The following is a 64,737-nucleotide window of genomic DNA, read 5'->3' as shown; positions in this document are numbered from 1 at the left end:
GCCGAACCTCCCATAGCCCATAACCCCTCATAACCCATAGCTCAAGCAGTCCACCGACAGGTATGGGTTAAGAGGGGTCCGACTGTAGATGGTTTCCCGCAAAGATATAGGGGCTCTAGATGGTTTGAATTTAGGCAAATGAAGGATTATGTTTACTAAAACAATGGTGTCTGGGTGGTTGTAGATGCCCGAAGACCGAGAGGGCTGCTTTCACGACTGGCTTTCCCCTGATAACCCCTGATAACTTCGATTAAATTGGTAGGAATGCATCAATTCTTGGGCTAACAAACCTCGGCGGCAAATCCTTGCTTGTCCAATGTCCATCCAGCGGGTAGGCAACTGCATTGTGGCCGAGCCATTCGGCTAGCCAACCTACCTAATGGAATCGATCAATTGCCTGCCCCCTGTTTGTCGGATACAGAACTATCGCATCCGATCGAGCCCTTAGAAGGAAAGCTTATTCATAGCAAATCCCACTCTCTGGAGTTGAGTATAATAAGCAGTATCAGGAATTCAACATTCATCTTCATCGTACCCCCTCCATCCTTTTTGTATACTCAATAACGCGATTCAATGAGTGGTGCAACCGCGAGTAGTAATTCGAGGTTTTACATCTCCGAGGCCTCTGATCATAAATATGTTCTACCGTCGGACAATGAAGAAAAACGCCGGTAAGCTTTTTGAAATACGTATAATGAAAGAACCTTAATTTTTTCTTTTGTCAAGTCTTGATATACAGAGCAAAGCAGTAAATGAGCTATTTGATAACAAACTTATCCGGGCACCCATCGAACTCAAAGAGGGAGATACCGTTCTCGACAGCGGTACAGGTTCAGGTATTGTCATTCCTAAAGAAAAAAGTCGTCCGTCCTAGAATGCTAAAAACAGATACCAGGACATTGGTTACTCTCCCTATCCAAACAAGTCCCTTCGACAATAAAGTTAATTGGAATCGATATCTCATCTCAGATATTTCCTTCTCCTGAAACCACACCTCCCAACGCGACTTTCACTCAACTTTCAATAACATCCCTCCCACCAAGTTGGTCAAACACCATAACTCTCATTCATCAGCGTCTCCTTCTCGCAGCGCTCCAACTTCCTGAATGGAAAATTGCCGTCAACTCGATGTATCGGAGTCTAGTTCCAGGAGGCTATGTCCAATTATTCGAACCCATAGCGGATTTTATCTCACCTTCCGAAGAAATACGTAATCATAAAGCTTGGGCAATCAGAGCAAATCTAGTCGCAGGCATCCGAAACATCGATTTGAACGTCATCCAACGAATTCCCGCATGGCTCGAAGAAGCCGGATTTGTAGATGTTCAAATCGAGAAGAGGGGATTACCTCTAGGTTCTTGGGGTGGTGATCTCGGCAAATGGGGGTTGGAAGCCTCGATGGGATTTTGGCCGGCGATGAAAGATGCGTTTATGAAAGTTGATAAATCTGGGTTGGTTGCGAATGAGGAGGAATATGATGAAGTTGTGAAGGATTTAAGAAAGAAGTGTGACGAAACGCCTGATACTTATTTTGAATATTGGGTTTTTGTTGCGCGGAAACCTGTTGTATGAGAGGTTGTATTTGATAATATGAATATGATTCAACGACGACACCAATTAAACAAAACAAAACAACTCCTACACCTTTGTCGCATTCTCACTCTCCATAACCTCCGCAATTTCATCAACACCTTCAACACTCCCACCCAACCCACCACCTCCCAAACTCTGTTCAACCCACATACTCCAATACAATCCACCCACCTTCAACAACTCCTCATGTGTCCCTTGTTCAACCACTTTCCCTTCCTTCATAACTATAATCAAATCCGCTTCGATGACTGTACGTAGACGATGAGCTATGAATACACTTGTTCGAGTCTTCGTCGGTGTCTTTTCGCCATTATCGCCGATGTGAGAAGGAGTAGTAAGAGACGCGTTGATGGATTTGAGAAGTTCAGATTCAGTATGCGCATCCAAAGCCGACGTCTAAAAAAAAAAGGTTCAGGGTGATAAAAGCAATTTTTGAATAAGGAGGTTTGAACAACAAACATACCGCTTCATCAAAAAACAGAATTTCAGGATCCTTCAATAAAACTCTCGCAACCGCCAACCTCTGTTTCTCTCCCCCACTAATCATCAATCCCCTCTCCCCAACTTTAGTCTCATACTTTTCCGGCAACCTCATAATACTCTCATGTACACTAGCCTTCTTCGCCGCTTCCACAACCTCTTCATCCGTAGCAGTCAACCTACCATACCTTATATTATGCAATACGGTACTATGAAAAAGCGGCGTATCTTGAGGTACGATCCCAATAGCCTGACGAAGAGAATCTAAAGTGACTTGATGTATATCCTGACCATTGATAGAAATTGTACCAGCCGAAGGATTATAGAACCGGAATAATAGTCGGAATATAGTGGATTTGCCACACCCTGAAGGGCCGACTATAGCAACTCGTTTACCAGCCGGTATTTCGAGAGAAAAATCTCGGAATATAAGTCTATCAGGATGATATCCGAAGTTAACTCTATCGAAACGGATTGAACCACCACCGGATACGGTAAGAGGTTTGGCGGCAGGTGAGTCTTTGAGGGGTTGATTGGCTGAGACGAGGGTGACTAGAGTTTCCATGTCGAGTAGGTTTTGACGCATTTCACGATAAATTGTACCGAGGAAATTGAGAGGAAAGGAGAGTTGGAAGATTAATTGGTTGACCATGACCAAGTCCCCTACAGTCATCGTGCCTGTAATTTGTTGTCAAATTTTATTTTTGCGGAGGTGATAGATAGTAGGACAGACCCGCTACGACGCCTTGGGCGGCTAGAAACATGGCTGCTGTTAGAGCGGTTGTGAATATGACGTTTTGACCAGAATTGAGAAATGCGAGTGAGGTTGTAATTTTCACTGATGATTTTTCATATTGGCCGAGATATTTGTCATATTGGGCTACCTCGTATTTCTCATTGTTGAAGATCTACTAGGAGATAGGTCAAAATAGATGCTTTTTAGGGCAATAGAGTCGCACCTTGACGGCTTCGAAGTTGATAAGGGAATCCACACCAGTTGTGGCTGCTTTATTGTCAGCCTGATTTGCCTCGCGGCGGAAGCGAGTGCTTGAATGATGTGAGATATGTGCAAAGTTGGGCAGACGATGGTGACCTACCGCCAAGAAGTAGTGCGAATGGTAAACCAGGTATAGGCAGCTAGGGCACCAACGGTGATTGCAGCGAAATCCCAGCCGAATTTGTAAGTCTAAAGAAGGGTCTAGGGTCAGGCACGCGGATGAATGTAGAAGTACTTACGAGTATACCGGAAACAAGAGAGATTTCCAAGGCGGTAGGGGCGATTCTAAACAAGATGGCTTGCAACATGAACGAAATGCCCTTTGTGCCGCGGTCAATTGCACGAGTGAGGCCACCGGTCTGGCGGTTGAGGTGGAATCTGAGGTCGAGGTTGAGGAGATGTTCGAAGGTCTCTCGAGCGACTTTGCGGACGGCGCGTTGGCCAATGTTAGCAAAGACGGCGTTCAAGAGCTCGCCGGAAAGCGTGGCACCGACGCGAGCAAAGCCATCTATGGAGCGGAGATTACTTAGGAATGAGATGGAGGATAAGAGTTCCACACACAGCCGAGGATGACAGAGCCTGCGATGACCCAAGCGGTCGAGCTAGCGGCAAAGTCCATGTTGAGAGAGTCGATAACATGTTTGAAGAGGGATGGGATCTGGACATTGAGCAGCTAATACATAGACGTCAGCAATGATGATGATAAGAATAGTCAGTATACCTTTGCAGAGAAGAGGAGAGCAAAGCCGAAGATGACTGTTCCCCGCGTGCGCCAGTCGTCTTTGGGCCAGACAATGCTGAACAGCTGCTTGACGATCTTCCAGTCGCTCCGCCGCTGTTCGGCCTGCGTCGGGTGTTTCTCCTCCGGGCCCTTAGGGGGCTCTTTCGGGATCAGACGGCGTAGGTCGGCAAAGAAGCGCGGCCGAGGGTGCGCCGCGGTAAATCGGAGCGTCGGCAGCCGGAGGGCGGGCGGCGAGGGATGTCGGGCGACGGCTTTGAGACCGGCGAAGCGCGAGACCCGGAGCCCACGCACTGCGAGCGGGAGCATCGTTCATCGTCAGTCGGGAATATCTATTTTTACGTCATTTTCCGACGATCATCACGTGCTCATGTCAGAATAAAACAGAGACAAATACAGGTTCATGTTATGGACCGAGTCGGCGGGCGTGATAAGTCCAGTCTTAGCTGTTAACTAACCGTTCGATGCAGGCAACGCACACAGACATCGAGCACGAGCTGCACAAAATCTTCGCAGATCACCCAGACTCCGACACAAATGAGTCCGGCGAGCCCACCATTCCTGCAGACGCCCTCGTCGACGTCTTTCGCGCTTTCAGCGACCTTTCGAACGGTCCTCTTCTCTCGACAGAGGAGACGGAGATGCTCAAGACTCTCCTCGCAAACAACCCCGGCCTCGAAGTAACACCAAGCATTATACTCCAGTTCATAGCTGAGAAGACAAGACACTCTCCTAGTCCATCCCCCGACAGCTCTTTAGAGTTACAGGACTTGGATTTTATCCGTGGTCGTGACCTGGAACGACGTTTCGACTCTACCGAGAGATCTTCGAGTAATGAATCCAATAACGCCTCTCATTACACCGGTAGTCGACCCCCCTCAAGAGGCCCTCAGACTCCTTTCGGCCGATCTGTATTCGACATGGAACGCAGACAACGTTCAACGCCTCTTACCAGTGCTCCTTCCAGTTGGGCAAGCAAAAACCATCGACCTGCCCCCGCCTCCCGTCGTCGAAGTGTCGACGGCAGATTAAGCGATTCAGAAGTAAGCATTCTTTCTTTTTCCGGATCCAGAATCTCTTTGTAATGTACCCGCCTCTTAGTACTCCGATGGTCCAATTGCATTTTCGCGTTCCATATCCGGGCGTACACGTTCTCGAGCTCCGTCCAATCCAGTATCTCCCTCCACCTCCTTTTCAGACCTGAGTGGCTCCTTTTCACCTATCGGCTCCCCATCCTTCTCTTCTTCTTACAACCGACCTCATTCACGTGCCGGTTCCACGTCCGCACCAGCTCGCAGTCAAAGTTTCAGTATCTTTGGTTCACCAAACGCCGGTGATGATAGTGTCGACGATGAAAACACTATCAGCAACGCCCTCCTAAATACCAGTGGAGAATACCGTAGTGATGATTCTTCGACATCATTCAGAAACGCGATATCCTCTCTTCCCATGCCTTCGTCTGCTATCGATTCTGATTCGGATGACGAACAGGATTCTTCGTTGGGTCTGGTAATGGAGAGAAATATTGTCAGCTCGAATGCTTCCATGGAACCTCTTGAGCGACTTGATGCTCTACAGAGGCAAAATGCGGAACTTGCGAGGAAGTGTATGGAGGCTGAAAGGACGTTGCAGAATAGACTTGGTGAGCACGAGTCTGAATTGGAAGAGATGCAAGGGAAACTTGAAGAAATGAGAAGCGAATTGAGCGCGACTAAACGCGAAGAGAAGGAGCTGCGATCCAAAGAGGTAAGAAAATTCCATATCGACTATCATAATGAACATATGCTGATGCAAAAGTTTTTGTTACCAGAGACAAAATACAACACAAATATCAGCTCTAGAACTCGAAGTATCCAAAGTCACGAAAGCACTCGAACACTCCAAATCAACGTATATTTCTCTTCAACGTCAATATCAAGAACAATGTGCTGCATCCGAAAAATATCGTTTCGATCTCCGAGCTCGTGAAGACCTCATTCGTACCCTACGCGAAGCGTCATCTCTACACGACATAGAAGTTTCAAAATGGATGAAAGAACAACAAACCTATGAAGAACGCATCGCTTTACTACAAGAAGACCTTTCGGCAGCTCAAGGTGTTTATGTTCAATTGGACGAACAGAAACAGGAAAATTTGTTGTTGAAGGAGACTATTGATAGGATGAGATTTGAGATGGACGAGATGAGAGCTAATGCGGCTCTTGGGTTGTTACCTTTGGGTGGCGCTAATGCGTCTACGAGTACTGTGAATACTATAAGTAAGAGTCTTGGAGCGGAGTTGATGGGGAAGATGAAATGGGATGAAGGTGATGAAGAGGGCGAGGATGATGAACAAGATGAGGAAGAAGAGGAAGTTGAGGAGGGTTTGACTTTGGACTCTGAGAAGAGCGAGGGGGATGACAGCGTGACTGTTTTCGAAGGGGATGAGGATGACGAGGATGATGAAGATGTCATTCAGACTATCATCACTCGTAAGAAACGGGTAAGTATCTCTTCCTTTTAATATTCTTGGTTGATTTTGATGAAAGAACAACAGAAAGTCGCGTCCCGCGCCAAAGAATTACCAAACCCATCTTCTCGCAATACCCATTTCACGGAAATGCAACATGAAGATCTCAAAGAATATTCCGATATGGGTATCCAATATGATCCTACGCTCACCTGCGTTTCCTCCGGCGTACAAACTCTACCACCACCTATAATTCCAACGACATCTCTTTCTGTTCAAACCGAACCTCCACCTACAACTCATACATATGCGATTCAAACGGACGCTCCGTTGGAAGAACCTAAGAAAGTGACTATGGAAATTGAAATTCAAACTGATTCTCCTGCAATTGAAGAAGTTATTGTTGTTCCTGCGACGGTGGAAACGACGATATCGGGAGAGGAAAGTTTGGCATCGTCTTCTTCGACGATATTACCGCCTACGCCGAAACAGCGATCGTTGTCTTTACCTTCTGAAGATGAACCTCCTACGTATAATCAAGTTACGGCTCAGAGACTTGAAGAAGAGAAGGAGAGGAGGAGGGTTAATGATGTTTTGACGAGATGGCATTTGGGTGCTAAGTTGAGGAAGGTTTTGGTTTTGGGGAGTACTGCGCATTCGCATTCACATGATGAGAAAGAGGGAGGTGGGAGTGATGAGGGAGAGGACGGTGAAGTGGATAATGTGGTTGATGAAGTGGATGTTGAAGGTATTGAAGGAGGGATTCCTGAAGATTTGATTGAAGAATGGAAGGCACTTAAAGCGGAGATGGGTGTTGAATGTGGAGTGATTGATAAAATTCTTGAGAGTTCGACGAAGATACCCCCTCGTGGTTCTGCGACGGATGCTTCATCATCGACCAAGGATAAAGGGAAACGCCGAAGTGGAAGGTTCTTCAATATCTACAATACTTACGTTTATGGCGGTTCTTCTGATTCTCCGACATCCGAGAACAACAACAACAACAATACCAACGATAATGCCAATACCAGACATCATAGGAGTTTAGGAACGACGCTTACGCATCTGGCAGCTCAATCGCTAGTCTTCGCATCTGCTTCGGCTGTCGTATTCGTCGCTCTAACACCTTACATCCCTTACCTCCTCTCCGCCGTCTTACCCAATGGATATAACTACCAGGTACCAGGTGGACCAACAGCGTTCGACCGACAAGCCTGGCAAAGTTATAATACACTAGGTGGGGGTGGTGGTGAAGGGTTTACATTTGCAGCAGCTACTCAACGCGGTGTGAGTGGTATGTTTAGTGGATGGATGGGAACAACTGCGGGTTTGGGTGCTGGGATTGGTGTGGGTGCTGCACATGTGGGAGGTGCTGGTGGTGATGGGGATGGTGTTGCTACGGAGGCGGTTTGGAGAGTTTTGGAGAGGTTGGGTGGGGGTGCGGCGAGACTTGCGCGAGGGTGGCCGACTTAGAGATTTGCTTCTTGTTTTCGTCCTTTTTGCCCGCGTGGGTGTGTGTTTATGTGTTCTTTAAGCTTCTTTAACTTCGACATGTTTTTATTATGCCGTTTTCATAAGTTGATCAACCAAAACTTATGTTTTTCATGTACATATGGTGTTTGACTCTTCCCCTTACACTCACGCTCACTGACACTGTATGACGCACAACACTCTCTTATTCACTTTTTTTTTTTCGCTCCTTTAATACATACCCTTATCTTTCGTGCCCTTTTTTTCCGCCTTCTTTTGTGGTTTGTTTCGGTTGATAGCTGTAAGTTCTGATAGATGGATTGTTCTTCGTTTTTGTTTCGGTGTTTTTCAAATATATATGGAGTAATGCCATATGCTTCGGGTTCTTTTGATTCGAGTGCTGATGATATGGGTAACTGATGGTAATGGCGGAAGAGCATGTTTTGAGATGAACAATAGAGAATAATTCAGGGTTCGTAGCACGATGAGTAAGTACTCGAGTATGTGTGGCGTGGTGTTACTGTTGCCGTCGAAGTGAGGTAACCTCGATTTCAGCTCCATTCAATTCGAAAATTCCTAATCTCGGACACTTCGATTTATTTCGAATCGAAGTGGGTTCACCTCGGATTTCCCATCATCAAAAGATGTGAAAGAAGTCCCTCAATGATAATCACCACGTTGCCACTCGCCTCTGCAGCAAGCGTGCGAAACGCACCAAAACGCATTATCAGAGTAGATTACCTAAGTGTCAAGTCACAGCCACAAGAGTTGGTTGTTGGTCCTTATTTAAGCAAGCCTGTTTGTTGTGTTTGCAAGCGACCTAATAGTCTCTTTCCAGTCTCTTTCCTTCCTATTCAAACTTCGCCCATGACTTCCACCGACGACAACGTTACTGTTTGGTTTCTACCCATCACCGCAAATCACAGACCTATCTATGATTGTCCATTTGCCGTGTATTTGCCAAGGAACGCCACCATAAGAGACTTGGAGCTCAAAATGCTAGAAGATCTAACTCGACGTTGCACACCGAACACCTTCAGTCAACTCACTGTATGGCGATGCACTGACCCGACAAAGTCATTCACCGAGGGAGACATGGATACTTTGGAAACGGAAGTGAAAGCCTGTTTCATGGACAAACAAGTACGAAAACCGTCGGTGAGATCGAAGATGCAAGACCTCCATTTGCCGGACAGCGAGGCCCTACTTGTTGAGATGACTGGCATGTGTTTTCTTCTTGTCTAGTATCCTATCTAACATGTTTCTGCGTCAGTGGGTCGTCCAGTCTGGTATCTTACCGTTGATCATGAGATGAGACCCATCAGAAATGCAGCTGTGACAGCCATCGTTCGATCGATAGAGGATTTGGCGAAAAGCGCAAAGGAAGGCTCGCCAAATCATACAGGACATGTAACACACGAAGCACTTACCGTCTGGAGGTCTACCTTCTTGGAACTACGCAATGCACCGCTAAACGATTTGACAAGCATCATCGATGAGATCGACTTTGATGACGATTTCAAGGCTGTCGCACTATTTCAGGGGACACTGGTAACTGACCTTGACCTTTTCCACGATGAAGTGTTGCTTGTTCAGGTGCCAGGTACGATCCGCCTTCCGTTTCAGAGACCGCTACTCATTTCAATACAGAGGGAGATGGAGAACGAGGCGATAGCGTATTACCTCTCCTTTCCGATGAGAATCTAAATCTGGGTACGTATGACACTTCAGACTTCAACCCACTCCTCATCCTTATCAAGATTATGAGAAAACCTATAAGGAAATTTGCAACACCAAAGCACCTTCTGCACTGTCAAAGTCTGGCGGGTATGGGAAGAATCAGAACGTTGACCGCGATATAATCTATGATGGCCTCTATGCGCCATTCAAGTCCGCCCCCGATACTGTTGCTCCTCCCGTCCATATCTATCACCCTATCTTTTGGCAATTCACCCGTGACGCAAACGACCGTTCTCTTGTACCCGATCCTGATTTTCTGTTGAGCGTACGCGACTTTATGCACGGTGCGTGCAAAGTGAGCAGCGACGAATTGGATTTGAATCATGAATTACGGAGACATCTTAAAAAGCTCCTTCAATGGCACATGCCTATGGAAAGTAACAAAAAGGATACCAGATCCGACGGTGTGATTATGTTCAGTAATCCCGACGTCCGGACTCCAATGGTCATAGCCGAGTTCAAACGCTCACTTGGTGAGGGCGGGTGCGATGCGTCCATCCAGGCAGGTAACTCAATGAGGAAAAAGCTGGGGGAGGACGAGGTATGTGCTCCTGTACAACCAGGCTGTAATCTGTTGCTAAATCATTTTTTCGGCGCCTTCTCATAGTCAAAGGCGATTGTTGACAAGTGCTGCTGCCCGGTATTCATGCTAGCAGGGGGTGGCCCCTGGCTCTGCGTTCTTGGTGGTGTTTTTATCAACAGATTTATCGTTCAAAGGCTTACAGATATGATGTGGATCGGTCTTGGGACAACTCACGAAGACCATCGAGTGTACCAAGTAGCGAAGGTTTTGCTAGCACTCAGGAATAGCCTTCAAGACTTGAACCACTTTTATGAATTCGTTGCAACCACCGACAAAATTCCAGATTTTGATGCCAAGAAGAAGGATCCTCACCCCCGTCATTTTCCGTACCCTCATTCCTACGTTGGCGGTGATGGCACCCTTGTCGTATTTGAATATTCGGGTCGCCTCGAAAGAGACATGAGATGTGTCACCTACCTAGCCAAAATCAAAGGCACAGGGAGAATGGTCGTGGTCAAGTTCGTCGATCGATATGGCGCCGAGGTGCATCAATTCCTGGCTGAGAAGGGCCACGCTCCGCAACTTCTCTATTACGGGCCGCTCCCGGAGAAGACGATTTATGATTCCTCTGAGTTGGCCCCTGCTTATCAGAGACCGATGAATGGTGGATATCAAGGGCTGGGTCCCGCTGCAGCACCAGAAATGAAGATGGTTGTAATGGAGTATATCACGCCGGCGAAGCCCCATCTTGACAACTTGAAGAAAAGTCGTGACAAAATTGCGGCCGTACTCGAGAAATTGCGATCGAATGGATACGTGTTTGGCGATTTACGGGAACCGAATGTTATGTTTGATGCAAATGACGAAGTCAAGCTGATTGATTTCGACTGGGCGGGCCGGTACGATATCAAGGACCTTTCCCCGGCGCAACAAGCGGACATAAAGAAGACGTGGGCCCGATTGGCGGATACCTTGAAGCCCACAGCAGAGGAACAGATCGAAGTGGATGAGCAATTGGATGACTTTGCAGATACCCCTTTCGCTTTATATCCTATTTCGATATCCCCAACTCTTCCCTGGCCTGATGGTGCAGCACCACACTTTCCCATTTTACCCGCTCATGATATCAAAATGCTGGAAAACTTGTATCAGCGCTGGCCGGTCTCTAGTTGCTAATTGAACTGATAGTGGCGATACATCGGTGCATATAATGTCCTGTACAACCTGGAGACAAACGTCGAAGTACACAAATTAAACAGCTGCCTGCTTTTGACTTAATAATAATACTTTCCATGATCTTCTGTGGGAATCACCGACAATCGGCAAATAGCGATGGCACGTTTGCTAGCTGCTTGATGATTGAGTTGTGGGAAAACTAGTTGACGCGACTCCCGCCTCTCATTGAGTACATTCCTTTGCCTGACGAGCGTATGGCTTCTTTCGGTTGATAGTCGTAAGTTTTGATAGATGAGTTATTCTTCGTTTTTGTTTCGGTCTTTAATGATTTGAATGGCGGTATGGGGTTCGATAAAAATTTTTTTCATAACTATGCATGGATAATAAATAGATCCTAATACGGATTTGTGGTTGGTTTGTTTACTAAGTATAAGTAAAACCACGTCCATTTCACAAATTTCGCTCTCACTTGTAGTTATAATTAATTAGTACTACTTCGCCATGACTTTCACCGGCGCCGATATCCCTGTTTGGTTAATCCTGGTCAACTCACATCACAGGCCTGTCTATGATCAGTCGTTCTGTGTGGATCTGCCAAAGGATGCCACCATAGCGCCGCGCTTGGAATCCAACATTTTGCAATATCTAGCTCGAAGTTGCGCCTCTGATTCCTTCTCCCACTTCGCGATATCATGATGGCGATGCACTGATCTGACAGAAACATTCACTGAGGGCAATCGGAAAGCTCTGGAAACGGAAGTCAAAGAGCGTTTCAGGGTCAATAAAATTCGCAAACTGGTCCAGAGAATGAAGATACAAGAACTTCAGTTACTGGAGAGCGAGACCTTGTTTGTAGAGGCCACTGGTATATCTTTTACTCTCCTCCTAGGCTTTGACATTACTTGATATGTATTTACATCAGTGGCTAGTCCAGTCTGGTATCTTACCGTTGATCACGAGATGAGACCTACCAGAAGTGACAGCCATCGTTCAATCGATAGAGGATTTGGCGAAGAGCGCAAAGGAAGGCTCGCCAAATCATACAGGACATGTAAAACACGAAGCACTTACCGTCTGGAGGTCTACCAAGTTCTTGAAACTACGCAACGCACCGCTAAAATATCTGACAAGCATCATCGATGAGATCGACTTTGATGACGATTTCATGGCTGTCGCACTATTTCAGGGGACACTGGTAACTGACCTTGACCTTTCTTATGATGAAGTGTTGCTTGTTCAGGTGCCAGGTACGATCCGCCTTCTGTTTCAGAGACCGTTGCTCATTTTAATACAGGTGATGATGAAGATGGAGAATGAGACGATAACGTATTACCTCTGCTTTCCGATGAGAATCTGAATTAGGGTACGTTTTCATGTATATATGGTTTTAACTCTTCCCTCCTTCCCCTTACGCATATGCTCACCGACAACATATGACGCGCACTCTCTCTTATCCGCTTTTTTCGCTCCTTTAAAACATACCCTTATCTTTCGTGCCGTCCCTCCCCCCCCCTCTTCTTTGTGGTTTCTTTCGGTTGGTAGTTGCAAGCTCTGATTGGTGGGTTGTTCCTCGGTTTATTTCGGTGTTTTATATATATATGGAGTAATGCCATATACAGGGCCATATGTTTCGGGTTCTTTTGATTTGGGTGCTAATGATTATGGTAATTGATGGTAATGGCGCCGGAGGAGCATGGTTGAAGGCCATATGCAGGGAACAATAGAAAAGCAATCAGGTTCATGGTACAATGGGTAATTATTTAATGGCGTGGTGTTGCAGGGTGTTGCCGTCGGGGTGAGGTGGCTTTGATTTCAGTTTGTTTCAATTCGAAAATCCCTAACCTCGGTCACTTCGGATTTCCCATCATCAAGGATGTGAAAGTACGTACATACTATTGTATACATATGTACATAGTCCCTCAACACTCAATGATCTGCGACCCAAAACGCATTACTGTACGCGCACGACCTTATGTTCACGTCAACAGTCAACAAGGCTTTTTATGAACTAATTTTAGTTCATGTCAACAGTCAACAGGGGGTGTGAACACCCCCATCAACCAGAACATATCCTAAAAGAGAAACACATAACCTAAAAAGGAAGTCCTAAATCCCAAAAAGGAAATGTGAACATCATGTCAACATTTTTCACGCGCCGTGAACTAAGATCTAAGTGACAGCTGTCATTACATAATTATTGACAGTGAACATAAGGTCGTGCACGTACAGTAGTATAGATTACCTAAGTGTCGAGTCACAGTCACATGAGTTGGTTGGTGGTCCTTATTTAAGCAAGCCTGTTTGGCGTGTTTGCATGCAACCTAATAGTCTCTTATTTGCCTATTCAAACTTTGCCACTATGACTTCCACCGACGACGACGTTACTGCTTGGTTTATCCCCATCAACACAAATTACAGGCCTATCTATGATCGTCTATTTGGCGTAAAGCTGCCCAAGAACGCCACCATAACAGAATTGGAATCCAAAATTGAAGAATATCTAGCCCGACATCGTGCTCCTGATACTTTCAACCGTATTGATATATGGCGATGCACTGATCCGACAAAGTCATTTACTGAGGGAGACATGGATACTTTGGAAACGGAAGTGAAAGCCTGTTTCATGGGCAAACAAGTTAGAAAACCGTCGGTGAGATCGAAGATGGAAGACCTTCAATTGCTGGACAGCGAGACCTTGCTTGTTGAGACGACTGGCACGTGTTTTCTTCTTGTCTTTGTATCCTATTTAACATGTTTCTGTGTCAGTGGCTCGTAGAGTTTTATACCTTGTCGTTGATCATGAAATGAGACTCATCAGCTTGAGCGTTTCGTCAGTCGTCGCCAGGACGATCGACGAATTGATCGAGAAGGCTGAGGTGAATCGGAAACACGGGCAGCCTGTCGTATGGAGATCCATGCTCAAGAAGATACCGACCGAAGCAACGCAGGATAAGTTGACAGAAATGATCGACGACATTGACTTCGGCAGCCCAGAGCAAGCGACCATGCTTTCCGATGACACGTTAGTGACAGACTTTGATCCCGATGAGGTGTTCCTTGTTCAAATGAAAGGTGCGATTCGCCATTTGTAGCAAAGCCGCTGCTCATTTGAATGTAGGCAGTGATGAAGATGAGGAAGGAGAGGATGATTTCTTACCTCTGCCCTCTAATGAGAATCTAAATTTGGGTACGTGATAATCCTTCAGACTTCGAGCCAATCCTCATCTCATCCTTATCAAGAATATGAGAAAACCTATAAGGGAATTCGTAACACCAAATCACCTTCTACTATTTCAAAGTCTGGCGGGTATATGAAGAATCAGAGTGTTGACCGCGATATAATCTATGATGGCCTCTATGCGCCAAGCGAGTCCGCCCCCGATACTGTTGCTCCTCCCGTTCATATCTATCACCCTATCTTTTGGCAATTCACCCGTGACGCGAACGACCCTTCCCTTGTACCTGATTCTGATTTTCTGGCGAGCGTACGCGACTTCATGCACGGTTCGTGTGAAGTGAGCAGTGGCAAACTGACTTCTAATAAGAGTTTACGGAAACATCTTAAAACACTCCTTCAATGTTACATGCCTGTGGAAAGTAACGAAGATGAAATCAAACCCGACGGTGCCATCATGTTCGATCGCTACAATGTTCAGATTCCGATGGTCTTAGCGGAGTTTAGACGTACCCTTGGTGAAGGAGGGTACGACCCAACCATTCTGGCCGGTAACTTGATGAGGAATATGTTAGGGGAACGCAAGGTAAGAGTTTCGGTGCTATCCGCTGCGAACCACCCTATCCACACCTTTATAGTCAAAGTCAATCGTCGACAAGTGCTGCTGCCCGATATTCATGCTAGCAGGGGGTGGTCCCTGGCTCTGCGTTCTTGGTGGCGTTTTCATCAACAGATTCGTCGTTCAGAGGCTTACGGATATGATGTGGATCGGTTTCGGGACAACTCACGAAGAACATCGAGTATATCAAGTCGCAAAAGTTCTGCTTGCACTGAGGAACAGCCTTCGAAACCTGGAAAACTATTATGAGTTCGTTGTGACCACCAAGAAAATTCCAAATTTCAATGTCAAAGGCGATTCTCACCCACGCCATTTCCCGTATCCCAATTCCTTCGTCAGCAATGATGGTAATCTTGTCGTATTTGAATATCTGGGTCGCCTCGAAAGAGATATGAGATGCGTCATCTACCTAGCAAGGATCAAAGGCACGGGGAAAAAGGTCGTGGTCAAGTTCGTCGAGCGATATGGCGCAGAGGTACATCAATTTCTGGCTGAGAAGGGCCACGCTCCGCAACTTTTCTATTACGGACCACTCCCAGAGAAGACGATCTACGATTCCTCTGAATCTATACCTGGTACTCAAAAACTAATGAATGCAGGACATCAAAGGCTGGGTCTCGCTGCGGCGCCAGAAATGAAGATGGTTGTAATGGAGTATATTACGTGGTCGAAGCCCCATCTTGGCGACTTGGTGCAAAGCCGTGACAAAATTGCGGCCGTACTCGAGAAATTGCGATCGAATGGATACGTGTTTGGTGATTTACGAGAACCGAATGTTATGTTTGATGCAAATGAAGAAGTCAAGTTGATTGATTTCGACTGGGCGGGCCGGTACGATATCAAGGACCTTTCTCCGGTGCAACAAGCGGACATAAAGGCGACATGGACCCGGTTGGCGGATACCTTGAAGCCCACAGCAGAGGAACAGATCGAAGTGGATGAGCAATTGGATGACTTTGCAGATACCCCTTTCGCTTTATATCCTATTATGATATCCCCAACTCTTCCCTGGCCTGATGGTGTAGCACCACGCTCTCCCATTTTACCCGCTCATGATACCAAAATGCTGAACAAGTTGTATCGGCATTGGCTGGTCTATAGTTACTAATAGAACTGATAGTGGTGGTGATAAATTGGTGCATATAATGTCCTGTACGACCTGGAGACAAACGTCGAAGTTTCCCGCTTTTGCATTAATAATACTTTCCATGATCTTCTGCGAGACCACTGAACGTTGAACAATTGGCAAGTAGCAAGGGCACGTTTAGTAGCTGCTTAATTGTAGGTGATTCTTGTGGGCTTGGTTTGTACTTTCTTTTGATTGTGTGTCAGTATGAAATCCGTTGTACCTGTTTTTGTCGATTTTCCGACAGGTTCAGCTTCAGTCTCCTGCGTCATGGCGAAATGCTAGCGGATCCAAATGACATTAGAGGTTATTGATTGTCGGAAAACTATTTGACGTGACGTACCCGCCTCTTAAGTATTGACGGATTTTGTGACATTTAAATGCAGCCACTGCTAATACTGGCAGCAGGAAACGCAGCCATTTCTTTCAGGACGTTACTTGGACAAATATATGAATGCATGCCAGACATTCAGGGACTTCGGTGGTTAGTAGTCTGCTTATTAAGCAATGCATAAATGTTTTCAAGCGTCCACGCGCGTTTTCCTTTCATTGCTACTTCAGTATGACTTCTACTGACCCCAACGTTACTATTTGGTTCATTTTGATCAACGCGAAACACAGACCGATTTACGATCGTCTATTCTCTGTGGATTTGCCGGAGAGCTCCACCATAATACTCTTGGAATCCAAAATTAGGGAATATCTAGCTGCAACTTGTGCTCCTGATTCTTTCAGTCGTATTGATGTATGGCGATGCACAAATCCGGAAATGTCATTCATTGATAGAGATATGGACGGGTTGAAAACAAAAGTAGAAGCTTATTTCAAGAACAAACAAGTTCGCAAACCTTCTACGAGATCGAGTCTACAAGACCTTCGAGTGTTGGACAACGAGACGCTGTTTGTTGAGGCTACTGGCGCGTATTTTTCTTCTTGTCTTCCCATCCTATTTAACTATTTCCGCGTCAGTGGCTCGTAGAGTCTGGTACTTCACCGTTGATCATGAGATGAGGCCCATCAGGGGACCTACGGCAACGGTCGCTCGCTCGATCAAGGACTTGGCGAAAAGCGCACAGGAAGGTTCTCCAGAAACCATAGGACATTTAAACCACGACACACTCGTCGTATGGAGGTCCATCGTCTCGAAACTGCGAAGCGACGCAACGTTAATCGACCTGACAAGAACTATCGATGAGATCGACTTCAATGACAATTCCAAAGCTATCGCGCTTCGTCAGGGGATATCGATAGCAGACCTTGATATTTCTGAAGATGAGGTGTTGCTTGTTCAGGTGCCAGGTGCGACCCGCCTTCCATTGCAGGGGCTGTTGCTCATTTGAATGTAGGCAAGGGTGAAGACGGAGAAGGAGAGGACGATGCATCTCCTCTGCCCTCCGATGATAATCTGAATTCGGGTACGTGATGATCTTTCAGAGTCCAACCAAAGCACTCATATATTCTAAGATTTCGAAAAAACTTATTCGAGAATTCGCGGCATCAAACCTCCCTCTTCGAATTCAACGTCTGCTGGGTATGGGAAGGACCACAGTGTTGACCACGATATCATCTATGACGGTCTCTACGCACCAAGCAAATCCTCCCCCAATACTGTTGCTCCTCCTGTACATATCTATCACCCTATCTTTTGGCAATTCACGCGCGACTCAAACGACCCTTCCGTTACACCCGATTCTAATTTTCTGACGAGCATACGGAAATTTATGGCCAGATCATGCGACATGAGCAATAGTGAACTGGGTTCTAACAAAGATTTACAGCATTGTCTTCGAAAACTCCTTGAGTGGGACATACCTGTGGAAAGTAACTACGAGGCCGACGGTGTCATCACGTTCAACCACTACAATGCTCAGATTCCGATGGTCATAGCGGAGTTCAGACCTACCCTTGGTGAAGGAGGGTACGACCCAACCATTCTGGCCGGTGACTTAATGAGGAATATGTTGGGGGAACGCAAGGTAAGAGTTTCCCGTGCTATCCGCTACGAATCACCCTATCCACGCCATTATAGTCAAAATCAATCGTCGACAAGTGCTGCTGCCCGGTATTCATGCTAGCAGGGGGTGGCCCCTGGCTCTGCGTTCTTGGTGGCGTTTTCATCAACAGATTTATCGTTCAGAGGCTTACGGATATGATGTGGATCGGTTTTGGGACAACTCACGAAGAACATCGAGTATATCAAGTCGCAAAAGTCCTGCTTGCACTGAGGAACAGCCTTCGAAACCTGGAAAGTTATTATGAGTTCGTTGTGACCACCAAGAAAATTCCAAATTTCAGTGTCAAAGGCGATTCTCACCCACGTCATTTCCCGTATCCCAATTCCTTCGTCAGCAGTGATGGTGATCTTGTTATATTTGAATATCTGGGTCGCCTCGAAAGAGATATGAGATGCGTCACCTATCTAGCCAAGATCAAAGGTACAGGGGAAAAGGTCGTGGTCAAGTTCGTCGATCGATATGGTGCCGAGGTGCATCAATTCCTGGCTGAAGAGGGCCACGCTCCGCAACTTCTCTATTACGGGCCACTTCCGGAGAAGACGATCTACGATGCCTTTGAGTCGGCACCTGCTTATCAGAGACCGATGAATGGTGGATACCAAGGGTTGGGTCCCGCTGCGGCACCGGAAATGAAGATGGTTGTAATGGAGTATATTACGCCGGCGAAGTCCCATCTTGACGACTTGGTGCAAAGCCGTGACAAAATTGCGGCCGTACTCGAGAAATTACGATTGAATGGATACGTGTTTGGTGATTTACGGGAACCGAATGTTATGTTTGATGCAAATGAAGAAGTCAAGCTTATTGATTTCGACTGGGCGGGCCGGTACGATATCAAGGGCCTTTCCCCAGTACAACAAGCGGACATAAAGAAGACGTGGGCCCGATTGGCGGATACCTTGAAGCTCACAGCAGAGGAACAGATCGAAGTGGATGAGGCATTGAAGATGCTGGTCTCACGAGCAAATGATCCCTCGGACGTTCCCTCCCGCTACGCGCAGCTTACCTCGGATGAGCAGACTAAAGTGAAGAAGGCATGGAAGAAATTGGATGATCTTGCAGACCCTCCTTTCGCTTTATATCCTATTATGTTGTCCCCGTCTCTTGCTTGGCCTGATGGTGCAGCACCACACTCTCCCATCCTACCCGCTCATGATACCAGCATGCTGGCCAATTTGTATCAGAACTGGTCAGTCCCTCGTTATTAATTAAACTGATAGTGGTGTGGTCAAATATAATGTCCTACAAGCCTGGAATAATTCAGAGTGTTCGCTTGACTCTAGACAATTTGTGCGTCATTTGGTTGTACCTTTGTGCAAAGCTAGCATCAACAACTTAGTGACATGAAATATCATACATCATGCAACATGAATAGAACTATTTAGACATCTCATGATCAACAAGATAAGGGGAAAACAAGAGAACAACAAGATATTTATATACTACTACAGACATGAAACGCCAAAACATTACAACAATACTCCTTAAAGAGAAGAGTATAAGTAGGATTAAACAAGAAAAAAAGAAACAGAGAAGCAAGTACAGGAAAGCAAAAGAAAGAGGAGGGAATACGAGATATCGAAAGTATTCGAGACTCAAGACGCATAAGGTGAACGGGGTTGACTGCTTCCCCATCATCTTCTTTTACACACATAGGAAGATAAAAAGAGAGGCACGTTCACAGAACTACCGCCAACTTCTTTCAGTCCACCACCTCTTATCCGCATCTCTCAAAGACCATTCCACCAAACTCTCCTTTGTAGCAACATAGATACGTCCACCAGAAGGATCAAAACACGTTCCAGCGATATCCAAATCATCCCTATACGATATTTCCGTTGCTAGAGGTTTGTTTTCTTGCCTCGTTCGATAACGCTGACCAGAGGTGGTAGAAATAGCAGTTGAATTTGGCGTGTGTCGATCTTGAGATGATGTAGTTTGCGGAGGAACGGGAGAAGTACTTCGAGAAGGAGTACGAGAAGATAGACAATCCGATTCAAGTTCATCGACTTCCATATCGTCTCCTTGCCTTGCCAATGTACTAGTCGACCTTGACACTGGAGCACGATAGTCATAATCAGCATGACTAGAACCAGTATTCCTATCTCCATCCGGACCTCGTTCTTCCTCTTCCTCCTCTTCCTCCTCTCTGTATTCCCGATTATTGTTATTTCGCGGATTCAACAGTGCATGAACTTCAGATTCAAGATTCCTATCACCCAAAGACGGGATGACAACAATGTCCTCATAATTAATGGTACTAGCGTTGCCACTAGCACCGCCAGAACCACCATTGATGCCGCCTTCACGACCATTGCGAATATGACTTAGTCGTAACGTACGCCATGTAGAATCGGAGATGGATGAAGGTGGGGAGTAAGACGGAGTAGTGATTCGAAACGCATCATTCAAAGCTTGAATGATCTGAGGCTGTGGTGTGCCCGAAGATGCCCGACGAGGCGATGACGGAGATGATCCTAAGTGAGTCGTAGGAGATCGAGGAGTTGCTGTCAGAGAAGAGAATACGTGGCGGTGAAATTGTGATGGCCGATCTTGAAGTTGCGAAGGAGCTACGTCGGATTGGCGATTTGGTTGCGGACGTGGTTCGGTTGAACGAACTGTAGGAACTTTCAAGATTTCTTCTGTTTCAAATGTTCGAGCGTCAACGACGTGCAATAACGACGTGTGCTAGAAACAATTGAGGATCAGCACGGTGACACGTTGCAAAAAAAAAAAGTACACCATACCTCTGTAAAGGTCATCACTTCTTTTCCATAGCCACAGCCGCCGCCAAACTTGACACTGCGAACACTGAAACCGGGCGCTTTTGACCGTCCACGCATCCAATCCGTTGGATCGTCCGACAAGTAGCCATCTTCAGACATTCCTCGGCGTTTATCGGTCTGAATGACTTTCATAGGTTTCGTACTACGTATATCCCAAACTGCAAGAACGCCTTCTTGGGACGCAACAGCGAATTTCATTCCATCATGCGAGAAGGCAGTGGAGAATGATGCTGCGAGCGATGATGGATATAAGAGGGTATCGGGTGGTGGGAGTAGCAGGCTATGGATATGCTCGAATTGTACCGGGTCGGTACCGCGCATGTGATGGAAGTATATTTTGGAAGAATCTCCCACTGAGAGGAGAGTTCGGCCATCGGGAGAAATTGAAGCTAAATTCGTTTGTCAGGAGATTCTATCGAAGACTAAACGTGAGCGCGTACAATGGTTGATTGGTACATCCAGTCGTAGACAACCAATAGGTATGAGATTGCGCTTCTGGTTTTGGGTACGAACTGGAACCTCATAGAGTCGCACCGTACAGTCGTTATTACTAACACCCAATCGGGGTTCCACAGCGCTCTGATGTGAGCGCGTGAGACTCAGTGAGGTCAGAAAGACAGAGTTATTGATTGAACCTGGCAATCTCTGTTCCATTTGCCATAAACGTTTACTGCGTGATGATCCCTTTGAGTGATGACCGCTGTTCGTATGGCAAGAAAGGTGGATCTCAGCCTCTTGCCCACCGGCGGCGAGAAGAGTGTCATGTGAATTCAAGGGGAGGGCAGCAAGTGTATCCGGAGAGAAACTCGTAGGTGCGAGAATTCGCTAGGAATTCCGAGTAAGCAATCATTCAGCTGGCAGCACAAATACAGTGGTTCGCGCACCGATTCATTAGATGTGATGTTATGCTCGACGATTGCTTGTTCCTGAACATAATTGAGGATTCCACGTTCGCGAGGGCATATCACCAGATCCCTCAACTGTCTGTCGGACACCGAGATTCAGTACGGATCTGCAAGACGAAGTAAACGATGATTGCCCACCCATGGCCAATGTACGCGTTCGCGGGGACAACTGCCGTGGGCGTCGTCGAGGCCAGCAGCGGAGGGTCGTTTGCCATGGCTGTGGTAGGAGAAAGCGCAGAGTCGGGCGCAACTTGATCTCGCCCAGTCACGTGCCAAGTCTCCGCTAAATTATTCTTCTTCCCCGACATTCTCAGCGAGCAAGACCGCACTTCTATCGGTATATAGACTTACTTGTCACCATACAACCCGGCATGATATCGAGGACTCCTTCTGAAAGGTACCTTGGTTGCCGCACATCGACTAGTCGGGGAAAATAAAGTACTCCGGTTAACGAAAGCCGTACTCCGCGCTGTGGTAGTTCCGGAGTCGCCATGAAAACCGGAAGCTCAATCTGTTGGCTCTTCTTTAATATCACGTCGTACTGGGGCACTTGACGGAGGTCCCGAAGGCGTGTCCAGACTCTGGGTCGGTGAAGTATAATTGCATCTCCTTGACCCTCTTATCCCCTTATCCCTGCTCGGGACGTCTATGATTAATAATATACTGTCGCTCATTTTTAGGCTATGAACATTTTGGCAACCTTGTCGTCGCTATTTTGAAGGATCCGGTTGTCAATCATTTTTCGGAGTGAGCTTTGACCTAGACGACTTGACTTGGCACTGTGAATCTCTCGCAGGAACTCTCATTCCATTCGTTTGTAATGCCGGTTCCTCTCGACGGTAATGATGTCGACTTGACGCCATATGAATCCTCACTCTGGAGCCGCTCTCAAGCTTTCGAATTCGTCATTATTCCATTTGAATCTAACGGATCTGTGGATATAACCGTGGAGTAATATTACAAAGTTCAATATTTAGACACTAATCGCCGCCTTACCGGCATCAGCAGTTTCGGAACAGTTCGTTCAAGTCGTTTTCCGAAGAGAGGCGAACACGCTGCATCCTTATCATCGCATCAATTTTCTATTGTCTTTCAAATAAGATTTATATTCATTGCTTTGTTCGAAGAGTCTCGAGAAGGTGCCGTGACATCCGAATTAGGTGCTTCGCTGCATGGTTGCCTTTCGATCATCAAACTTAAGATATTGGCCGAGGCCATAGGCTTAGCATACTTAATTCCGTCAGGGACGCCAATGCCAATATTCTTGTTCCTGGGTTAGGTTCACTCCCTATGAATATGTTCTATCGCGTCATCTTCATTCTGGAGTCCCTGTGGAAAAGGATGAGCGCGATGTCTTCGTGTCCCAAGAGCCAATTTAGAACATTTTGAAAGAGTGCAGGGATGCCGTTTATCGCTATCAGTCATGGTGTATCAATTGAATGAGGCCAAGGACCAATGATGACGAGATATTACCTTACTGTATACGATCATTTTATTTACGGTGATTTTGGAGTCTGTCCCAAAATTCGATGATCGCAGGATGATCGTCAACACATTTTGTCTCATATGTGTTCGATCATATACATCATCGTGATCATTGGCCCCGTGTACAACGGGGATCGTCCTTTTTTATCCCTGCAAATTTGACGACGGAGTACCAGACGAAGAAACAGTGATCATGTTCAGGAGACGTTACTTATCAGAAGGATGTCGCCAATCAATAAGAGTAGCCACTCAATAGCCGTTTGTCACCAATGAGAATACTATACTTAGAACGAGAAGACGGTATCAATAATAATGGACGCACTTGGGAACTGCGGAATGCAGTATAGTCAAGGAACTATCGCTCCGCTTCCCACCGGAGTGGAAAAAGAAGAAACGGAGAGAGGAAAAGTGGAGATATGAGAGACTAACGTGTTTTCGAGTAAACATAAACTACCCCAGGAGGGCTCAATGACGCAGATCTCCGAGAAGCAATTAGGCAGGAGCTGCAAATGGGGGAAATGGGGTGGTAAGTAAGGGAGTGGGGTTGTGATAAATATGTCGCAAAGAATTTGAATGAGGTGGATAATGATTTGGAGCGAATAATTGATTTGCGTCGATAGTTTGTTTTTGTGGTGACTTCGAGTGGCCTACTATTATCCTTATGCATGCTTGAGCCCGGAACACAGCACTCGACTTGTTCCCGGGAACGTAATACAAATGTATAGGTCAATGTTCGGGTCCGTTCGATAAGGGGAATGCGAAAAAGCCTAGCGCGATCAGAGGTTGTTCTGTGGCGTCATGCATCAGCACTTTGTCCGAACCCAGCAAACGAGACATCGCTTGAGAAGCCGCAAGTGAGACAAGTCGGCACAACTAAGCAATTGAAAAGAAGATATGCTGGTGCCTTACTATGGATACAATCGGAATCAAATGGTGCGCAAGTAGCTGTAAAATAAGCTGTTGTCGCTGTTCTCGCTCAAGGGAGCTCCTCGCTTTTGCTCTAATGTTAGGATGCCAAAAGAGCGGTAAGGGTACAGCAGTGTAAAAATACTCTGTGTGTGTGAAAAGGAACATGTTTTAATAAGATCCAAACTGAATAGAGTATGATGTGACCCACAACTCGTTGTAATAGGGTTCAAGGTCGATCAGCAGGTGTGCGCAGATATGGTCGAGGGACTGCGATAAAGATTAACAAACCATTCGCTTCTCTCTGACTTCTCCTAGGGCGAACACATACCATCATTCCAGTGCCGCACTGTCGCCGGTCGAAAGAGATTGAATGGTGTAAGATCTAATTTGTCGTTGGAGTAATGATGGTGGCCAAAGCGGGTTCGTATAATGGAAACTGCCCCTTTGTAAGCTTTCTTGGGAATGTGGGGGTTCGCAAAAGAAGAAGTTGCGAGGGCGGGAAAGACACACTAAGCGACGGCATGTACGTGTGCGTTTCAGTGAAGGGGTATCGAAAGATGATGCAAGTTTAAATGTAGGTCAGATGGCTGATGCGAAGAACAGGAACGTCACAAGAAGAGTATATGGGGCGCAAGAAGCTCAACGTGAGAGCTGAGATTCCGAGGCTTACAATTTCATGAGGAGACGACATTCGAGTTTCGTGGACCAGCAACGCTTTGTCGTCGTTCTGAACGTCGTGGACGACTGGACTGCGGCGCCGCAACTGGATGAGATCTGGGGTGGTGAATGTGATCTGGTCATGTGATGGCCACGAGGCATGTCATCAACGGATCGAGATCTGAGCGGGGATTTGACGCTGTTTTGGAATTGCCTTATTTGGCTGCTGTGAAACCCCTCGAGCTGCCTGCTTTTCCGTCTCCTCCACCACTTTGCCCAACGACAAACACCCTCTCCTCGTCATCTCAAACGTCCACAAATTACCATGAACGGCGCCCACGGCGTCTCATATTCCTCCGACTTTCTCAGTCGTCTCCCCCAGCCCACCCCCCCTGTTCGTCTACTCCCCGCCCAGGACTTTGCACAGCTTCATCTCTCCCATATTCTGTCGCATCCACAGGACCATGTCCTTTTCCCTTTTCTGCATGGTCTAGAGGGTGATAATGACGCTCAGAATGGCTTTTTCGCCTCTGCACCTAATGCGCACGAGACCCATGTATTCACCGATACCCACCATCCAAAAGTAAAGATTCCCAAGTACAGAGGTCTCATCTGGGTCGTTTGTGAAGAGGATCTCGAGGCAGGCGCTGACTTGGTCACGCTTCGGATACTTCGCCGGAAGAATCTTTCTTCTACGACTATCGCCTCGTCTCCCGACGGCTCTATGTATTCCTCTGGGTCCGAGTCTTTCGAAGAGGACGACGACGAAGATTATGAGATTGAAGACGAATATTCCCAAGGCGGTCACTCGGACGTGCGTGTCGGTGTCGTAGGTTCTGATGAGAACGCTATGCAACTCTCCGCGGGCGACACTCTTCCAATCATCACCGAAGACATCAAAGAAAAGACCCTTTCCCCAGATCTTGACAATCAACCACACATGCATCCCGTAAATCACCGGTCTATCCATACCGCGACTTCTATTCCCCTAGCTTCTTCTGTTTCGAGCACTGATACCAGTGCCTCAAGTACCGCTAGTTCTTCCTTTGACACCTCTACCTCTTCTTCAACATCGCCAGATTCGGATTTAACGTCCTTCTCCTCCTGCTCTGTAGACCCTGACACTGTACCGGGGTGAGTATTGAATGTTTTGCAAATCTCTCATCAAATCTGTCGACGTGGGCCTCTTTCGATGCAACATTGCAGGGTTGTGTTTATCCCTCTCGTGCTTGCGCCTTCTTGTGGTCGAGGCTTTGGCGCATAGTGATGCTGGGCAATCACGTTCACGCTTCTTCATTGATGACGAGTCCAAAGCTGTCGACGAAGTTTCTTTAGTCTTTTCATAAACTGCAACTGAAAATGAAATGAATTAACGCTTTGTCTCGATTAGTCTGGACTCCAAAGCTCAAACGCAATCCGCCGCCGATCTCAAACCTAGGGTGACGGATCCAGCAGCTCCGCCATTACTGACTGGCACATTTCGACCAAAAGAACTTTTGCGGCGCATAAAGCGAGACGGCGGTTATTGCGATTGGGAATTCACACCAGCCAAAGTTCCGGAAGGTATATCTTTGAGAAATTTTGGTATCCAAGTTGTACGTAAATGCTTCCCATTCTATGGATATCCAGAATCACTCATGCAACTGTTGTTATCCCTATTTGTAGCCCATCTATGCTACCATTTCCGATATCGTCGTCTATTCCCCGAAAGGAGCATCACCGGCAGCTGTTACACTTGCCCAGCGTTTCACACAGGCTATTCGAGCCAAACGTAAAGAGCGTATCCAAGCTCTTGGCTTGCCGGATGAGGATGGATCAAATGGTTTACTGCATTATAACGTGTTTGTTTTGGATGCGGCCGAAGAGCGGATGAGGAAGGAACTGGCTCATCTGATGATGCGCATATGCGTGGAGCCTGTCTCTGGTGGGCTTTTTGGTACCCGCAATAATAGTCACGGGGCGCATACTGATGGTTCTGATGGTCATATTGTCGAATTGGGGGCAGTCGAGTCGAGAGAGCGCGAACAAGCAGCTGTTGGAGAAATGGATATGGTTGTTGATGGTCCATCGCAGGAGCGGCAGCAGCAGGAAGAAGGCCTGACGATACCATTCCCCAATACCGTCGATTTTGCCCAGCGCGAAAAGGAAGAAATGCGGGATTTGACAAAGGCATCCGAGATTGTTAGCCTTTTCCCGGCTTTACCTCCTAGTCCTGAGGGATCGTCTGGTTGGAATACTCCCGATGATGGTTCATCCGTTCAGCAGAGACCCAGATCGCTTTCTTCTGCATCGTCTCGTCATCCATATCGTTCGACACGTCCTCCTCATCTTCAATTCTTACCGCAAGTACAACCTCATATCCCCCTACACAATAATTTTACGTTTTCACCACCCGATATCAATATCGACATTTCATCCACTGCCTCTTTCTATGACCCTCATGTCGGTCAAATATTTCTGGGAAATTCTGGCGACGTACCATTGGCCCCTGAAAGGCTCCAGTCTGGAAGTGTCGAAGACGACCCTTTCGATTATAGAAACACAAACAATCCTCAAAAAGGGTTTGGTTATGATATTTGTATCGAATGTCATGATCTAGCGACTTTTCCCAGTGCTGCGCACCTTCGAGCTGCTGAAGAACATCTGTCAATGGTGGATCTTTTATGGCTCGAGAAATGTGAGCGCCAGTTGCAAGAACGCTTTGATCAGGGAGAGAATGTTGACGAAGAGGATATACCAACGCGACCTCCTCCACATGCGAATGCTGTGATCCATCTTACTTTACCAAGCTCTCCCGCGAGTACGCAAGCTACATTGAGCTCTTTTATGCCCGTCGTCCGTTTCCTGGAGAAATGGCTCCGGCCAATCCAGTCGCCACCATGCATAGACCGCCCTTCGCCACCGACGCCCCACTCTCCCGGTAATGGGTCTGCTAGGCGTTGGTCATCTATGGCCTCCTTCATGCCCTCGTTCGTACCGCTCACCTCCTCATCTCCACCCAAGACAGCGTCTCCGCCTTCTAGTGCACCATCTCGTAATCGATCGTTCACGTCGCCTATTCCCTCTGTATTGAAACCGAAACCTCGATCTCGGCCAACTCGACCGCTTAAAGTTTTAATGTACTCTTCGGATGGATACACCGAATCCTCAGTGCCGGCTCTGTGTCTTCTTATGGCTATTAAAGGGTTAAGTTTACCCGAGGCATATTTGGAACTTCAAGTTGCTAAGCGACGAAGTTTCTTTGTATATCATAATGATCTCGGACTTTTACGGAGGATGGAAGCTAGATTGAGAGAGGAGAGGGAAAGGAGTGGGTTGTTGGCTTCGGCGAATGCATCTAATACTGGTGCGAATGCCTCTCCGCGAAGTTGGGGTGAGGGGATGGGAAGTGTTGGGCATCGGCGACCTGCGGCTAAAAGTGTGTCGTTTGCGACACCACCGAGTTTACCTGGATTCAAGAAGGTGGGGAATACGGTTACTCCGCCGTTGCAGCAGCAGGCGCTTGAAGAAGATGTTTGTATGACGGTGGAGCCTCAGCCTGTGAATATGTCGGCTTCGGTGGGGAGTTTGCCGTCGGATGGTAGTTGTGGTGGAGAGTCTATTAGTATGGGAGTCGCAAAGAGCCGGCCGAGAGCGAATACGAGTCCGTGGTTGCCGAGTTTGTTTAGTGGTGATCATCAGACTTGGTTTAATGATCCCTAGGTTGATGGGAGCTTTCCGAGTCGAGTTTTACCGTTTTTGTATTTGGGAAACTTGTAAGTTGTCATGGTTTATTATCCTTGGTGATGATTAAATTTTTGTTTAGGAATCATGCGGCGAATGCGTATATGTTGCATGCGCTGGGTATTACTCATGTCGTGTCTGTGGGTGAATGTGCGCTTGTGCCACCTGGAGTGTCTGGAGGACCTGGGATAAGCTATTTGGGACCTAATCTCTATCATCGACCGAATAGTTCCCAGTATACATCGAAAGGACCGGGTATGCATGGGTCGTTGTGGATTGAGGAGAGGGAGGGGAGGATTAAGGTGTTGGATATTAAAGGAGTTTGTGATGATGGGATTGATACTTTGGAACCGCAGTTGGAGCCGATTTGTGAATGGATTGATAAAGCTAGACAGGAAGGGGGACAAGTTCTTGTGCATTGTCGGGTTGGAGTGTCGAGGAGTGCGACTGTCACAGTGAGTAGTACATCGGCTCTTATCAGTTTCATCGATTTTGACCTTGTTTGATAGATTGCGTATGTGATGAAACATTTGAATTTACCGTTGGTGGATGCGTATTTGATTGTGCGGTCGAGACGGCTTTCGGTTTTGATTCAGCCGAATATGAGGTTGTTGTATAATTTGTGTGGGTGGGAGATCAAGTTGGCGAAGGATAGGGCGGGGAGGGATGAGGGAAAGTTGAAGAGGGAGTTGTCGAGGATGTTGAGTTGGCCGTATCTTGCAAAGGAGGTGCATGCGCTTAATGAAAAATATTTGCATTGAGGTTTTTTTTTTTTTGCTATCACTTGCTGTCGTTTTTTTTGTGTATTTGTGCTTTGGTGTTCCAGTTGTATTTTCTTTTGTTGTGATTTCGCTACTCTATTGGTTTTTTTTTTTTACATTCGCAGTCATCCTCGTACACAAAAAAAATAAGATAATGGTATATAGGTTATATATTATTATCATCAACGATCCAAAATATCAAGCACACTTTCCAAAACGACTTTGGGCATTAACAAGACGCGTTGTTCTAATAAGACTTCTTCTTCACTGGCGACGGCTTCACGGGTACCCATTCTTGTGACGCAGCGGAGACCGAGTTCGGTTGTGGCTAGGACTGAGCCTCGGGATTGGCCGTAGTCGCTAAAGGCGTCGATCATGGTGCGGTCGTGGAATAATGGACCTCCTCCTCCTCCTCCTGCAGAGGTGGTGGTGGGTGTTGAGGGGGGATGATTGGTAGGATCGACGGCTAATAATTCGAATGAGGTAGAGAGGATTTCTTCACGAAGGACTTTGGAGAGTTTGATGACGGATTTGGATAATCGACGGATGTGGTCTGTGAAACGGGATCGGAGGGCGGTGGTGGTTGTGGTTGAGGAGGATGAGGAGGAGGAGGAGGAGAGGGAGGGGGTGGATGAGGAGGGGGTGTAGGATATGCAACCGGAGATGAGGAGGATGTCGGAGGACCATCGGAAGATGGTGTCTGTGAGTTCGGTGGTGGAGTATTCGATGAGGGTGGGATACATGGCGTGGATGTGTTGGTGAGTTAGGGAACGCCATTTGGAGGATGTGGGTTGAGGTTCTGGTAATTTATTTTTTTAGATATTTTTTCTGTGAGGGAAAGAAAGACTGGTTTTACCTGCGAGTGCCATGCGATGGTAGATTTGGTGTAAGAGGGAATCTGATTTCGAGGGAAAGCCGACGCAAAAGGTGGACAAGGCGCGTGTGATGCAGATGGTAAGACAGCCTTGCAAAGCAAGTTGGACGAGAATGGGGTCTTGGGAATGATCTCGATTAGCGAGGATACGTGCTAAACTAGAACCGAGACGAGCAGAAGTGTCGTGCATGGCTTGGATAGCACGGGAAGAGGAAGGACGAGCATTACGGTCAAACGTGAAAGCTTCGGTTGCTCCAGCAGCAAATTGTAAAATCTCAGAGTTGATGTCGTGGACGGCTTGAAGAATTTGAGCGCCAGACCAATTGTCGGTACGGGTGAGATAAGCGTCGGCGGTACGTGCGCGGGCAAGTTCTTCGTCCACGACAGAAGAGGAAGTGTCGGAATGGGTAGCAACAGAAGATGAGCGACGGCGGGGTCGAGCAAGGCTGGTCGTTGTCGACTTGCGCTCTCTGAGACGATCGAGCTCTGCGTCTTTCAGTTTGAGAGAATCCCGAGCATCGCGGAGAGAGCGCTCTAGCAGGCGATTGCGCTCATGCAACCGGGCGAGTTCGTCGGCATCGCGGCCCATGGAGGCAGGAAGAAAGTGATCGGCGGCCGGTGATGGCGGGGCATGCGGGTGGCCGCGCTGGGCCTCGGGGTCTCCGGTGTCGGGCGGCGAGCGGGGGAGTGTCGGTGGGTTGAGCGGGAGATGGGCGTAGGTTGGCAGGGACAACAACGCACGGACGACGGCGAGGAGGCGGCGAACCAGGGCCAGCAGCATTGCAGTCCTCTTTGGTTCTTGTCCCCTTATATAATCCAACGCTCTTCTCTCGCATGCCGCCACCCAAGCCACCGCCAGAGACTCGCAAACCGTTCCAGGGCCGCCATCGCTCGCTCGTCATCGCCATCGACATCGGGACTACCTTTAGTGGCGTGTCCTATGCCATCCTCGACCCCGGCGAGATTCCAAAGATCCATGGCGTGACGAGGTTTCCTTCTCTCTCCATCTCTACACCACTCTCCTCACGATTGCTCTTAGATTTCCTGGGCAGGAGCATGTCGTTGGCAGTACAAAGATACCCTCCGTCATCTACTATGACAGACAGGGCAGGATGAAGGCCGCTGGCGCAGAGGCAGACACCAGTGCTGTACAAGCCCGTGCAGAAGACGAAGGCTGGATAAAAGCAGAACTGTCCGTACTCTTTCCATTTTTTTTCCTATTCATCCACTCAAACCCATTCGTATAGTTTCAAACTTCGTTTACGTCCCCGCACCATGCGTCTCGATATGAACGGCATGCGTTTCGGTCCTCTCCCCAAACGTAAAACCGCCGTACACGTCTTTGGCGACTTTCTTGCATACCTCTATCATTGCACGCGTAATTTTATCACCGATACCCATGCCAATGGCTCATCGCTCTGGAACCAAGTCGAAAGCGATGTCCAATTCGTCTTGTCACATCCCAACGGCTGGGAGGGCGCTCAACAGAGCAAAATGAGAAGAGCTGCCATATATGGTGGTCTTATTCCTGGATCTAATGAAGGCAAAGCGAGAATCCGTTTCGTAACCGAAGGCGAGGCCAGTTTACATGCTTGTGTGTTGAATGGCTTGGCGGCGGATGTATTATCTGTCAGTTTTATCTTATCAAATCGGTTGACGCGTTTTTTTTACACCCTTTGACAGAGTCCTTCAAAACATGGTTTTTTGATTGCGGATGCGGGTGGTGGTACTCTCGATATCAGTTCATATGCCATCAAAGGCACTTCACCTCTCATCATCGAAGAAATCGCTCCTCCAGATTGCATATTCGCAGGTTCCGTATTCGTATCCCGTCGACTTCGGCATTTTCTAGAAGGCACGTGTCTACCCTTTCACCCCAAGGTAAAAACTAATGATTTTTGACAGGCAAACTCAGGAAATCAAAATACGGCGACCCAGTCACACTAGATCACATCACTAAACGATTTGACGAAACTACTAAACGACTGTTTCGCGACCGTGGCGATTATCAATTCGTACCCTTTGGTTCTCCTTTAGACAAAGATCTTGATGCCGGTATTCGCGGTGGACAATTGAAATTGACGGGAGACGAGGTTGCTGATTTATTTGAACCTTCTATAGATGGTAAGTTTGGGTTTTTCGATCACTTGAGCGATCGGTTTTTGATGATCCGTGATGTTATAGCTGCGTTCAGGGCGATCAAAGCACAGATCGAGGCATCGCAGGGAATGATCAAGTCTGTGTTTTTGGTGGGTGGGTATGCGGCTTCGCCTTGGTTGTTTGGACAACTTCAAGAACGATTGGCGCGTTACAAAGTGACCGTGAGTCGACCTGATACTCAAACGTATGTTGTTGTCTCTTCCTATCAGGTGTTCTTTATTGAAAATGGTGATAGATCAAAGGCTGTAGCGGATGGTGCTATTGGATTTTATTGTGATCATCATGTTTCGGCGCGTGTGGCCAAGTTTATGTATGGAGTCGAGTTTTTGAGAGAGATGGATCCTCAAGATCCGGATCATGTTGCGAGGAAGGAGAGGTTGTGTGAATTGCCGAGTGGGCCGAAATTGTTGCCGGATGCTTTTGATTGTATTCTTGCTAGGGTGAGGCGTTCGTTTTTCTGTGCACAAAAAAGTCGGTTTGCTAATGTTGAAGCCATTGTTCAGGGCTCGAAGGTTAAGGAATCGACGGTGTTTACGAGAAAGTATTGTACGGAATTGACGAGTCTTTCGATGCTTTCGGTGTTTGAAGTTGAGATATGGTGTTATAGAGGAGGGAATACGATACCGAAGTGGATTAACAGACAAGCTGGTAAGTCCTTGGTTCATTTTTCCCTTTTTTTTTTCTTCTTCTTTTTAAATTATCTATATCATGTTAGAGGACTTTTCGACATTATGTGTTGTGAGAGCGGATTTGTCACCGTTGGCGGGGAGTGCTGAGGCTAAGACTGGGAAAGCGGGGAAGGTGTATTGGAGGATTGTGTTTTCGGTTGAGATTCAGTTTGGGTTGACGGAGTTTCAGGCGAGGATTAAGTGGGTTGATGATGTATGTTTTTTTTTTCTTCTCTCTCTGATTTCCACACGTTTATTCACTTTTCTCGATTTTTTTTATAGGGTGAAGTGAAATAGTAAGTCGTTCAATCTGGTTCTAAATTATATCTCGAGCTAATTTTATGAATTAGTGGTCCGGCATCTATTATATATAATGAACGTGGACATCGAGCAGATGAAGATGAACCAGATGTCTTCCTGAAGACGAAGCTCATACCATCTCACCTAACAACAATAATAATACCAATAACACGGGAGATCGACTTCGTTCGGAACCGGTGTTGAGATCAAGGACACCTGCAGTTGAATATAAACGGGATAGTGTACTGACGGGGAGTGTGAGTTCGAGTCGGAGGACGTCGAGGAGTAGGATGAGTGGGATGAGTGGTGGGAGTGGTGGTGGGAGTGAACTTTCTTATGCTACTGCTGGTGGTGGGATTCCTGAGGTGGGGAGGGTGGATAGGGAGAGGTCTATTGGTGGGAGTTTGGGTGGTGGTACGCCTTCGATGACGTCTTTGGGGACGAGGGAGGGGGAAAGTGATAGGAGGACGGTTTCGTCTACGAGGAGTAGTAGGGACCGGGATCGAGAAAGCCACAGAGATAGGGACAGAGATAGGGACAGAGACAGAGACAGAGACAGAGACAGAGAGAGGATGGATATGCCAAGAACTTCATCATCGAAAAGAAGTTCTAAAATCGGTGAAACTCTATCATCAGTTTGGGGACCTGAGATACCACCTACGCCGAGTTCGTCTTCTGGATATGGGATTAGTGGTGGTGGTGGTGGTGGTGGTGAACACTCGCGAGGGAGTTCGATTTATGGTGATAAATCTTTGACGAGGAGTCCTAGAGTGGATCAACTACAACAACAACATCTACAACATCAACAATCGGTGTCGCAGGTTTCTAGTCATAGATCTACGCCAAGTCATCGTTCGACAAGAACTTTAGGTGGGGCTAGTGTTGCTAGTGCTGGTGGGGGAACGAGTTCATCGGCGAATAGGAGTCCGTATGTTCAGACTATATCTACTTCGATTGAGGCTCAGAAGAATCATTCGCCGCCTTGGGAGACGTTGACGAATGCGGTTCCGAGATCGCTTTCACAGATTTCTGGGCATGCCGGTGAGAGGGAGAGGGAGAGAGATAGAGGAGGGAATGGGAATGGGGAAGGGAGGATGTCGTCGTTGTGGGAGGATACGCCGAAATCGAGTTATGGAGAACCGCCGGGGACGCCTTGGAGTGGTGTTGGTAGGACGTCGAGTCAACATTCACACCATTCACAACAACAGGATGGAACGGGTTTGTTGGCTGTTGTTGGTACACCTGGAAGTTTTGGTGGTTCTCTTGATTTGCCAGCTTCTCAACAACAAGGAGAGACGACGACGTTGAGTAGGAGTGTGAGTGTGAGTAGTGGGATGAGGGGAGGTGAGGTTCCTATTGATGCGGATGATGCTCCTTTTGTTGGGGGTGGATCCATTCATACCAGTACCCCGGCTCTTGGTGCTCGAGAACCGCTCACACCTTCTAATACCGAACCACCTACTTTTTGGGATAATGATAAGACGCCAACTTCGCGTAATACAGCGGGAACGGCGACGGGTACGACTGGATCGTCGGTAGTGTCGAGTCCGACGACGTCGAAGATTCCGAGAAGGTCGAGGAGGGGTTCTGTGGCTGCTAGTCTTTTGTCTTCGCAGGGTGGGATGAGGATACCTGAGTCGCCGAATTTGTTGGCTGGAGTGTCGGGTATCAGTCATCAGCATGGACAACAACAACAACAACAACAACAACAACAACAACAGTTAGCACCACCGGCGGAGTCACCATCAGTTTTGAGTAGAGGAATTTCGAGTCCTTTGAATTCTGGGACACCTTTGGTTGATCAGAGTAGAGAATTGTCGGGAGAGGCGGCGGCAGTGGTGAAAGTGGGGACGCCGAAGGTGTCGGGGATGAAGACGCCGAAGAGTTTGGGAGGGAAGACGCCCAAGACGCCTGTTAGTGAGCTTGGTGGAAAGACACCAAAGACTCCGGTTTCTGAGTTTGGTGGTTCTGGTGGGAAGACTCCCAAAACTCCTGCTACGGATATCGTGATGAACACTCCTTCATTATCAGAATCCGTTATCCCTCCTATTGCTGTCGAGGTATCTGTACCTACAACGCCTATAACGCCTACTACCGAAACGAGTGGTACGGGTAAAAAGAAGAAACGAAAAGGAAGTGCGGGTGCTAATGCGGCTGCGTTGGCGGCGGAAGAGGAGGAGAAGAAGAGAAAGCAACAGCAACAACAACAACAACAACAACAGCAACAGCAGGAGGCGGAGGAGGAGGAAGAGAGGAGGAGGGCGGAGGAGGAACAGTTGAGACTTTTGAAGGAGTATGAAGAAGCGGAGAAGGCGAGGTTGGCTAGGGAAGCTGAGGAGGAGGTTGAGAAGGCGAGGATTGCTGCTGAAGAAGCAGAGGCAGAGAAGGCGAGACTTGCTGCTGAGGAGGAGGAGGCGGAGAAGGCGAAGGCAGCTGAAGCTGAAGCTGCGGCTGAAGCGGAGAGAATAGCAAAGGAGAAAGAAGAGGTAGAGAAGCTTGCGAAAGAACTTGCTGACATCGAAGCTGCAGGGAAAGAGGAGAAAAAGAGGAAAGAGAAAGACGCCAAGGCCGCTGCTGCCGCTCTCGCTGATACACCTGCGAAAGGGAAGAAAGGAAAGAAGGGCAAGAAGGAGAAGGGTAAAGCGTTAGATGCTTGGGAGGATGATGATGAGAAGGAAAAGCAGAGGATAGCGCAAGAGGCGAAAGATGCTGAGGAGCGGGCTGCGCAGGAGTTGGCTGAAGTGGAAGCGAAGAAGAAAGAGGAGGAAGAAAAAGCGGAACAGGAAGCGAAGAAGGAAGAAGAAGAAAAGGCTGAACAGGAGGCTAAGGAGAAGGCTGAACAGGAAGCTAAGGAGAAGGCTGAACAGGAAGCTAAGGAAAAGGCTGAGCAGGTGGCTAAGGAAAAGGCTGAACAGGAGGCTAAAGAGAAGGCTGAGCAAGAGACTAAAGAAGCGGCTCAACGTGAAGCAGAACAGAAAGCAGCAGATGAAGCGAAAAAGGCTGAAGAGGCCAAAGCCGCCGACAGTTTTACTCCCACTAAGGGGAAGAAAGGAAAGAAAAAGAAGGATACGCAATTGAGTGCATTCGATGACCTTCAAAATTCGCCGAAACTGGAGGACGAAATGAAGGCCAAAGAGAAAGAGGAGGAGGATCGAAAAGCTAAAGAAGAGGAAGAGCGTAAGGTTAAAGAGAAGGAGGAAGAGGAGCTTTTAGCAAAATTGAAGGAAGAACAAGAGCGCGCGGCGGCCGAGGAGCAGAAGGCGCAGGAAAAGGAGAAAGAGGAGGGAAAGAGGGAAAAGACGGCAATGGAGGCAACGGCAGGGTGGGCACAGGAGCCAAATCCAGCAAGTGAAGATGCTGGGTCACAGTCCGTCTTTGGTGGTTGGAATAAGTGGGGAGCGCAAGCCAAATCCAAAGTTCCGGGCTTCACGAACAAGCTAAATACTTGGGGAAGCTCTCTCTTCAATTCGTCGCCACCGCAAGAAGAAATGAAGCTTGGTCAATTTGGCGGGCAAACGAACACGGGTAGTCCAAGCGCCTCATTGTTTGGTGACATGGGTGGAGCTTTGTCTAGAAAGAAATCAGGTGCTTCTTTCCTCGACTTTGGCGGAGGTTCTCAGGCTGGAAGAAAAAACTCAAGCGCTTCTTTATTCGGTGACTTTAATTCTTCGGGACAACCAGTCCAGGCGAACAGTGCCTTTGGAACTAGCTTCGACGCACATACACTGAGCAAACAACCTTCCCGAACATCAATGGCTCCTTCCGTTAAATCCCCTACCGTCGACCCCCCTCTTATTGACGCTACCCTTTCAGCGGCGAACGATGCTACCGTGACAAATGCAGACCCGCTATCCACACCTGACCCTTCTACTGAGCAGACCACTCTTGAAGCTGCTGAAGCTATTGCTACTGCTGAACAGGCCGCTCCTGAAGCTGTTGTCGATGCTACTGCTGATGCTACTGCTACTGCTGAAACGGTTGCTGATGCTACTGCTACTGCTGAATCTGCCACCGATGCCGCTGTTCCTACTACTCCGGTCGCGGATGCCACTGCCCCTACCACACCTGCTGTTGAAGCTGCTGATCCTACCAAAGAGAAAGCAACAGAAGCACCTGGGGATGTGTCAGGGGTGCCCGAAACGCCTGATCCCGCAAATGCGGAAGATGATTTCGGATATCCACTCAAAGTCAAGAAAGTAAAGAAAAAGAAGGGGAAAAAATAGAATCTTTTGGATTCGTTGGTCTTGTCTTATGTCTTGTTCTGTTTTCTATCTTGTAGCGATTCTTTCTTTCCAGTTTCATCTCTTCCTAATTTTACGACTTGTTATGTGTGATGCATGTTTGTACTAGCTTAGATCGACTCCGCTTTCATGTTGCTGTAATCTTGCACTTGTTTTTTCTCTTGGATGTAATTGTAATGATACCACGCTGCTCCCTTTTACTCGACCTGTGGAATCTTAGCGATTTGTGCGAAGCTTCTCTAATATGGCGTCTGGTATGGGCGCCCAGAAATAATGATTGACGATCAGACTGCTTACTAGCTTTTTGAGTTGATGATTGCGGATAAAATTCACAACTGTAAACTTTCTTGTCCTGGGTACCGGCCTGAACTTTTCGAGGCGATGGAACGCTACGTATCGGATTTATCGGAGAAAGTCATCATCGATCCAGCTACTGTGCATTGAATGATACATAATATCCTTTAAATCACTCGCACATATGGTGGCGACTTGAACGAAGAGATTATCTGCGCTAAATAGCCTTCGCATTTGAAAATTTGAGGGAGCATAACTCAAAGACTCTTTTCAGGAAATGTGCTGCATGGAATCCGGACTCGTGTATTCGGCGGATACGGAAATACAACCACGTGATGTGTAGCGACGGACATCTTCCTAGCTATGTATCTACTTGTTTATTTTCTCTTCTTATACCAAACACAGATTTAGTACATATATTGATTGCATGTATTTACTAGATCAGCTTTCTTCTCAATCGATAGCTTATCCCTTTCGATTCTCTCCGCGAAGAAACTCGAGTGTACACGGCCAAACTTTACCAACGTTTGTCTGATGTGAGCCCGTCACCTGTGTGATGAATTAGTCACAAGGGCGCCAAACCTGATTCCAGGTTGTGCCCAGCCGGATTCGCACTTTATTAATGATGGTACAACTTCACGTTGTAGCAACAAAATTAATTCACATTGGTACAACGTTTCCGGTGACATATTGTCAACAAATATCAATGTTTGGCCCATGAAGTTTATGACATCCGTTCAACAAGATTCAATACTGCACACAGGAAGATGTCCAGCTCCCTCGAGGCTCAGTATGCTTGAAGTAAGACATTGAAATCACGCTGACACCAAAAAATTGATGAAAAGAATATTTATTTGTAAAAATACATAAAATATAAATGTTAATACAAAAAAACTACGACACGCTAACACCTTCATTATCCTCAATTTCTTGAAAATCCACTACATCTTCCATGTCCTTCACGAAGATCAACCCGAAAAACCTGTGAAAATATCTAAGTTAATGATTATGTGCCATAATGTTGAAACGTCGTACCAATTTTGTTCCAACTCCATGTGCTTATGTTGTAGTCAACCTAACCATCTTCCCCTCGAGCCATCCTCTATGAATTACGCTGTATAGTAACATTGTCAGCAAGCAGAGGCTTTGGCAGAGGATGTACGCACAAGGAAATCCGGGAAATAAAAGAGAGATATTCTCTGAGTTGAATGTACCATGGTCCATGGTGGTCGAACTCAGAAGACGTGGGTGAGCTCAGTTGCGAAAGCGACGAAGTTCAACTTACCTATGACCACGTGGCAAATTCGCACGGAACATTGGATCACAAAGTGACCAGTTGACAACGGCCATTTGGCTGAGTGTGACAGTCACATATGGTGATATGATGTCGGGTTTATTCAATATTATTATTGCATTGGCTCCATGTTACTCATAGGTCGTGATACACATTGGTACAACATTGAGCTAGGGAGTGATTTCTGGGTCATTACATATCAGGTACATGATGTCGGTTGCCTTGGCAGGATAAAGGGTCTCAATCCTGTAGCGTCCCAAACCCATGCCATCACAACATAATTGATGGGCTGCTTACGAAAAATAGGCATTTTATGCCGTCCACCATTAAATTATCCCTGCCATCACCTAACCATTTTATTTGTTGTAGCAACGTGACGACAATCCATTTGAGGCATGGGTCAGGATATCATACCCACGTAAAAGTTCCACCTTCCAGTTACCTAACCAAGGATTGGCCGTGTAGCCTGACTGGCCAAGCCCTCACGCTACATGATGGCATCACTCCGTCCCCGGATGGAGAAGACATTTTGTTTTCTGTGACTGTGTCCAATCTCCAAAGCGTAGGTTCTGCTATCTTGTGAACTCGCGGAGTCTCTGTCTTGGAACGGACGAGAACGTCATCAACTCGAACTCTCCTCCGGTGGGAATACCAAATTAAGCAGGCTTTTACCGCGATTTTTGGAGTTGTTGGCCCTTGTGGCAGTTGAGCTAGGTCAAGAGGCGAGAGAGGAGGAGGGGAAAGGTGACGTCGCAGAATGGCACAAGGTCCTTAACAACTCGTCTAAATCACGCCCACCACTATCTTCGAATAAAGAAAAGCAGAAGGATTAAGATGAGAATAAGGATGTACTACTGAACAATGCGCATCGGCCGACGAGAGAGTGGTATATATTGTTGAATGTCTTATTAACGAGAGCCATTTGAGAGGGCTATCTGACTGCTGGATGGCTGGATGGCGCGGGACTCGGCCTGTGGAATGTTTGTTGTTGGTCGGCATCCAAAGAGAGTATGGAGGACCACCCGGGACTCGAGGGAGGAGGACAGGCGGTAGAGGGAGGATAGAGAGAAGAGTAAGTGACGCTGGTGGACAAGGGAGTACTGACGGAATTGATGATGATGAAGAGAAGAGTGAGGCTAGCCGTGATGAAGAGGAGTTTAGAGAGCTTGATCCAGAAGGATTACCGAGTATCGGGCACGCTCTAAGGGTTCTATTTCCGAGTTTGAGGAACGGTACTATCAACGAATCTTCATTACGACGCTTTCAACAAACACAACCACCGCTTGCGCCATGTATGTTGCTTTTTTTTGTTTATATCCGATATCTATTTTAAATTCTTCAATCCATAGTTTTATGATATCCCCATAAAACGGACGATGCTAATTCTGTCCACCATCTTCTTTGCCTAAGAGGTCTCCGCACAGGACCTATGACGTGCATATTCTTCCCGAACATGTCGCCTGATCATGCGAGTCCACTCTGTTCCCACCTTATTTCTTCATCTACAACATCACGTCTTCGAGGGCATCATCATTCGAAATCATGACGATGCATCCAGAGTTGGAAGAAGCGTTCAATACGGGATTGTCAATGCAGGAAGGTAAGGCTTTCGAGTGGTTTACCGTGGAGGTTTAGACTTAATACCTCACCGTGTAGTATTCAGTATCTTTACGAAGCACCACTCCGGCCCAATAGAGGAACGCATCGAGACAGGTCCCTCTCGTTTCAAGAAGTTGGTCCATACCGATCGCGCATTCTGGGACAATTGGAAGCCTTGTAAGTTCAATGCTCGATTTACTAATCTCAGATTGAATACTAACAGACCGTAGTATTTCTTCGTGTGCCATATCATTCATTACCAGGTCCTGAGTCAGTTGATGTGCCATTCATGAGCATTCATAAAGCTCTCACGAGGGAGATCATCTCGTGGCTCTGTGACTCCAAGAGGAGGAGTAACGTCTATCTCATATCAGAAACACGGACGGCACCGCTATTCATCTATGGAAACACAAGGGCTCATATCTTTGCTAATGTTTGCTATGATGCTCACCGATTCGGACTGCCAATGCGAATTGATCCCTACTCCTTTTGGGGTGGTATTGACTCTCTTATTGCTGCGCTTGCAACATGTTACCCTCCGTACCGCCGCATTCTCGCAAGGGAATTGATTGACAACCCCGCAATTCTTAAAATGCCAACACGTACTCGATTCAAAAAGCTCATTCATGAACCATGGCAAGCACTCCAAGAATCTCATCCTCAATACACTTTTCCGTCACCCGTGGTTGTCGTCGGCTGGGATCCTATATCCCTGGATGAAGAGCTTTTGCGCTCAATCTACGAGTTCGGCTCATCGCCTTATTCATCATCACTACTATGGATCATTTCAGTCGACACCAATATCAAACTTCCTATCCAGGACCTTCTTCATCCATCTGTACCATTTCAATATTACCGACTACCCGTGTGTTATAAGGAGGGTCCAGAAGACGCGACATTGCTTCTTTATCACCAGTTTAATGCCCTTCGCTGTGAATACGAGATATTTGATGAAGACGAGATATGGCCTTCACAGGAGCAAATGTCTCATTTGACCAGGGTTGTTGCGGGCGTCTTCGAGACCGTTCAGGTCATTATTCAGTTCGTCGATTGGGAGGATGACGGTGGACCAAAGGCACACTTGGAGACGTTTTTGACCTATATGACTGATTCTCCCTCACCTTCTGATGAACAGCGGTATTGTGCTCTTGATCACTTCTACACTCGTGCACTTTCCAACATTCCTCCCGACCTACTTTCGGTTTTCGAACAGGTTTTCAGCATTGTTGATTATAGGGATTGTTATCCAGAGCGTTTTCTTGAACTTTCACTGACCTGCCTACTTCCCCTCGGGAAGGATGCGTTACTCACCGTGCTTCCTCATGTTTACCGCTTGGTCGTGGCTGAATCCGACATGGAGAGTGCCAATCCATGGATCGGACCCTTCTTACGAGATGCTACGCGGGCAGGTCGGTTCTATACTCCGCTATCTGAATCTCGTCTATGTGTATTTCAAGCGTTTCTACATATACTCCGTCATGCCCCAAATCCCACTGCAATGCTCAAGCTGGTGGTGCAAAAGACTCAAGCTAGCACACGGGAATATTGCTCCGTGATTGACAGCCTTCGACAATCAGCTTCCTATGAGTTCGGTCGTACTGGCGCTGCTTTGGTATTTGATCAACCGTTTTTGGTGTCCACATTATTGTGTCACTTCGATTTTCGTTGCCTGGCATATACTTGCGATAAAATTCATTTGAGCGGCTTCATGGAGCTTCTCAGGATACTATATGTGAGTGCGCTCGTCGATCGAGTAGTTTTGACTGATGGACATATCCTAGTTAGACAGAGATGACCCACCAGATATTGTTCGCATCGAGCCTATAAGCTTTCTAGACAGGCAATTTATTGATAAATGTGAAGGGCTTGCCGAACCACTGGTACGAAGTTTTAGACAAATACCTCCAACATTCTACTCATTATGTTGTAGGACCTGGAAAAAATGCAAGTGCCTCAGGACTCTGAAGAATATAAAGAATGGGCTCTTTCTCACGTCAAAAATCCCAAGTATGTATTACTTGGCCTTGAAAGTGAGACGGTCCTCGCCGTGTTGGCCACTCGTGAAGGCAATGGTGAATGGGACTTGAAGGGTGTCAGCATCTACACACCTGCTATGCTTGATGATATGTAACCAAACAGGTTTGCTCGTAGTATCTGCGAGCTGTACGAGCATGGGAAGATGGTGATGTTCTCTGCGGAGGAATAGAATATGAACAAGAGGAGATAATTAAAGAGAAGGTTTTGAGTTGGATGGCGGGCGACGAAAGAAGAAAGATATGGGTCTCGTGTCGTGCTACATCCCCCACAATTCAGTGCCGGATCAAGATTGAAATAATTGGTGGAGCTCCACAAAAGAGCGTTGCACTAGCCCAAAACAGATATAGGTGAAGTCTTAACACGCTTGGTTGTACATGTGCTATTGGCGACTATAACACTGGAAAATATTTGGTTTTCTCCTGATACGAACAGAGTTCAGCTTCAGTGATATCTGTATTCCACGTATTCTCATTATGATTCTGAAAGTAATCGGTAGAAGGATGAAGAGGAAATCGCATGACGAATAAATGGAGGGAATAATGGAGGAGACCCATTCAGTTGATCCTCTGCGTGATTTTGCAAGTCACCTTGTAAACACAAATCCTCCTGAAAATCGCCTCTGCCTCCACCAGATGTTTCTTGTAACATGCACGTCCCAATCATCGTCGAAATCGACTTCGTTCTTGTCCTCAATCTATATTGCCACTTGTTATCCTACCCGGCAATGATGTTGGAACAATTCAGAAAGCGGAAACTCATCGGATCCCTTCTACCCATTCCGCCGCTCTGAGGAGCCTAATTCTGCATTTGTGTAAAACGGTTTTTGGAGGTGTCTGCTGGGGTATTGAAGGCGTTCGATGGACAACATAGGTATTGCCATTCCCGGACGTAGAGATAGCGCCCGTGCGCAAAGAAGAGGCGTGTGTATTTGCTTAGTGCCGCGTCTGAGCGGATGGGTTCCGAGTCGAGTTTGATTTGACACCGAGACGGCCTGAAAATTTCGAGGTGATGGAACGCTAAGTATCAGATTTATCGGAGAAAGCTATCATCGATCCGGCTACTGTGTATTGAATGATACATAATATCCTTTAAATCACTCGCACATATGGTGGCGACTTGAACGAAGAGACCATGTGCGTTAAACAGCCGTTGTGATATGAAAATTCGAGGGAGCATAACGCAAAGACTCTCTTCAGAAAATGTGCTATGTGGAATCAAAACTCATAGATTCGGCAGAAAAGCTATTATCCTGGCTTTCACATACCTAGAAGAGTACGCACGAGTGGTGCGGCGATGTGTATTCTTGCCCGAGTCAGCTTTCTGGATGGGCTTGTTTTGGAGCAAGGACTCGAGATTACTCGGAGGATGATAGCTCTGTGTGAAGAGGCTGCCGAATGGAGGCCCGAGGGTAATTTGCAGCATGTTCACCACTAGTAGCCAAGAACATGGAGTCTCAATAGATACCAGCCTTACCATCATTACGACAGATGTGGTAAGTAGAAAGTGCAGGCATCAGCTGTAGAACGCAAGTTCTTTGCATACAGCCTCCGGGGCGTCTGTGGGTCTGCGCTGAAAATACCTGCTGCATTGAGTCATAGAGCCAAGGGACATCGATCGCCTGCCTCGTGGGGGCATCACCGTGAAGGATCTGGCTATTCCGATTGGTTTAGTATCGCCTATGTGTGATTGTGATTCAACGCGGACGACAAAGTATTAGTATTGGCTCAGGTTACTAGCCCGGTCAAGTATTCGAGAATGAGCAGTTGTTCGGGTCGATGTGTGAAATTCCGTTATCGGGACCTCAAAACTGCGAATAGGAGAGATGAACATTATAGAAACAATAGACGACGAGAGAGAGGGTGTACTATCGTGTGTTCATCAATCTAGGCGGTAAAGCGGGCGATCGTTCCGCATGGAGTGCACGTTCCTACTGGAACAAAATAAAAAGTGCCTACGTACGGCGTTACAGTATGTTCATTGCTCACCGTGGAGCGCATGACCGAACAAAATTTATGGACACCAACTATTTACTAGGTGGAATCGACGAGATCTTTATTCTAGACGCAGCATAAGATTATACTGATGAAGGTGAACACGAACCAGGTGCCATGAAGCGAGGTATTGATAATTACAGATCTGAGATGAAAAAAACATTCTTCGTATGATAAAAATAGCATACACGTTGCGCAAGAGTGCCAAAAGTGGCGACGGATACATTACTGTCAAGATAGGATCCGAGCTGTTTTGATGGAGCGTAGCGCTCGTGGAGCATCCAGAGTTTGGCGTCAGTGAGTTCCAATGCCTAAATAGCTGAGATACAGCTATGAGCGCCAATGAGAGTATGACCTCACTGCTCAGGGACTTGACCCGTGTTCATCAATTCGTGCTTGGGATGAAGTAACTCCTGGCGCCCCGTGGACACCGCAGAACTCGTGGTGACTCGCCGTTAATCTGCCATTTCATTCATCAACTGATTGACAGGAGCTTGACACAACAGGTGTCAGATTCGCCGATCCCGGACATCCATGATGTCATCGGTGCTCCATATATGGTCTAGTCGTTGTCTACGGCATTGTGCCAGCGCACACCTTGAATCAGTCGGCGGAATACGGCCATCAGTTAATCAAAGCACGAGCCAGGCTCATGCTGGGCTCATTTAGGTCGACATGCAATCGAGTCAAAATCCTAGTCAGTCTCCGAATTCCAGTAATATACATTTCATTGTTCTCAATTATATATTGTAACAGATACAACGCCTTTAGTTACATTTGGCCGTTTCATGCTTTGTCGTTGGTGTAGTCGGATGCATCAACTTGTGATGGCCAGGATGATGTTCGTTTGCCGACGCTCGCTTTTGGTCTAGTCCACATCGGATAGGTGAATCTGACACCTCTTGGCTTGACAGGTGGATTCCCGATCCGGAATCAGGTACTGGCTGTCATTGGTTCAGCATTCATGCGCGCTTATGGCACCATTAAAGAACGCTTGTCACCACATCGCAGCGTCTACTTCCGTCCTTCCTTCGCCCTCGGCGCCTTCCCGTGCTCTCATGTCGTTTTTCGAAAAACGCTTGTGAAAGGCTCTTGTTCCGATGAGTATCTCTACAAAGTTGTAGTATCTGACTTTTTACATGGACTGAGCAGGCATCTCGAGCATCGAATGCAATACAGGGATAGAATACAGGCACTGAGTAGCTGGAATGTGTTTTTTCGGCGCTCAAGGATTGAACGCCAAGCCAACACATGGGCGTCTGTGCCACTCCTTTGGGCGTTCGATATCTCGCGAGTGGGTGCCAAAGAACCTTTATATATATATCAAGTCAGATTCCCATCTCTGCCGGCGAGTGGGAATGAAAAGTACAAGTACAGCCTCGCAAACTACAAATTGATCTCCCAGACATTACTCTCACCATTGGCTTTCGTTAAGCCCCTCCAAATCCAGACCTCAACCATCCTGGTTGTACCATCTCGTCCCGTTGCTGTTGTCCCTCCTGTTAACAGGAGTCCTTCCCCTTGGACGTGGGGTTGCTCCCACCTCATCCATGCAACCACGGTACTTTGTACGCCGCCCACGGACACAAATTGATTCCCTCTATCCGGATTCACGACTAAATTTCCGCCGAATGGCCTTGTGAGTGTCATTCGATTCGATGGTGGATCCGTTGCCGGTGCCATGTTATACGCAAATTGGACACTTAATTCCCTCTCACAGCTCTCATCTTGGTCCCATGCTCCCCAACGATGACCAGGGTATGGTAACATATCGCTCAGAACTGGGTTGACAACAGCTCGAGTGAAGTCATCATATTTCAATGCAGAGTTGAGTCGCCATCGCTCTCTATCTGGAGGCGCATCAGCAACGGGTGGCAGTGCAATTGTTCGCATCATCGGTGTGGGAGGATATTCCCACGATTGTGATTCAGCGATCGGATGCTGATTCAGCCCTTGATTGGGGCGGGCCACGTTTCCTAAGAGTGGCATTAGGGCAATCTCCTCCAATTCGTCTATCTCTGGCGGTAATGATATCGTCCGCATCGATGGTGCACGTGGAGTGCCCCGCACGGATGGTTCGTTAATTGAACCATGAATTCCTGATTGCTGGACAGGAAATTCTTCTCCCACTGTCGTTCTGATATGTGCTAGTCCCCCGTCCGTTGGTGTTGTCTGGCGCGTGGTCGCCTGATGCCATGCTTGACTGTCTATGGCTGTTGAAGGAGCACGGCTACTCCCCATCTCTGTAGGCGTCTGGGGTAGAAAAATTCTTGCTTGCTGGGCGACCCACTCCTCAACTCTCTGGTTACTCGTGTTAAATCCCCGATGAGAATGACTGTGCTCGTTGTTGGCGCTATTGAGTGGCATTGAGACCGGTGCTGCGCTGCAAATGTCGGTCTTGGTATTGATAATACTTCTTTAGTCTCGTTTCTGACTGTTCGCCTACCCTATCCTCGTCAAAACACCAATTCGACTGCGCCAGCATACATGAATCGCACCTATTGCCTAATTCCCGACAAATCGCTGTTTTCTGCTACGGGATTCTTGTTTGAGTACTAGATTCTCGTTTGAGTTTCGTGGTCGAGAGGGAAGGGTACGCAGTCTGGACTCTGCGGTCACTCGACTTTAATGATGGAGTCTAAAAGTCAAGGTGGAGGAAACGTTGCAAGCTCCCTCGTATCAAATATTATCGTGCGACTTGTCAAAACTAACAAAAATGCTGTTGACAGTATGCCTCGTGGTCAGGGCATGCTCCAGGGAGCATACCGTAACAACGAGAGCCCCGCCCATTGCGACTAGAGACAAAAAATTCTGGAAAATGTGTGGTGAAATACAATTCAAACGTTTTTATTTCTCATGTTAGTTTCGACAATTCTATCTATATCTTATTGCGGATGGTGAAAGAAGATCGTCGTTGAGTTAAAAGGCCTAACAACACGTGATCGCAGCACGGCCTCCATGCTCAAGCTCACAAAAACTCAATTTATGAGGGAACTGATAGGCTATACATTATTATATATCGTGCTTATGTCCACTAGCGGCGAGGGGGGCTCTGTATGCAATATTAATTGTATAGAGTGGGTGGAAGTGGCTATGAGGCCTCACTATTGTGTCACAGCTCGTTCTCGCTCGGCAGCTGATCACCGTAAACATGCCCCGCTCAGAATCGTGGCTGTGGCTGTGTTTAGCCTAATATGAAGTTCGTGAATCCGTCAGTGCCGTTTCCGGGTTAGTTTCCCCGTGTGTATTTTTTTTTCAGCTACAAGAGGCCGAGGGAACTGAGTTGTCGAACTTCGAAGGTAATTTAGAGTTGACTGTGAGTTGGTTCAGTATACTATCGACGATGGTAAGTTTGTGATTTCTTTGCTTCACTTTCTTTTCTTTTTGGGTTCGAGTATACAGGTACAATTTGGCTTGGGGAGTGGGTTGAATGGATGGGATGACTATGCGCGCCGGTTTTTCCCCCCGAGGTTATCATGATCAGGCCCATAAGCATTGCCTCGGGCGACTGGATCATGATGCCCATGAAAGAAGCCATGCTGATTTAGTCCATCACCTTCTTCGCCTTAGTGCAGCCTTAGTGCCTAGTTTGCCTGTGCAGAGCACATCATGACGGCATCTGTCAGCTCAGAACCCCGGCACTCTACTCCCACCCTCCTCTAAACATCAGCGAAATCGAAATCATGACGATGCAGGCATTCAACACGGGACTATCGATCCCAGAAGGTAAGTCGTGGAATGATTTACCATAGAGCTTAGCTGAATATCTCGCCGGGTAGTATTCAAAATCTTTACGAAACACCACTCTGGCCTAAAAGAGGAACGCATCGATGTAGATTCTTCTGCATGGGACGAGTTGGGACCCGCCTTTTGCGCATTCTGGGACAATTGGAAACCTTGTTAGTCTCATACTCGATTTGCGAACATGACAGTGCCTGCTAACAACAGTAGTATTTCGTCGTGTGTTTAAAATGCCAATCGTTTCTCACCCTGTCAGTGAGCTATCCATGAGTATTCATAGAACCCTAACGAAGGAGATCATCTCGTGGCTCTGTGACTCCAAGCGGAGAAGTAACGTCTATCTTGTCGCAGAACCCAAGATGCCAACGACGTACTCCTATAGAAACAGAAGAGCTCGTGTCTGCTAACCTTTGTTACGATGCGCAATGATTCGGATTACCACTTCAAAATGATCCTGACAGCTTGGGGCATAGTATTCACTCGCTTATTACTGAGCTTGCAGCAGTTTACCATCCATACCGCCGTATCGTCACGAGGGAAATGATTGATAATCCGGGAATTCCTGGACTATCAACACTAGGGTTCCGTGAATAACTCCCGAGTTAATAACTACTGTGAATAACTACTAGTTATTAACTGTTAATAACAGTTAATAACTCACCTGGTCTAAGTAGGGGTGTAAATAACTGTGAATTTCCTTGCTTATTAAGCGACTATGCACAGCTTTTCCGAGTCTCCCCTGCCTATTCCGCGCCATCAATCATTACGCTGATCATGATAGCGCATTAGCCTCGCTATGCCCTTTCTACCTCTAGAGAAAATTTCTGATCATGGTTTTTCTCGCGTTTTTGACACGCTCGCATCCCATGTTTCACAGCTCTTACACCTGAGGTACCACTAACAACCGAAGCCAATGCCCTTTTCGAGGAATTTCTTCCCCCGTTTCGACTCGACCCTGACACGCGAAATGTGAAGGAAAGGAGATACCATTGGAATCAGACGATGAGGACGCTAAAGCTAAAGCGGAGGATGACGAACCTTCGAACCTGTACATGTCCAAGTCTACTGTAGTCCTGGAAATGCTGAAGTTTGAAGTGGATATCGATGTCGACATCACATCCTATCGATTGATATACCTACTCCTACCTACTCTCAGACGAATTTATCGTGGCTGAGGCCGCGGCCACCCTTAAATTGCCCCCAGCTCGTAAATACACTTCTACCATGGATTTAGAAGAACTATTTGCGGTCACTGGCCGATTTTTTATTGTGTTTTAGAGTTATTTACAAAAATTTTAGTTATTCACAGTTAATAACAGTTAATAACATACCCCCCCAGCCCTACATGTTATTAACAATAGTGAATAACTCCTCGATGAGTTATTCACGGAACCCTAAGATTCAACACGTACTCTATTCAACAAGTTCATCTGTGCACCGTGGAAAGCACTACAAGAATCTCATCCCCACTACACCACTACACCACCAGTAGTTGTTCTCCACTGGGATTCCGAATACCTGTACAAAGAACTTTTGCACTCAATCTGCGAGTTCGGCTCGTCACCGTATTCGTCATCGTTACTATGGATCATTTCAATCGACACCAATATCAAGCTTCCCATCCGGGACTTTCTTCACTTGTCTGTGCCATTTCAATACTTCCGACTGCCCATTTGTTATAACGAGGGTCCAGCAGACGTGGCATTGATTCTTCATGGCCGGTTTAGTGCCCTTCGCCGTGAGTGCGAGGCAGAGTTCGTCGAAGACGAGATATGGCCTTCAGAGAAACAGATGTCACAGTTGGCCAGGGTTGTTTCTGGCTTGTTTGGATTCGTTGAAGTCATTATTCAGTTCGTCAATTGGGAGGATGATGGCGGACCACGGGCACACTTGGAGACATTTTTGGCCTACATGGTGGATTCTCCCTCGCCTTCAGATGAGCGACCGTATTGTGCTCTTGATCACTTCTACACTCGTGCACTTTCCAATCTTCCGCCCCATCTTCTTTCTGTCTTAAAACCGGCCTTCGGTATCCTTTATTCCAACCTTTATCGAGTGACTTCCCTTGAACTTGAACTACCCTGCCTGCTCTCCCTTGGGAACGATACATTCTTCAGTGTACTTCCCCATCTCTATCGCTTGGCTGTGGTCAATGACTCAGGCGACTATGACTATAATTCATGGTTCAAAATGTTCCTAAAAGATCCCACACGGTCAGGGCAGTTCTATTCCCCGGAATCTGAATCTCGTTTAGCTGTGTATCAAGGATCTCTACGTATCCTCAGCTATGCCTCAAATGTCACTGCGATCTTGAAGCTGATGATGCCAGGTATTCAAGCTGGCCAAAAGACATGGTATCGAGTCAAGACTATAAAACTCAGAGTCTTTGCTTGCGACGAACTCTGTTTAAATGCAGATTCTACGTCCTTATCATTGCGTCACTTTGATTTTTGTTGCTTCGCGCATGCATGCAATCACCTTTCTTTGGGCCGCTTCATGAAGTTCCTCAGGAGGTTATACGTGAGTGCGTTGATCGATTGAATGATGCCCGACTGATGACATGTTCTAGTTAGAGAAAGTTTACTTGCCAAGTATTGTTCGTGTCCAGCCTGTAAGTCTTCTAGACCGGCAATTTATTAGTAAATGTGAAGGACTTGCCGAACCTTGGGTAAGAACTTTGTATAATACTTCCAACACTCTACTGAGTTGTTTTTGGTAGGATTTTGGAGCAAAACAACCAAGTTTGGATCCCAAATACGTGTTGCTTGGTTTTGAATCTGAGACTGTCCTCGTCCTGTTGTCTCCTTCGGAATACGACCCTGAGGATATATTATACGGTCGAGTCATCATCTACACTTCCGCTATGCTCGACTACATGTAACAAAATCAGCTCATTCATATAACCTATTGTCAAGACCATGCGAGCTGTTCCTGTTCAAGTATTGGAAGACGAAGACGTGCTTGACAAACGACGAGGCTGACATTGTGGAGGAGCTGAATTGCAACACGACTTTGAGATTGCAAATGGTAATGCAGCCTCGGATACAGGCGTCGGTGCATCTTGCCGTGCAACGATTACCGCTACTGAACTACTGAACAGCGGGTTGTTTGAAGAGGTGAAATATTTGATAAGAGATCGACAAAAGAATGCGCTGCATTAGCTCGAGTACAAACTCAAGTAAAGCCTTATTAGGTCTCATGCTAGGCGACTATGGCTCCGACGCTGATCGATTCTTCCTTGGAGTTCCAGCATGTAAATGTCGGAATTCCATGTATACAGCTGACATTAATAATTTCGAATATAGTTGATATATAGAGACCGACATCTAAAAAGCTATTATAAGATGAGTGGAAAAACGCGTCTTTTCTCGATCACATGCGATGCTTTAAGCTTCAAGCTCTAAATATGATCAACAAATACTTCTCTCCAGTATCGGTGAATTACAAAAGGTTCGGCAAAACCTTTTTATGCGAATATTGTCTCCCAGTATTTACACCAGAAGTCAAAATCATTGGCTGATGGGTGAATTAGATGGTCATGCTGGAGAAGACCTGTCGCTGGGGAAAGTATCTTCGTGTTTTTTGCTTGAATATGGGTCATTCTAGGGTAAAGCATTGGTCGGACCTGTATTAAGATAGACGAGAGAACAAATCCTCTGCTCGGTGCACTTCACCTCGAAACATAGGAATTTCCTCCTAGGCGTCCGGGGTTCAAGAATCAACCCGTTGTACAAAAAGGTCGGTTTTTCAATGTTGAACGTTGAACATTGGTACACTAATGTGTTGCGCCATATACAATTGGCCTCCTAGAGTGCAGATCAGCGGCATGCATCTCGGAAAGCTCTACTGATAACCTAAGTATCAAGTCAGTTCCTCAGAGTCTGCTTATTCGCATGATCTCATTCTGCTCAGAAACACACATGTCATAACGAATGCACATACACAAATTGCATAAGACAGTGACAAAACCTCATAGACAGCCTAACTACTACAGACAGCAGGAAGATCTTCAAAGAGCAAAGAGGTTGTCCAGGAATTGCTTGCCGGCAGCTTTGGGTTGCTTGGGTTTCTTGGCATTCTTCTTCTTTAGGCGCTCCTGCTTGACTAAAAAATAGAATAAAATATTAATCCCAGAAAAATTGTCAAGCCAAGGTGTACACTCACGGATTTCTTGCCTGCGTAGTGTCTTTGCATAGGGGTTGAGACGGAAGAGGATAGCCTTGTTGACCAAGGGATTCTTCTTTTGTGTCCATGGACGCTTCGATATTTTGGGGTTGGCGGGGCGAACGACGGACTGGATTTCGTCACTGTTAATGAGACGGGTGACATCGGGGTTGGAAATCTTGGCAGTGGGTAGGCTAGAGGAGGAAGTTTGAGACTCGCAATCCTGCACAAACGAGACCCACTCACAGGTAGTCCTTCTTATAAGAGGAGGCTTTGTCAAATGTTCCGAAGACATCGTCAAGAGCCTTGAAGGCACCCTCGGTCCAAATCACGAAGCGGCCAAGATGACCACCGGGAGCGAGTTGGAGGAGGTTGAGCCTCCTGACGTTGATGAGTTCGACACCAGGGATGTTGCGGAAAGCCTTAACAATACCCTTGTCCTCGTTGTAGACGACGAGAGGACCACGGCGTTGACGGTGCCTGCGGTTCCTCAGCTTGCCCACACCGGCACGGAGCTTACGCGAGTTGGAAACTTTGACAACATCGGAATAAGCCTTGAGGGTCTTCAGAAGGGCGACTGCTTCTTTGGTCTTGGTGAAAGATTCGGCATCAGCGGCAATGACCAAGGGAACTTCTTGGATCTCCTCGATGCGGTGGCCGCGAGCGAGAACTAGGGAAGGGAGGGCAGAAGCAGCGAGAGCAGACACAACGGCGAAGCGGCGTTGGTTCTGGTTAACCCTGACGTGCCATCTGCGCCATGTTTTGGTCGGCGCAAACATGCGTCCTCCACGGCACATGTTACCGAAGGCGGCCTAAATCATGTTTGGACTTGCTGACTACTTTCGCAGGAAAGTGAGCTCACCTGTCCAGAACGGTGGGTTCCTCCTCCACCAACACGAGGAATACGAGCGACAGCACGACCGGTACCCCAGGACTCAGCAGAAGTTTGGTGGCCAGCATTTTCAGCTACAGCATAAGCCTGTCGCCTGTTCTTGGCAATGCTCTCTGTTTGCGGTGTTCAATAAGAAATAGTATCCAGTTTTCGATGCATATACTCACTGTGGACTTGCTGGACGACATCGAGCCTAATGGGGGCAGTCAAAACTGCGGGGAGTGGGAGCGACGAGGACGCCTCTACAAGAACAAAATGAGTTCATCGTCGCTGTCGACGACGGCGAGGAACATACCGCCTGTGGAGGAGTGAACGCTGACGGTGGGGCGGGAGGCCATTGGAGAGTCTTGACGGCTTGATTATCGTACCAAATTCAGTCATGCCCTCCCGAAGATTTAGGCTTTTGCCGAACCAACTGTACAGTTGTTATGTAATCCCGTAAAACTACCACGATCTAACCTCAGTTGAGTTGGCTTTCGTTAGTCAAATGCAGCTGAATTGCTGAGGTATCGTATACCATTGATGAGTTGAGTGGTAAATCATGTAAGTGCAGGTTTCAAAAAGGTTGGAAGCGCCGAAGTCTCGGGTATCAAGTTCGTGGATTAGGATGCAAACATCTTTGATAGATTCATAATTCGCGAAACATACGAGGCCTCACATTATAGAAATGTCAAATGGAGAAGGGCTTAACAATATTGCCACCCCACTGTGAGGGCAGTAAAGAAGTAACTTACACTTCCCGCTCTCCAACAACGTTGATATTAATGCCTCGTGCCAGTGGTTCTCCGCATTAAAGCTAGACCCCACAAGAAATGTGTTCTGGAAGACGATAAGAAACTTTGGATGTCTGATTAACTTTGTCCAAAATAAATCTGACAAAGGGAAATACTCAGATACTTATGATTAGCTCTATTAATCTTTGGTGTCTGCACATGCGACTTCCCCTAAAAAAACCCGCTGTTGTGGTGCGCGATCAGAAGCTCTGAACGAATGCGTATGATGCACATATCGATATGAAGTCGACAGTGATCGTCTTCAGCATTCCGTAATAAATCCTGTGTAGAGGCATGCATAAACGTTAAACCTCGGTTGAAGTCTCCTGTTGTCTTCCCTGTCCCGAACCGCGGGATGGCTACAGCCTTTTTACCGCGAAATAGTACCAATATAATGTGTGGTCTCTTGAGAACGAGAGCATGGCAGCGGAGTTTTGTTTCTGTCACAACAAGTTTAGTTACTTTCTCAGAGACACTTGCTGTGCGTTTATAAAGTGCATCTAGTAAATCGGGCGAATCGGAGGCCGTAATCTATACATCATCACAGCTGATACAAAGGAAGCTTTGAGGAACTCTCTGGAGAGGTTAGAAAAATGAAAGTTGTCAAGAATGCTCATCTCTACGTAATGTAATGTGACTAACTGCGCTACTTAGCCTGAGAAATTGCCTCACTGCATGTGCTGGTCAGGGCGGGGGATCCGTGGCTGTGTTGTTTGGCCTAGAAACTTACCCATGCTTTCTGATTGTTTGGGCTCGACGTTCAACAACCTTTCTTTACCCCTCGGTCGGCATCTTCATTAACCCGCTTACCTTTCTTATCATGGCCCACATCTCGACCGGTCAAATTCGTGGTTCTACCTACGTCATGCTCAGCGCACCCGCTGACACTGTTAATTTATGGCAACTGGAATTCTCTCTCATTACCTCTCATGAACGAAACCTGTTTCGCTCCTAGTAGGTTCGCCGCGGAGAACAGTGTAAATTGTTACCCCTAATCATGATCCCACGCATGCTACATCCCATCTTTCATCCATAGTCTCGCTTTGCGCTCACTCCGTAACACGAGACGATTTTTTGGCCACTCTTCTTCCCTCTTGCTTGGGACTAGACATATTGGTCTTCTCCATAACGCTTTCATGAATTAAGAATCATCTTCGCGTCACGCGGAATATGCTATACCTGGTGCCATGACTTCTTTGTCCCTGTTCTACACCTAATTTTCCTTTCGGAGCTCGAAATGATACCACCGTAGCTTTCGCTATCTTCTAGCGAATGCTTCAGGATGTGGGTCAATCTATAACCTCTTGGTGTTACACGCCCTCTGTCTCCTTATTTGACAGAGTGGACGCAGCGTCCCCTTAAGGTCTTACATGTGGCGGACGGGGAAAATCAAGTGGCGTTTCCATGCATCTTGTCATTTCTCCTTTACTGTCGCAACATCTATTAATCAACGTGATAACGCGCTGTACATCCTTTGCTAACAGAGAAAGAAGCAAGGATTTCGCGGACATCGGGAATTGAGATTTGCTCTACCTTTTGTCATACATTCTTGGTATTCTGCACTCCTTCGCTAGTGGTGGCACCTATCAGCTATCAAAGAAGCAGCCTATATTTCCAAACTCGAACCGAGGCCCAAAAATCCAGGTGGTTTCTGCTTGTAAGCCGCGCATTTAAGGACCGCTTGACTCGGTATACTCATTATTTGGTCTAGCTCTCGTGTCCAATGAAATTCCCAGGATTTGAAGATGTTAAGCGGATATGAAATTTCGGTATGTTGCGACATATCTTTGCCCGAGGCGTTGGATGCTGACACTCGTTCCGCCTGCCAAAATCAACTATACTTTTGATTTGCTATTATCAGGATTCGGCAACTTCATATTCTTACCTCGCATTACTCATTTAGGGGCCTTTGAAGTGCCCTGTCTCGTGGAATGTTATACTCGAACAGGAGAATGATTGACTTGCCGTATGGAAGTTCTTCTCTATCATGGAATCATTGGATTAAATGCCTCTCATCTATCTCCAAAGTCGGTTGGCCACGATCTGATCGTGATAGTAACCTTCCTTCTTAGATATAAATCACGAGCGCGAGCTCTTTTTCGACCCAGTTTCAATCCTCCCTCTACACTACTGCGATTGAAATGTCTCTGCTCGCTACTGTTGGTCCCACTGGTGGTGTCAAGAACCGCCTTGACATCGTCGACTTCGTCCGAGACGAAAAGTTCTTCACTCTCTATATCCGTGCCCTCCGTTAGTCGTCGCTTTCTCATAATCGTGAATGTTATGTCTAATGTCATTGCGCAAACAGAGGCTATACAAGATAAGGATCAATCTGACTACAGCTCTTTTTTCCAACTTTCTGGTATCCACGGTTTGCCTTTCACTCCCTGGGCTAAACCTAAGGATACCCCGACTGTCCCATACGAATCTGGATACTGTACCCACAGCCAAGTTCTCTTTCCGACTTGGCACAGGGTTTATGTCTCTATCTACGAAGTTCGTCTCCCATGTGAACGTGTCTGATTCGTGGCTGATACCTGTTCTCGTCATCTTTAACAGCAAATCCTTCAGGAAGCTGCGAAAGGCATTGCTAAGAAGTTTACCGTCCATAAAAAGGAATGGGCTCAAGCGGCCGAGGATTTGCGTCAGCCATACTGGGACACAGGTTTCGCGCTTGTTCCCCCTGACGAGATAATCAAGTTGGAACAAGTCAAAATCACCAACTACGATGGAACGAAGATCACCGTTAGGAACCCGATCCTTCGCTACAGTTTCCATCCCATCGATCCCTCCTTTAACGGCTACCCTAACTTTGACACCTGGAAGACGACTGTCAGGAACCCGGACGCCGATAAGAAGGAAAACATTCCTGCATTGATTGGGTAAGTGGCTAATCACCGTTATAATGCACATGGAAATACCTTGATTAACATTGGACTCTAGTAAACTTGACCTCGAGGCAGATTCTACTCGAGAGAAGACGTACAATATGTTGAAGTTTAACGCAAACTGGGAGGCTTTCAGCAATCACGGAGAATTCGACGATACTCATGCGAACAGTTTGGAAGCTGTCCATGATGACATTCACGGTTTTGTTGGACGTGGCGCAATCCGCGGACATATGACTCATGCCTTATTTGCCGGTATATATGATTATTTGCTGTTAAGCATTCCCATCTAACGATCACGGTGTTATATAGCCTTTGACCCCATCTTCTGGTTGCATCACTCCAACGTCGACCGTCATTTGTCTCTCTGGCAAGCACTTTATCCCGGTGTTTGGGTGACTCAAGGACCAGAGCGCGAAGGTTCTATGGGTTTCGCACCTGGTACCGAGCTCAACAAAGATTCTGGTACGTTACTTTGGGCCTCCATCCGTTATTACATCTCTCACTCTCCTATTTCAGCTCTTGAGCCTTTCTACGAGACTGAGGATAAACCTTGGACTTCCGTTCCTCTGACTGACACAGCTCTTCTCAATTACTCTTACCCCGACTTCGATAAAGTCAAAGGAGGAACCCCAGACCTCGTCCGCGACTACATCAACGACCACATCGACAGACGGTACGGTATCAAGAAGTCTGAGGGTGGAAAGAACCCTGCCCAAGACCTCCTCTCTGACTTCAAGGGTGTTACGCATGACCACAACGAGGATCTCAAGATGTTCGACTGGACTATCCAAGCTTCTTGGAAGAAGTTTGAATTGGACGATAGTTTTGCTATCATCTTTTACTTTGCTGCTGACGGTAGTACCAACGTTACCAAAGAGAACTACATTGGTTCTATCAATATTTTCCGTGGTACCACTCCGACGAATTGCGCTAATTGCAGGACGCAGGATAACCTTGTTCAAGAAGGTTTCGTTCATCTCGATCGCTTCATTGCTCGTGACCTCGATACTTTCGACCCTCAAGCTGTTCATCGTTACTTGAAGGAAAAGAAATTGTCCTACAAGGTCGTTGCCGTATGTGATATTCTTCTTCATCGCATGTCTCAATAAGTCGATAACGAAATGCTTTTACAGGATGACCATAGCGTCACTTTGAAATCTCTCAGAATCCGAGTCCAAGGTCGTCCTTTACATCTTCCCCCTGGTGTAAGCTTCCCTAGGCTTGACAAGAATATTCCCATCGTCAATTTCGATGATGTCCTCGATCTTGTCACTGGTGTAGTCAACATCGGTCTCACTGCAGTAGGTGCTACTGCCGGTGTCGCCATCGGAGTCGTTGGTGCTACTGCTGGCACCGCAATTGGAGTTGCTGGTGCCGCTACTGATGCTGTGACCAACATTGCCAAGGGTGGTCTTGGTGCTTTGGGACGTATCTTTTAAATATGTCATTCTTTCTGTCTCTCGAATTTTGTCTCTGTGTGCGTCATGATAGCGATGTTGATTGTATGATTATAAGGCGATGACTATCTTCCGTACTACATGATGTAGTTAGCCTTCAACGTTCACGTTCAATGGTCAAATATGTATAGAGTTTCACGCGTATCACAACTCGAAGACGGCAGTATACAGGCTTCGCGTTCAATATCCAATTTCAATAACCAACATGAGAGGGTTTTCAGTGGCAAGCATATTGGTCTTCTCCCTAACGCCTTCATGAATTAAGAATCATCTTGGCGTCACGCGGAATATGCTATATGTTCTACGCCTAATTTTCCTTTCAGAGTTCGAACCATACCACCGTAGCTTTCGCTCCATTCTAGCGAATGGTTCAGGATGTGGGTCAGGTTTTATTGTTCTTGTTTGTATCAAATCAGGAAACCAGTTAAGATAACACTTCGGAAACTCTGATGGCATCTTCACGGATAACCCAGAGAGTAGCTGCAGTAAAATTAAACATCATGAAGGGAGTGGCCTGTCTTGTCGTTCAGATCGCTGATCCTTTCTGGCACTTGTTCTAAGGGAGCTTCATCAAACGCGGAATGCCCGATTTCCAAAGTAATGGAATTATTAGCTTGTGTTTCCGGTTGGGTTGAGGCAGTGGTACCGGGCTGATCCAGTGGGTCACGCTGACCGTTGAATTGGATCGCAGTTATATCTGTAGTATGGCCTGAATTTCCATCGGATAACGAGCGTAAGTTGAGTACCAGGCGCGATATCATGGTACACGTTAGCAATTGACTGAACGACGCTCCGATGGACTTGAGATCAGGTTCAGCGATCTATTAAGCCAATGAGTCACACAAACACACAATGAGATGGTATACATACGAAGTAAATCAAACAGTTCATAAGATTTGCTAGGAAAATTAGGAAGTAATACATCAATCCATCACGAAGTAATATCGTGACCACCCTGTCGGAGGCTCCTCCATTCATCATGCTAAAGAAAATGTTGCAAAATGTTTGGGATATGAAGTTTCTTTGAGATTGAGCACGACTTACGAAGTGATCAGGTGCCCAATGTTTTCCTTCGTACGGTAGATCGTGAGGAGAAAGATGAACGAATCGGTAACAAGGGACGCTATCCATAGTGATGCTGTGGGAACAAAGTAAGTTCATCCACGATACAGATCGAATATTTCAACTTACGGAACAGGGTGTTACTGTCTGTTAGGATGCAGCCTGGATATACTAGATTAGTGTCATATTATCTCGAACAAAAGACGATACGCACCTATAAGCCCAGGGGGAAGGGGCACAGCTAATATCTCATTTTAAGATTCGGTGAAACTTCAGAGTTGAAGGAACCTTACCAAAGCCTGTCCTCAAACCTACAAGCGATATGATAATTTGACCTGTCCACGCGATTAATAGAAAAGCTAATATTCTTTTGCTGTGCCTGTAAATTGCAACCACACGTAGAATCATGTTGACTCCACGAGAATCTCATCAACACAAGTTTGCAACCGGTAGAGAAAAATGTACACACGTTGTCCGACTGAATAAACAGGCTGAACGGTATCATTCTGAAATAATCGAGCCTTACTTACCAGCGACGACACCCACTGTGGAGACGCCCTCAAATAGAACATACTTGTCACATCTAAAACAGTTCCCTAAGCTGGCAATCGTCGAACCATTCGTGTAGAGGTACATACGGCTAAGGGAACGTCAGTAATAAGTTCTAAACCACTGGGCGAGTTTAATATACCTCGCCTCTCCAACTGGAATCATGGAATGCTACCAACTCATGAGCGCAGGCGAGGGTTAAAATGCTAAAATCCTCACCAACGAGTATGATAATAAGCTGCATCAACGTCGCATAACGGTTGAGGAAGAAGAGCAGAGATGCAGCGGATTTAGGATGCATCCAAACCCTCTCCACCTAACACATGCAATTAGCTCTGTTCAAAGTTAGAGCCACAGCTTGTAAACCTCTTGTCCAACGGTTATCACTGAACAGGATAAATTAGAGGTATGATTTATGCTTTCAACGACACGAACTTACGATGATCATAGGCGAACATAGCGGCCGCCGCGATTTGAAAGTACTTTCCGGCTAAGCTAAAACAGAATTAAACGCCGAAAGTGTATTTGTCTAGAAAAAACGTACAGGTGCTGCACTGCACTTGTCACTGCGGCGTCCATGTTCGGAAAAGGGGAGAAGTAAACGAAATCTAAACCGCGTTACTGGCAATGGGCCCTTTTATGTATATATGGGAAATCGTGATGAAGCGCCCTTGAAGATATCCCGTGAATCAGGGACTACGGGGGTTTCGATTGGGTCTCGTTTGTGACAGTGAGAACCACTTATCCATCTACGAAGTGCCATCAGAAAACGAACAAAGATATATGAAACTCAATGTAGCCTGTGACATGATAGACTTCTCGTGAGTAATTTCGACGCGATCCTTCTGCATCAATCACTCAAGCCAGAAGTAGTCGTAATCCCGTATCAACAGTGCCATAGCATTCACCATGAGAGGTCCCTGATCCCCCTTGGTCCCCAGATTTTTAGCGACCGATAACATTGAGCTTCTGATCTAAACTGAAAATTTACAAGATTTTCTGACTTTATCTTATTCTTTGCTCAAAAAGCCCTCCGACTATTCCAGATCATTTCAGGTAGTCTTAGAAAAAAGATCCTGAGTTTTTCTAACATCAAAATAAATACAGATAAATTCATAAAAAGTTGGACAATTAGGTTGGAAAATCTTACAATTCTTGAAATCAGATCAACTATGAACAAATCAGGTGATTACAGATAAAATAAGGTATTATCCATTTCGATAACCAACATAAGAGGGACCATGACCACTGACCATGACATTAATTCCGTTCTTCGGTGGCAAGCATCCTTAATCTTTCTAAAATCTGCAGATCATGATCACCCCAAGTAATACTTCGACTCGACTCATAGAAACATGAAAACGCTCCCGACTTCTTTCTCCGGAAATACTTTGCAATGCATCCAACAGTTTAACAGGTTTTGCGGATCCATATTTTCAGTGGCGGGCCAGGGCCAGTTGAGTGCATTGGCGATCACGGCGAGTCTGCGAAAGTTTGGCATACATGGATAACCCAGAGTAGAACTAAACCTCACGAAGGGAGTGGCCTTTCTTATCGTTCAGATCGCGCATCCTTTCCACTTGTTCTAAGGAAGCTCCATCAAACGCGGGATGTCCAATTTCCAAAGTAATGGAATTATTATCTTTTGTTTCTGGTTGTGTTGAGACGGTGGTATGCTGATTGTTGAATTGAATCGCAGTTATTTCTTTTGCGTGGTTTGAATTTACATCGGATAACGAGCGTAGGTTGAGTACCAGGCGCGATATCATGATACACGTTAACAATTGGCTGAACGACGCCCCGATGGGCTTGATATCAGGCTCAGCGATCTATTAAGCCAACGAGTCAGACTAAACGCACAATGAGAGGTTATACATACGAAGAAGATCAAACAGTTCATAAGATTTGCTAGGAAAATTAGGAAGTAATACATCAATCCATCACGAAGTAATATCGTGACCACCCTGTCGGAGGCCCCACCATTCATTATGCTAAAGAATTAGTTGGAAAAATATTTGGGAAATGAAGTTCCTTGATAATAAGCACAACATACGAAGTGACCAGGTGCCCAATGTTTTCCTTCGTACGGTAGATCGTGAGGAGAAAGATGAACGAATCGGTAACAAGGGACGCTATCCATAGTGATGCTGTGGGAACAAAATAAGTCTATCCACGATACAGATCGAATATTTCAACTTACGGCTCAGGCTGTCACTGCCTGTTAGGATACAGCCTGGATATACTAGATTAGTGACAGATTGTATCGAACGGAAGATGATACACACCTATAAACCCAGGGGGAAGGGGCAAAGCTAATGTCTCGTTTAAGATTCGGTGGAACTTTGGAGTTGGAAGGAACCTTACCAAAGCCTGTCCTCAAACCTACAAGCGATATGATAATTTGACCTGTCCACAGGAGTAATAGAAAAGCTAATACTCTTTTACTACGCCTGTAAATTACAACCACACGTAGAATCATGTTAACTCCACAAGAAATCACTTCAACACAAGTTTGCAACCGGTCGAAGAAAATGTACACACGTTGACCGACTGTGAATAAATAGGCTTAGTATAACTCTGGAATAATCGAGCCTTACTTACCAGCGACAACAATCACTGTGGAGACGCCCTCAAATAGAACATACTTGTCACATCTAAAACAGTTCCCTAAGCTGGCAATCGTCGAACCATTTGTGCAGAGGTACATACGGCTAAGGGAACGTCAGTAAGGAGTTCTAAACCAGGCGAGTTTCATATACTTCGCCTCTCCAACTGGGATTATAAAATGCTACCAACTCATGAGCGCATGCGACAGTTTAAATGATAAAATGCTCACAAACGAGTACGATAATAAGCTGCATTAACGTCCCATAGCGATTGAGGAAGAAGAGCAGAGATGCAGCGGATTTGGGACGCATCCAAACCCTCTCCACCTAACACATGCAATTAGCTCTGTTCAAAGTTGGAGCCACAGCTTGTAAACCTCTTGTCCAATGGTTATCACTGAACGGGATAAATCAGAGGTATGATTTATGCTTTCAACGATACGAACTTACGATGATCATAGACAAATACAGTGGCCGGCGCGATTTGAAAGTACTTTCCGGCTAGGCTAAAACGGAATTAAATGCCGAAAGTGTAATTGTCTTGAAAAAACGTACAGGTGCTGCGCTGCACTTGTCACTGCGGCGTCCATGTTCGGAAAAAGAGGGGGGAGTTAACGAAATCTAAACCGTGTTACAAATGGGCCTCTTTATATATTTGAAAGTTGTGCAGTCGACCTGATCAGATTGGATCGTGATAATGAAACAGCGCCGTGAAGATATCTTGTGAATCAGTGGCTACGGGAATTTCGATTGGGCCTCGTTTGTGACAGTGAGAACCACTTACCCATCTACGAAGTGCCATCAGAAAACAAGATGGAAGACCGCGCGAGGAATGAGCGCGGTCTGATTTTTGGGAGTGATGTCCGTGTGTGTGAGCGACATTAATATATGCCCGTCACGTCACATTTTATAACTTATACTACTACTACTACTACCTCTACCGGTGCGGTCCTGCGCGGTACCGCACCATTACACTATATTTTTTTATTTTTCCACCCACCCTAACCCTACTTGGACCGGAAGTCTGGCTAGCCAACACCAGGGTCGAAGTTGACGCTTTTGGGGTGACCCGACTGCGTTCCAGCTTCGATCTCACCACTTGGGGATCTCGGGCCCTACAGCCCTAGGTCCTCAATCCCCAACTTCTAATGTTGGTTGGCCAGCGACTATCCGGCTCGAGACAAAACAAAGATATATGAAACTCAATGTAGTTTGTGACATGATGGACCTCTCGTGAGTAAGTTCAACGCGATCCTGCTGCATCAATCATTCAAGCCAGAAGTAATCGTGATCCCGTATCAACAGTGCCATGTCATTCACCACGGGAGGTTCCTGATCCCCCTTGGTCCCCAGATTTCTAGCGACCGATAACATTGAGCTTCTGATCTAAACTGAAAATGTACAAGATTTTCTGACTTTATCTTATTCTTTGCTCAAAAAGCCCTCCGATTATTCCAGATCATTTCAGGTAATCTTAGAAGAAAAGGTCCTGAGTTTTTCTAACATCAAGATAAATACAGATAATGGCAGAAAAAAAATTGGGTATTTATGTTTAAAAATCTTACAATTCTTAAAATCCGATCAACTATGAACAAATTAGGTGGTTACAGATAAAACAAGGTATTCTCCATTTCGACCTTTGACTAGAATTCAAATTTCGATAACCAACATAAGAGGGACCGTGACGTTAAATCCGTTCTTCGGTGGCAAGCATCCTTAATCTGTCTAAAACCTGCGGATCATGATCGCCCCAAGTAATATTTCGACTCATAGAAAAATGAAAACGCTCCCAACTTCTTTCTCCGGAAATATTTTG

General features: G+C 46.6%; 21 protein-coding genes across 21 annotated transcripts in view; 13 read left to right on the top strand and 8 right to left on the bottom strand.

The window, feature by feature from the left end:
* The first annotated feature begins 548 nt into the window (after positions 1-548).
* AGABI2DRAFT_191521 (hypothetical protein) lies at positions 549-1,623 on the top strand. The gene is made up of 3 exons (XM_006459549.1): positions 549-671; positions 727-836; positions 896-1,623. Exons 1-3 carry the CDS (start codon positions 574-576, stop codon positions 1,570-1,572), a joined length of 885 nt encoding a protein of 294 aa, XP_006459612.1. The 5' UTR covers positions 549-573; the 3' UTR covers positions 1,573-1,623.
* A 15-nt stretch (positions 1,624-1,638) lies between these two features.
* On the bottom strand, positions 1,639-4,518 carry AGABI2DRAFT_184231 (hypothetical protein; the record flags this gene model as incomplete). The annotated part of the gene is made up of 9 exons (XM_006459548.1): positions 1,639-1,989; positions 2,057-2,751; positions 2,807-2,981; positions 3,033-3,120; positions 3,171-3,259; positions 3,310-3,578; positions 3,632-3,743; positions 3,792-3,941; positions 4,366-4,518. 9 exons carry the CDS (start codon positions 4,516-4,518, stop codon positions 1,639-1,641), a joined length of 2,082 nt encoding a protein of 693 aa, XP_006459611.1.
* A 1,116-nt stretch (positions 4,519-5,634) lies between these two features.
* AGABI2DRAFT_45064 (hypothetical protein) lies at positions 5,635-6,018 on the top strand (the record flags this gene model as incomplete). The annotated part of the gene is made up of 1 exon (XM_006458785.1): positions 5,635-6,018. A coding segment is annotated over one exon (384 nt), but the record flags the coding sequence as incomplete, so codon positions are not given.
* Positions 6,019-6,974: 956 nt separating this feature from the next.
* On the top strand, positions 6,975-7,963 carry AGABI2DRAFT_191519 (hypothetical protein). Its single transcript, XM_006459547.1, has one exon. The coding sequence runs from the start codon at positions 7,066-7,068 to the stop codon at positions 7,729-7,731; it is 666 nt and encodes a 221-aa protein (XP_006459610.1). The 5' UTR covers positions 6,975-7,065; the 3' UTR covers positions 7,732-7,963.
* Positions 7,964-8,810: 847 nt separating this feature from the next.
* AGABI2DRAFT_191518 (hypothetical protein) lies at positions 8,811-11,303 on the top strand. Its single transcript, XM_006459546.1, has 5 exons — positions 8,811-8,950; positions 9,002-9,331; positions 9,379-9,441; positions 9,489-10,009; positions 10,076-11,303. The coding sequence occupies exons 1-5, from the start codon at positions 8,824-8,826 to the stop codon at positions 11,165-11,167; spliced, it is 2,133 nt and encodes a 710-aa protein (XP_006459609.1). The 5' UTR covers positions 8,811-8,823; the 3' UTR covers positions 11,168-11,303.
* A 365-nt stretch (positions 11,304-11,668) lies between these two features.
* AGABI2DRAFT_116569 (hypothetical protein) lies at positions 11,669-12,484 on the top strand (the record flags this gene model as incomplete). Its single annotated transcript, XM_006459545.1, has 4 exons — positions 11,669-11,822; positions 11,886-12,032; positions 12,142-12,414; positions 12,462-12,484. 4 exons carry the CDS (start codon positions 11,669-11,671, stop codon positions 12,482-12,484), a joined length of 597 nt encoding a protein of 198 aa, XP_006459608.1.
* A 1,042-nt stretch (positions 12,485-13,526) lies between these two features.
* AGABI2DRAFT_177485 (hypothetical protein) lies at positions 13,527-16,069 on the top strand (the record flags this gene model as incomplete). Its single annotated transcript, XM_006459544.1, has 5 exons — positions 13,527-13,885; positions 13,986-14,239; positions 14,286-14,354; positions 14,408-14,928; positions 14,981-16,069. The coding sequence occupies 5 exons, from the start codon at positions 13,527-13,529 to the stop codon at positions 16,067-16,069; spliced, it is 2,292 nt and encodes a 763-aa protein (XP_006459607.1).
* A 3,542-nt stretch (positions 16,070-19,611) lies between these two features.
* On the bottom strand, positions 19,612-22,188 carry AGABI2DRAFT_184227 (hypothetical protein). Its single transcript, XM_006459543.1, has 6 exons — positions 22,145-22,188; positions 21,932-22,089; positions 21,773-21,872; positions 21,329-21,713; positions 20,850-21,277; positions 19,612-20,790 (listed from the first exon to the last, which is right to left on the bottom strand). The coding sequence occupies exons 2-6, from the start codon at positions 22,006-22,008 to the stop codon at positions 19,789-19,791; spliced, it is 1,992 nt and encodes a 663-aa protein (XP_006459606.1). The 5' UTR covers positions 22,009-22,089; positions 22,145-22,188; the 3' UTR covers positions 19,612-19,788.
* A 2,838-nt stretch (positions 22,189-25,026) lies between these two features.
* On the top strand, positions 25,027-29,349 carry AGABI2DRAFT_177482 (hypothetical protein). Its single transcript, XM_006459542.1, has 6 exons — positions 25,027-25,978; positions 26,235-26,439; positions 26,510-28,402; positions 28,547-28,599; positions 28,650-29,022; positions 29,077-29,349. Exons 1-6 carry the CDS (start codon positions 25,170-25,172, stop codon positions 29,326-29,328), a joined length of 3,585 nt encoding a protein of 1,194 aa, XP_006459605.1. The 5' UTR covers positions 25,027-25,169; the 3' UTR covers positions 29,329-29,349.
* Positions 29,350-30,929, bottom strand: AGABI2DRAFT_191514 (hypothetical protein). Its single transcript, XM_006459541.1, has 2 exons — positions 30,185-30,929; positions 29,350-30,127 (listed from the first exon to the last, which is right to left on the bottom strand). Exons 1-2 carry the CDS (start codon positions 30,789-30,791, stop codon positions 29,511-29,513), a joined length of 1,224 nt encoding a protein of 407 aa, XP_006459604.1. The 5' UTR covers positions 30,792-30,929; the 3' UTR covers positions 29,350-29,510.
* A 107-nt stretch (positions 30,930-31,036) lies between these two features.
* AGABI2DRAFT_184224 (hypothetical protein) lies at positions 31,037-33,717 on the top strand (the record flags this gene model as incomplete). The annotated part of the gene is made up of 11 exons (XM_006459540.1): positions 31,037-31,191; positions 31,242-31,394; positions 31,450-31,831; positions 31,886-32,057; positions 32,108-32,326; positions 32,387-32,546; positions 32,598-32,802; positions 32,866-33,010; positions 33,078-33,244; positions 33,313-33,326; positions 33,381-33,717. 11 exons carry the CDS (start codon positions 31,037-31,039, stop codon positions 33,532-33,534), a joined length of 1,926 nt encoding a protein of 641 aa, XP_006459603.1. The 3' UTR covers positions 33,535-33,717.
* A 33-nt stretch (positions 33,718-33,750) lies between these two features.
* On the bottom strand, positions 33,751-36,227 carry AGABI2DRAFT_191512 (hypothetical protein; the record flags this gene model as incomplete). Its single annotated transcript, XM_006459539.1, has 2 exons — positions 33,751-34,906; positions 35,739-36,227. A coding segment is annotated over one exon (252 nt), but the record flags the coding sequence as incomplete, so codon positions are not given.
* A 350-nt stretch (positions 36,228-36,577) lies between these two features.
* On the top strand, positions 36,578-37,602 carry AGABI2DRAFT_191511 (hypothetical protein). Its single transcript, XM_006459538.1, has one exon. The coding sequence runs from the start codon at positions 36,636-36,638 to the stop codon at positions 37,551-37,553; it is 918 nt and encodes a 305-aa protein (XP_006459601.1). The 5' UTR covers positions 36,578-36,635; the 3' UTR covers positions 37,554-37,602.
* A 3,099-nt stretch (positions 37,603-40,701) lies between these two features.
* AGABI2DRAFT_142089 (hypothetical protein) lies at positions 40,702-43,146 on the top strand (the record flags this gene model as incomplete). The annotated part of the gene is made up of 7 exons (XM_006459537.1): positions 40,702-40,759; positions 40,816-40,935; positions 41,022-42,167; positions 42,216-42,490; positions 42,540-42,638; positions 42,689-42,850; positions 42,910-43,146. The coding sequence occupies 7 exons, from the start codon at positions 40,702-40,704 to the stop codon at positions 43,144-43,146; spliced, it is 2,097 nt and encodes a 698-aa protein (XP_006459600.1).
* Positions 43,147-46,261: 3,115 nt separating this feature from the next.
* On the top strand, positions 46,262-47,685 carry AGABI2DRAFT_191509 (hypothetical protein). The gene is given in 4 exon segments (XM_006459536.1): positions 46,262-46,425; positions 46,507-46,613; positions 47,209-47,629; positions 47,643-47,685. 1 exon segment carries the CDS (start codon positions 47,415-47,417, stop codon positions 47,583-47,585), a length of 171 nt encoding a protein of 56 aa, XP_006459599.1. The 5' UTR covers positions 46,262-46,425; positions 46,507-46,613; positions 47,209-47,414; the 3' UTR covers positions 47,586-47,629; positions 47,643-47,685.
* A 784-nt stretch (positions 47,686-48,469) lies between these two features.
* On the top strand, positions 48,470-51,408 carry AGABI2DRAFT_116558 (hypothetical protein; the record flags this gene model as incomplete). The annotated part of the gene is made up of 5 exons (XM_006459535.1): positions 48,470-48,512; positions 48,566-48,685; positions 49,927-51,047; positions 51,097-51,195; positions 51,247-51,408. 5 exons carry the CDS (start codon positions 48,470-48,472, stop codon positions 51,406-51,408), a joined length of 1,545 nt encoding a protein of 514 aa, XP_006459598.1.
* Positions 51,409-52,429: 1,021 nt separating this feature from the next.
* On the bottom strand, positions 52,430-53,931 carry AGABI2DRAFT_201934 (hypothetical protein). The gene is made up of 6 exons (XM_006459534.1): positions 53,879-53,931; positions 53,751-53,825; positions 53,554-53,696; positions 52,938-53,503; positions 52,692-52,885; positions 52,430-52,631 (listed from the first exon to the last, which is right to left on the bottom strand). Exons 1-6 carry the CDS (start codon positions 53,919-53,921, stop codon positions 52,537-52,539), a joined length of 1,116 nt encoding a protein of 371 aa, XP_006459597.1. The 5' UTR covers positions 53,922-53,931; the 3' UTR covers positions 52,430-52,536.
* A 2,529-nt stretch (positions 53,932-56,460) lies between these two features.
* AGABI2DRAFT_191507 (hypothetical protein) lies at positions 56,461-58,920 on the top strand. The gene is made up of 7 exons (XM_006459533.1): positions 56,461-56,606; positions 56,665-56,852; positions 56,916-57,238; positions 57,300-57,499; positions 57,557-57,709; positions 57,764-58,320; positions 58,381-58,920. The coding sequence occupies exons 1-7, from the start codon at positions 56,498-56,500 to the stop codon at positions 58,684-58,686; spliced, it is 1,836 nt and encodes a 611-aa protein (XP_006459596.1). The 5' UTR covers positions 56,461-56,497; the 3' UTR covers positions 58,687-58,920.
* A 275-nt stretch (positions 58,921-59,195) lies between these two features.
* Positions 59,196-60,894, bottom strand: AGABI2DRAFT_177475 (hypothetical protein; the record flags this gene model as incomplete). Its single annotated transcript, XM_006459532.1, has 12 exons — positions 59,196-59,525; positions 59,575-59,686; positions 59,749-59,842; positions 59,896-59,928; positions 59,981-60,007; positions 60,060-60,077; positions 60,297-60,406; positions 60,458-60,470; positions 60,535-60,631; positions 60,682-60,701; positions 60,755-60,810; positions 60,860-60,894. The coding sequence occupies 12 exons, from the start codon at positions 60,892-60,894 to the stop codon at positions 59,196-59,198; spliced, it is 945 nt and encodes a 314-aa protein (XP_006459595.1).
* A 728-nt stretch (positions 60,895-61,622) lies between these two features.
* On the bottom strand, positions 61,623-63,511 carry AGABI2DRAFT_177474 (hypothetical protein; the record flags this gene model as incomplete). The annotated part of the gene is made up of 10 exons (XM_006459531.1): positions 61,623-61,799; positions 61,850-62,144; positions 62,195-62,306; positions 62,369-62,462; positions 62,516-62,548; positions 62,680-62,697; positions 62,917-63,026; positions 63,152-63,248; positions 63,372-63,427; positions 63,477-63,511. The coding sequence occupies 10 exons, from the start codon at positions 63,509-63,511 to the stop codon at positions 61,789-61,791; spliced, it is 861 nt and encodes a 286-aa protein (XP_006459594.1). The 3' UTR covers positions 61,623-61,788.
* A 1,097-nt stretch (positions 63,512-64,608) lies between these two features.
* The window catches only part of AGABI2DRAFT_116553 (hypothetical protein), a gene marked incomplete at both ends in the record, with an annotated part of 1,650 nt that continues 1,521 nt past the window's right edge, over positions 64,609-64,737 (bottom strand). Inside the window, one exon of the mRNA XM_006459530.1 lies at positions 64,609-64,737. This exon is cut by the window's right edge and continues 1,521 nt beyond it. Within this exon, the coding sequence (XP_006459593.1) occupies positions 64,609-64,737 (129 nt within the window).

Source organism: Agaricus bisporus, assembly GCF_000300575.1.
Source record: "Agaricus bisporus var. bisporus H97 unplaced genomic scaffold AGABI2scaffold_3, whole genome shotgun sequence".
In the NCBI taxonomy this organism is placed as follows: Eukaryota; Fungi; Basidiomycota; class Agaricomycetes; order Agaricales; family Agaricaceae; genus Agaricus; species Agaricus bisporus.
The sequence above is the reverse complement of the archived record's forward strand: the minus strand, read 5'-3'. Positions and strand labels throughout refer to the sequence as shown.

Excerpts from the sequence above, each read along its gene's own strand:
- AGABI2DRAFT_191519 (XM_006459547.1), top strand. The coding sequence starts at position 7,066 with ATGGGTGTTGAATGTGGAGTGATTGATAAAATTCTTGAGAGTTCGACG.
- AGABI2DRAFT_191507 (XM_006459533.1), top strand. The coding sequence starts at position 56,498 with ATGTCTCTGCTCGCTACTGTTGGTCCCACTGGTGGTGTCAAGAACCGC. Across the intron at positions 56,607-56,664 it reads TCTCTATATCCGTGCCCTCC|AGGCTATACAAGATAAGGAT; the intron begins GTTAGTCGTCGC and ends TTGCGCAAACAG. Across the intron at positions 57,500-57,556 it reads GACTCATGCCTTATTTGCCG|CCTTTGACCCCATCTTCTGG; the intron begins GTATATATGATT and ends GGTGTTATATAG.
- AGABI2DRAFT_191514 (XM_006459541.1), bottom strand. The coding sequence starts at position 30,791 with ATGGGCCGCGATGCCGACGAACTCGCCCGGTTGCATGAGCGCAATCGC. Across the intron at positions 30,128-30,184 it reads CCATCGCATGGCACTCGCAG|AACCTCAACCCACATCCTCC; the intron begins GTAAAACCAGTC and ends ATAAATTACCAG.
- AGABI2DRAFT_191518 (XM_006459546.1), top strand. The coding sequence starts at position 8,824 with ATGGATACTTTGGAAACGGAAGTGAAAGCCTGTTTCATGGACAAACAA. Across the intron at positions 8,951-9,001 it reads CCTACTTGTTGAGATGACTG|TGGGTCGTCCAGTCTGGTAT; the intron begins GCATGTGTTTTC and ends TTTCTGCGTCAG. Across the intron at positions 9,442-9,488 it reads CGATGAGAATCTAAATCTGG|ATTATGAGAAAACCTATAAG; the intron begins GTACGTATGACA and ends ATCCTTATCAAG.
- AGABI2DRAFT_191509 (XM_006459536.1), top strand. The coding sequence starts at position 47,415 with ATGATGGAGTCTAAAAGTCAAGGTGGAGGAAACGTTGCAAGCTCCCTC.
- AGABI2DRAFT_191521 (XM_006459549.1), top strand. The coding sequence starts at position 574 with ATGAGTGGTGCAACCGCGAGTAGTAATTCGAGGTTTTACATCTCCGAG. Across the intron at positions 672-726 it reads GACAATGAAGAAAAACGCCG|TCTTGATATACAGAGCAAAG; the intron begins GTAAGCTTTTTG and ends TCTTTTGTCAAG. Across the intron at positions 837-895 it reads CGACAGCGGTACAGGTTCAG|GACATTGGTTACTCTCCCTA; the intron begins GTATTGTCATTC and ends AACAGATACCAG.
- AGABI2DRAFT_191511 (XM_006459538.1), top strand. The coding sequence starts at position 36,636 with ATGGAGGCAACGGCAGGGTGGGCACAGGAGCCAAATCCAGCAAGTGAA.
- AGABI2DRAFT_177482 (XM_006459542.1), top strand. The coding sequence starts at position 25,170 with ATGAACGGCGCCCACGGCGTCTCATATTCCTCCGACTTTCTCAGTCGT. Across the intron at positions 28,403-28,546 it reads CTGTGAATATGTCGGCTTCG|GTTGATGGGAGCTTTCCGAG; the intron begins GTGGGGAGTTTG and ends AATGATCCCTAG. Across the intron at positions 29,023-29,076 it reads CGAGGAGTGCGACTGTCACA|ATTGCGTATGTGATGAAACA; the intron begins GTGAGTAGTACA and ends CTTGTTTGATAG.
- AGABI2DRAFT_201934 (XM_006459534.1), bottom strand. The coding sequence starts at position 53,921 with ATGGCCTCCCGCCCCACCGTCAGCGTTCACTCCTCCACAGGCG. Across the intron at positions 53,697-53,750 it reads TGTCGTCCAGCAAGTCCACA|AGAGCATTGCCAAGAACAGG; the intron begins GTGAGTATATGC and ends CACCGCAAACAG. Across the intron at positions 53,504-53,553 it reads GAACCCACCGTTCTGGACAG|GCCGCCTTCGGTAACATGTG; the intron begins GTGAGCTCACTT and ends AACATGATTTAG.
- AGABI2DRAFT_184227 (XM_006459543.1), bottom strand. The coding sequence starts at position 22,008 with ATGGCAAACGACCCTCCGCTGCTGGCCTCGACGACGCCCACGGCAGTT. Across the intron at positions 21,873-21,931 it reads AACGCGTACATTGGCCATGG|ACAGTTGAGGGATCTGGTGA; the intron begins GTGGGCAATCAT and ends GGTGTCCGACAG. Across the intron at positions 20,791-20,849 it reads AAGTGATGACCTTTACAGAG|CACACGTCGTTATTGCACGT; the intron begins GTATGGTGTACT and ends AATTGTTTCTAG.